This window comes from Callospermophilus lateralis, assembly GCF_048772815.1.
Source record: "Callospermophilus lateralis isolate mCalLat2 chromosome 17 unlocalized genomic scaffold, mCalLat2.hap1 SUPER_17_unloc_3, whole genome shotgun sequence".
In the NCBI taxonomy this organism is placed as follows: Eukaryota; Metazoa; Chordata; class Mammalia; order Rodentia; family Sciuridae; genus Callospermophilus; species Callospermophilus lateralis.
In genome coordinates this window covers 1608272-1680360 of record NW_027510161.1, presented here as the reverse complement: position 1 = coordinate 1680360, position 72089 = coordinate 1608272, and the positions used below count along the sequence as shown (strand labels likewise).

The 72089-nt window shown below is 36.2% G+C and overlaps 2 pseudogenes; both read left to right on the top strand.

The window, feature by feature from the left end:
• Positions 1-62568: 62568 nt before the first annotated feature.
• On the top strand, positions 62569-64018 carry LOC143386076 (serine/threonine-protein kinase PLK1 pseudogene; annotated as a pseudogene).
• Positions 64019-65349: 1331 nt separating this feature from the next.
• Positions 65350-71872, top strand: LOC143386077 (mediator of RNA polymerase II transcription subunit 28 pseudogene; annotated as a pseudogene).
• Positions 71873-72089: the final 217 nt, after the last annotated feature.

Sequence of the window (72089 nt, the reverse complement as noted above, 5' to 3'; positions counted from 1 at the left end):
ACATTAGCTTGCACACATAAACACATAAATGTATTGGAGGAAAATCAATATTCAGATTTTGTTGTGCTTCTGCTACAACAATGAACATTTCTGTACACAATATTGTATATACTACTAATACTCAAGAGAATCAATTGAAACCATTTAAGGAACAAAAAAGAAAATAGGGAAAAACAAATGACTACAGATTTGGAATATAAAAAATCAATAATGGAATTCTTGTTTCTACTCCAAGATGTAAAAAATTTTCAGATCCTCTTTCTGTTCAACAGCAAGCAAAAAGCTAACCTTGCTTGAAAGCAACAGCTATTCTTGGATGCATTGAAGAAGTAAATCACAGAGTTAACACCTACCCTGAAAATAGATAGTTGTGTACAGAAAATGAGAGTGTACTGGGAAGAAAAGTGGCTGGATCCATAACTATAGAAAAACTTCACCATAAATGATGAAATTCTAGAAACCAAACAAGCACTAGTTTGAGAGATGGTCTCTAGTTTTGGGGAATGCCACAGGGATACAATTATATGAGATTAAAAAAAAAACCCAGTGATTAAAACAAAACAAAACAAAAACAACACTGTACTCTACCAAGTTTTTGCGGTGAAAAACTCAGAGAAAAATGTGCTCTTGCTTCCAGCAAAAAAAGGCAAAAGTAACTATTCTGAAACAAGCCCACAACATTTTGTTCTCTACAAGACATCAAGGAAAACTGTACCTGAATAATCAACCTGGAGGAAGGGAAATACCAATCCAATTCAAATTTCTTCTGTCCTTTCTCTCTCACTCAAAGGAGACAGGAAGTGAAAAACATACGAGAAGCACTTATGAAGGTCACAACTGGGGCTCAGATACAATGAAAGAAAGACTTAATCATCAGATCATAGTACACTTCCCCCAACCAGAGTAAATAATTACATATTATATGCTTGAAATTTTATAATAGAGTAAATTTTAAGTATTTTCACCCCAACACACACACACACACACAGAGAGAGAGAGAGAGAGAGAGAGAGAGAGAGAGAGAGAGAGAGAGAGAAGTAACTGGGTGAAGTTATGGATATGCTAATTAGATGTGGTAATCATTCCACAATGTTATCCATATATTAAAATATTATATTGTACAGCACAAATATACACAATCTTCATCCGTTCACTATTTGTCAATAAAACTGGAAAAAAGGAAAAAAAATGCAGAATAATTTTCCTTAAGCATCCATGTAATTTGAATCCAACATAAAAAAAAGTTAATGTCATGATCAAATGTACTTCATTCCAGGAATGCAAGAATGGGTGAACATTATTTAGATCAATCAATCAATGCACTTTATTGTGTTAATAAAGATAAAATTAAATATATAATTATCTCAATAGATGTACTGTCCTTTTGTCAAACTTGAACAAATATTTATATTTTAAAATTCTTAAAAAATTTGGAGTATAAGGAATATTTCTTATCAAGCAGAGAATATCAACAAATTTTTTTAAATCATCAAATGGGGAAAATCTCAATTTTTTTTTTTATTTTGCTTAAGGGTGTGAACAGAATGTTTTTCAGCTATTGCCTCTTCTCTTCAACTTTTACCAAAATGCTTAGCTAGTTAATTAAGGTAAAAGAGAAATAAAATCTTAAGACTAGAAATAAGTAAATAAACTTTCTTGTTTTTGAATATAATTATGTACATATAACATCTACAAGCATCTACAAATTAGAAAGTACAAGATAAAAACAAAAATATTATTTTTTATCTTTTTTAATATTTGGGGTACCAGGGGTTGAACCCTGGGACACTGAACCATTGAGCCACATCTTGAGCCTTATTTTGAATTTCATTTAGAGATGAAATCTCTAACACTTTCATGAAAGTGTTAAGGGGACACCTAGATGGGAATGGTGGGAACACAAGGTTAAGAGAATAATTCTATAAAATAAGCCCACTGTGCTAACCCTTACTAACACACATGCATTGTTTGCCTACTGCAATCTGCTTGTAGCACCACCTGACTTAAGCACAAGTGAAGGTCAGTGAGTGGGTATGTGCAATTAATTTTTTCTATTTTTTTTAAAATTATATTTGTTCTAAATCATTATACATGAAAGTATAATGCATTTCAATTCATTATACACATATGGGGCACAACTCTTCATTTCTCTGGTTGTACACAATGTAGAGTCACACAACTAGTGCAATCATACATGAATCTTTCCTACCCTCATGCCCCCTCCCCTTCCTTCATTCCTCTCTGCCCAATCTAAAGTTCCTCCATTCTTCCCATGGCCCCCATCTCGTAAATGGATCAGCATCCACATATCAGAGAAAACATGTGTCCTTGGGTTTGGGGGGAATGGCTTATTTCATGTAGCATGATATTTTCAAACTCCATCCATTTACCTGCAAATGCCATAGTTTTATTTTCTTTTAATGCTGAGTTATATTCTATTTTGTATATTTGTATTTTTTAATTCCCTTATCTTTATTCTGGCTTCCTTAGAATTTTTTTTAAAAGGATAAAAACAAAACAGCATCTATTGTTTTATTTAATTGAATATATTTCTCGGGCCATGTTAGCTTTTTAAAATTATATTAAATGAGTTGAATTATTTTGAAAATTTTAGTGCTATATGATATAACTTTGTCACTTCAATTCATTCAATTTTTAAACCTTAAAGATTAAGGTTTTCACAGTATTTGGTGAAAGGAAAGTGACCACAACACTCCGAGTGACCAAGAGTTCTTTATTGCAGCAACGCAAAAGAGGAGAAGAGAGAGGGAGGGAGGGAGGGAGGGAGAGAGAAAGAGAGAGAGAGAGAGGAAAAAAGAGCAAGGGAGAGCAAAAGCAAGAGAAGAGAGAGCAAGAGCAAAAGAGAGAGGCCTGGTAGGAGGGAATTTTTATAGCCAAAATCTAATGGGATCTCTGGGTCTGCAAGCTGCTTTGTTGGTGTACAATGATTGGATCACAAGTAGTTGCTAAGGGTGTCATCTTCTGCCTTCAAGAAGATGGGGCAGGGTCAGATGTGGGTTTCTATTGCACCAGACTGGTGGGGGTCGCGTGTTCAGCCTTGAGTTGGGTTGGGTATTCAGACTTGACGCAAACAGGTGATAAAGGACCAGACAGAGAAGGGTTTGAGTTTGTGGGTTACCCTGCAGCTAACATTCGTTCAGCCCGCCCTGCAGACCAACATAGTTCAGCCTCTCCTGCACCTAATATTTGGGATCTGGGGAAGACAGGTTAGTACAACTTTCATTTGCAGATCAAGACTTGGAGGTCAAGAGAAGTTAAACAATTTATACAAAATTAAGCAGCTCATTAGTGGCAGAGTCAGAAGTGGAAAATCTACACCTGGTTTTCTGTCTGTTGTACTTCCTATAACACAACTGCATCTCCTTTTAAGGTGTCATTTGTGTCCAAATGACATCAGCATTTTTATATTATATACATTCTTTCTCTCTTTCCCTCTCTGCAGTGTTTGTACGTGGAACACCCACAAAAGGAAACAGACTCCCTCCTTCAATGTCCCTGAAGGTCCCTCAAATTTTTTCCAGTGGATTGGGCAGTAAAAGTCCCTAGGTTTTATTTTCAGTTCTTCTGCTGACTTGGTGTACAACTTTGGGGATATTTGCCCCTTGGGTCCTCCTAATGTGTTGAATTCTAGCTAGAGACAGAATCTGTAAAGAACCTTAACTAAGATAATCAAAATGAGATGAGCAGGATCATTTAGGACATGGTATTTGGGAAAGTACACTTATTTTTGATCCAGAAATTTGATTCACATGCCTCTAATGCTAGTTAGGAGTACATTTCTAAACCTCTCTTACTAAGCCCTAAGCCTAGGTTTTTGGGGCACTTTAGACTTTTTTAAAAACTGTTTTGGTGAAATTGGAAAAGGAAGTGCTGTTAAAAAAAAGGCCTACACCTGTTATGCAACTTTTCTCTACTCAGTGGGATGTGGCCATGGCCAATCTCTGAGATCAAGTCCTGCTAAAGCCTCATGAATGATCTAAGGTCATGGGAATTTACTTGTCTCCAGGAAAACTGAGTTGAGAGCTGTGATCCTGAGCCATCTTTAGGATGTCATTAGAAGGAGTGGCCTGCTTCATCTCTCCAGAAGAAGTTTGAGTAGCCTCCCTGATTAAGTGAATTTTTTTTTATCTTAGTAAGTACCTGCTTGGCTGCAAGTACCTGAAACCAAGTTGATTCTGCTCAAACAAGAAAGACAAATCTAAACTCAGGATGTGGTCTGTGTAATATAGCTCAGGGAAGACACAAGGCTAGCCCAAGAAGATGTAAATCAGTGCCTAGAAAATCCCTGGGAGGGAACCCAAAAGGAATTCTCTCCACCTCTGGCTACTTTGCTGCAAGAATCAGCAAGAATAGGCTTCAGGCTCTCCAGCATATAAGTTCATGCAGTGGTCCTAAGGTTACAGGCAACATAGAGGTCCCCTTTCTCTGTTTTGATTCCAAATTTCCTGGAAGAGTGTCCTATGTGAGTCTGGTGCCCATCCACTAAAGCTTACAATAAATGGAGGGGAAGTGAAATTAAATGCACATGAGTTTTTCTATGACTCTACTCTCATTAAAGAATAAATGTGCAAAGGGGCATAGCACACATACCCATACCCTCACATATTCTCATATAGTCTAAGCCACACTCCCAAAGGTTTTAAATGATTATGACATACTTTGTTTTCAGGGTCATGCTCAGTGGTAGGATTCTCAGGCAACTCATAAATAAAATTCACTGATTCATGCAAAAGAAGAGAAAATATGGGAAAGCAGGAAGAAATCTATCATTTAAATGAATTATTTAACTCAGTCAGAAAACAGAGGCTCTGGAATAGCTGATGTAAGCCTTACAAAGGACCAAGTGACCTGCTCAAACTATGAAAATAACCATTTCTAATTAGAAAATAAATAAATAAAACAAGAAAACTTCCCACTAATGTGGGTTGGACACTCATCATGTTACTTTACAAAATTACAGAAATGATTGTAAATGAACTTTTGTTTTAAAATCAAGGGACTTAAATACACAAGGAAAGAGAGTGGGGAAGAAGAGGAGAAGTAAACAAATTTTGGAAGCTGGAAAGCAGAAGACTGTGTGCATGGCCACACACCTGGCTGAAGCTGAAGGCCAAGTACCTCTATGAGCCAGTGACAGGAGCAACCTGAAGACCCTTAAGAATGGGAATCACCTTGCTGAAGAAAGGGATGAGGGTAATAGTGAGATCAGGGGCCCATCTCTACATATGGCAGCCTCATTTTTTCTGGTCCTTTATGCCAAAAACCTGGCAATTCTTTATCCACCCTAAACCTTATGTGCAGTCCAACGGCAAACTCTGTTGACTCAATTTCAAAACCATCTTCAAAGTCTGCCTATTTCTACAACCTCCATTATGACCAATGTAGACCCAAACTGACATTACCTCTCACCTGGATCTGTCCACTTCCTCTTCTCTCATTTCTATTGTCAATCAAGCTTTTGTTCCCACTTCTCTGCAGAACTTACCCAATAGTGACCTCCATATTGTCAAGTCCAGTGGTTAGTCTCTTTATTCTCTTTATTTGAAACATTCCTCCCTTCTGTTTTTTCAGAGTTCTACAATCTTTTCCTTTTTTATGCCAGGGAATGAACCAAGGGGTGCTTATGAACAGATCTTTTAAAAACATTTTATCTAGTGAATGGGCCTCACTGAGTTGCTTAGGGCCTCTCTAAGTTGCTGAGGCTGGTTTTGAACTTCTGATCCTCCTTGTTCAGTTCCCTGAGCCACTGCAATTACAGACAAGCACCACTGTGCGCAGATTCCCTTTTTTTCTTTTTTCCATTGACATTGCATGCTTCTAAGCTTCCTTTGCTAGTTCCCCATCAACTTGACAGCATCTATGATTCAGAGTGCTCCACACTTCAGTCATCAATTGTGTCTTCTCTACTTATTCTCTAATTGATTATATCCAAACAAATAGTTTTAAGCATAAACTAAGAACTCTAAAATGTATATCCCCAACTTGGACATCTCCCCAGACTCTCCAAACATCTAACTGCTTATTTAATATTTACTTGTATATCTCATGGATATCTCAAACTTTACATGACTAAAGCAGAATTCCTTATTTCCACCCCATTCCTAACATGCTCTTCCCTAATTCTTCCCCACCTGGCTGCCATAGGGATTCTTTTTAAAAGCAAGTCATATTAGACATCACCTCTCTGTTCAAAAACCCTTTGATGGTTCTATCATACTTGACATAAAAGAGCAGTAAATGATATAAATGGCTTTCTCCCAGTCTGCTCCCCCAACTCTGACATCATCTCCAATCATCTGGTCCTTGTCACTGTTTTGTAGCTTCATTGTTCTTAAATATTCAGGCATATTTCCACCTTAGGGTCTTGTACCTCACAGTCTCCTTTGCCTAGAATTTGCTTCTTTGAGAGACTTGCAAGGAATTTTTCCAACTTTAAGGGGCTCCCATTGGCAAATCTGAGGCAATTTGTATATCATAAAGAATTATAGTTGATTGAAGGATTGTAATAAGTGTAATAAAAATATATGCCTCTATTAGAACTTTCAAGAAAATGAAGGAAGAATAAAGAGAGAAATAAAAAACCTATTTACTATCATTGGAGGTTATTATTAGACAACACTTTTCTGTATAAAATATTAATTAAATATAAAGCATGAAACATTTGCCCTGATTTCTAAGGAGAAATTATAATGTAATAAATACACCCCTGTGCAAAAGGGAAGTTACCTTAAAGAAGAATGCTAGCTAATAAACAGAAGGGATGATGGAATTAGGAAAAACATTCTTTGAAACCTAATATAATGGTTATCTCAATCCAGGATCATCAATAGAGACTGAAGATTAAAAAGAATAGTGACTTGGTAAAAAAAAATTTCACCCCACAGCTTACACAAGTGGAAATGCAGTTTTACACCTAATATATTTGACTGCCATTACCAAGCCAAGTGACCAACTTTGTTATCACTAGAGGCAGGAAAATCTGTATTTGCCAGAATGGTGGAAATTGAAGTATACGTCAGTATTATGAAGTATTGTTGCCAATGTGGAATAGGAAATGAGGAAGTGACAGTGTCAACCTGATTCCAAAATTTGAAAAGTGATAACATTGTCCAAAGGACATACTTGCCCCATTAGCAATGATGGTTAATAACAAAATTAAAATATTATTTTTGTTTTCATTTTATGTGTTGTAATGTTTTTCAATTAGTTACCAAGTTGTTAGGTCAAAAATACTTGTTTTATCCTATCTATATAAAATGTTAGGTATTTCTTTTGGCCTAGGTTTGATGGAGGGAAAAAGACAATAAGGATTCCATGAACACAGAAAGTTTGGAAATCTCTGCCAGAGGGCCATCATTGTTTTAGAATTAAACATATTAGATGATATTCACTCCTTTGACCTAAAGTCATCAAAATGGTGCTCTGAATCACTGTCCCTTTCTCTAGAGGGTCTTTATTCCTGATGATTTTGACATGTACAGTAATGATCTTTTTCTACTCTGCCCCTTCATAACCTTGAATTTCTCCCTTTCAATGTCTTGTCCTTCCTCTTATCACAGTAGCAATTTCCCTATGCAATCTTGTTATATCCACATTCTCTAAGTATGGGCTCCAAAAATCCTTTGAAAGTTCTCCCACCACCCACTGACACCATCTTTTTACCAATTCCCACCCACCCTTGGCATGTCCTCTTCCCTCCTCTGTTTAGGTTCCATGTAATCTTCCTTCAATGCCTTCAACTTCCTTTCCCTTTTCTCATATCATTATAGTTGCTTTGCAAACCCCTACCTTAGTCAACTCTATCTCCCTTTCTCTTCTGAGTTATACCTGAGCACCTGGACAATTACAAGACCCCATATCACTTCTCAATCCCATTCTCCCTACAGCAGCTAGAGTGACTTTGTAATGTCACTTTGTTGCTGGAAACTTCATTGGTTCTTGCCCTTAGAAAAGTCAAAACACATTAGCCTTTCATGCTCTGACCTCAATTTACCTCTAAAACTTCCTTTATTAGCATGCACCCTTCTCCACAGCCCATGTCACACTGTGTGATTCCTGAAATATTCTCTGTCTTCTCTCCCTTCTCTGCCTTTCTCTAAGTGGACTAGTCTCTCAGCCGTTACTGTGATCTCACTTTTCCAGAAAGCCTCCGTGATACCTTTTATACATGCTCCATAGATTACTCTTAGGTGGTAGTCTTGAACCTGTACTCCAGGTGACTCTTTACCTCATTTGCCTTCCTCACAACATTGAAAGATTTTTGATGACAGAAAATGTATATTATCCACTGGCACAAAAGTTCTGGCACAGTGAGTAGCATATGGAATGTACACCATAACTAGTTGTGGAATAATGCTGAATTCTGTGAATAGTATCATTTAAAAATATACACCTCTGCATGTCTGAAAGTATTCAGTCTTGGAAAACCAATTCTGATTCCAACTCCCTAAGTGTCCATGGGCTTGAGCTCATTTTCCCTTGTTATTTCATCTTGCAACATAATGTGCAGTATGCCTTATAACAATCAGCATGATGACATGAGTTATTGTGACAACATCACCCCAGAAACTTGAGTAGTAAAAACTTTTTTTTTAATGGTTCCATGCTCTTATTCTCTTTTTTGATATTTTAGATACTAGCTTGGATGTTTCCAAGGTAAGTTAACTGTCAGATATCGAGGTGAAAGGGTTTCAGAAGTCAAATCCTTATCTAGAGCTGTCCCATTAAGGATCACTGGTCTTTATGTACATATGCCCCCTTGAGATGTCAGTAGTAAATTTTAATGAAGTTCAGAAAAGAGGGAAAAGGGGAAGTTCCCTAAAGCACTCCCCTAAGGTGGGGGTCAAGGTTGGTCATCTCATTTCCTTTCTTAAAAATTAGGCCTTCTTGCCTTAGATGGGAAAAATAGTCCTTTTGAGAATAACTAGAAATAGATAAATGAATGAACACATGAACATAGGTGACTAGACAAAGTTGAAATAAAAGGTTCTTCAGACATCATGAGATGGCAAAAGACAGAATATTTTGGAGCAGACAAAAAATAAAACCTCAGAAAAATTGTTCATACCAAGGACTCTAGTGATTGTATACATCTAAACATATTTTATTTCTGTACTTTTCATTTTCAGTTTTTTTGATCTAGAAAGCAAGGTAGTGTCTTCCCTTTTTACTAGTAGAAGACACTAATTACTAATTACTAATTTGCCCCAAAGTGCAGATTATACCCTTCTATATTTTACAAGGGTACTACCAGGGTCAGTTAGTTCAACATTTATTTCTTGCTTGAGAAAATACAGAGAAAAAAGTCTTTGACACAAATAATAGTAAACAACACTGAAACTGAAGTAACAATGATGCAGTTTCTGTAGAGTTCACAGGTTATTTTTCAATTTCAAAATCACATTTTGCCATTTATTTTTTTAGATTTTTTTTTAAAGTTGTAGATGGACACAATACTTTTATTTATTTATGTGGTGCTGAGGATTGAACCCAGTGCCTCACACATGTGAGACAAGCACTCTACCACTGAGCCACAAGCCCAGCCCAAGTCTTTCCATTTCTAAATTGATGGAAATAATTCCATTTAGAGAGAGAGAGAGATTTTTAAGCCTCATAATGAAGCATGTGTTGTACTGTTTTTCTTTGGCATCTCAGCACATGACCTCCTGGTGTTGCAGTTAGCAAGCAGTTGAGAGCCTACTGAAATTACACCATTTGTTTTAAATTGTGGCATTTCAAAAAAGCATGCAATCTGAATTTGCTAGGTTAGAAAAAGAGTACTGAAGTTGAAGCTTATAGCATGGCAAGGAAAAAAGGGAAAAAGTAACAAACCATATTTGAATATTCTCTCTCACCAGTAATTAAGTACCAGGCTTGTAAATCAGTTTTAAAAAAAAAAATCCATTGTTTCCGAAGTACTCACAAACTCTCTTGAAATATTTCAGGTAAATAAATGAGGGAAAAATATTAAGCCTTCGGAAGAAATGTTGGCTTTATTTGGGGGCATTAAGACAGTAAAGATTATTGTTAACAATGTAGGGCCTCCTGCTGAAAAAACACTGCAGTGAAGGGCGACTGGGGTATGGCGGGGTTGGGAGGTGGTCCTTATGGTAGGCTTGATTTTTGCTGGAAGGTCCCCATTAGAATTGTATTTAAGCATACATGACTAGTATATTAATTTTTTAAAACTATTTAATGGAAAATTGCTTCCTGTGTAACCCAGGTGCTGCATGTGGGAAGAAATAGCTGTTGGAGGTTTATACATATACAAGTGCAATGCGGGACTGCACTCAAAAAACCAGGAATGGTCAGTGGGCCCTCCTGGTACTGGCATGATCCCTCAACCCGAGTAGTACCTTGTGCATTCCCTCTAACCCATGTGGCCAAGGATTCTCCAAGCTCACTAATATGGGCAAGTGTCTATTCATAAGTGGCCCTTTTTCCACTAGATGTCACTGCAAATCAATTACTAGTGCTGGATCCTGTACTTTTCTTTCTTTCACTTTTGTTTTTATTTTATTTTTCTAGTTACTAGTGGAGTTGAGTATTTCCTTGTATTGTTCTTTTTTCTTTGCTCGTTACTTGAATTTTCCTTTTTTTTTTTGAATTTCCAATGCATTACTTTTTCTATTTTACCTGAGTTTCCCATTTCTATTGTTCATTAGCAATGTTTTCTGAAAATTCTAATATTCTAGACATTAATCTCATTCGCTTTTGAAACTGGAGTATCTACCCTCAATTTATTACCAATAAGACCTAATATTACTATTCAGCTTTTTAACAGTGTCCTTGATGGAGCAATAATTACATATTTTCACACACAGTCATCATTTTTTGTTTTATAACACCTGCTTTACAAAATTGACTTCAATGAGCTATCATTTACATACGGCAAAACACACCTTTAAAGTATAGAGTTCAAAGATTTTTTAAAATCTTTCATCCTCCATTTTCCTTTTTTATTGATTTAAAAAAATGACAGCGGAATGCATTACAATTCTTATTACACATGTATACCACAATTTTTCATCTCTGTTTGTATATAAAGTATGTTGACATTCAATTCATGTCTTCATACATGTACTTTGGATAATGATGTCCATCACATTCCACCACCTTGCTAATCCCCTCCCACTTCCTTTTCCCTCCCACACCTCTTCCCATCTAGAATTCTTCTATTCCTCCCAAACTCCCCTTCCCTACCTCCCTATGAGTCGGCATCCTTATATCAGAGAAAACATTTGGCATTTATTTTTGGGCGGCGATTGGCTAACTTCACTTAGCATTATCTTCTCCAATGCCATCCATTTACCTGCAAATGCCATGATTTTATTCTCTTTTATTGCTGAGTAAAATTCCATTGTGTATATAAGCCACATTTTTTTAATCCATTTATCCACTGAAGGACATCTAGATTGTACCCTCCTCATACCATACTATCATTGTAACTGCTGTCAGTGTCTGCACTTGTGTCCTCTGCCTCTATGGCATAGCTTGCTCACCTCCACTGCAGGGGAACAGTAAGCCCACTAGGTTTTCCCTACCTGAGAGAGCAGGGCAGGGCAGCAGAGTGATGCAGGGGCTGGCCTCCTTGGTGCTCGCCATGCCCGATGCAGGAGATGGTCAGGTGCAGCGGAGGCATTGCCCCCATCCCCGCCCCCACCGTGAGGCTGCCGGACAGGAGACCCGTGGCAGCGCCAAGCTATGCCACACCAGACGCGCAGGTCATTTTGGGCTGGGAGCGCGCCCACCGCGCTTTCCACAAGAGAGTGAGCTTAGCGCAGAGCCCGGAAGTGGGGGCGGAACTAGCGCGCTCTAGAGTGCTGGAGGAGGAGGGACAGGTACACCGCCACTCGGGGGAGACCCGTAGACATTACTGTGGGGCCCCTGGACCGCCACGCTTTCCCCGGCTACTTCCCGGGAGGCAAGGGAACTTGGCAGCGGCGCTGGACCCTGCGAGTACAGAGTAGTTGGCCAGGCTTGGGCATGGTGGTCTGGGGCCACGCGTAAGGTGAGAGACTTCCTAGCTGGCGGTTGGGTGGGGAGGGGTGCAATGGACAGGAATCACCCTGAGACTCCACAGGCCCCAGCTGCGGTGGCTGCCTGCCTGAGGTGCGCATGGTGGGGAGGTCTAGGGCTCAGATGCCTATGGCAATGCTCTCCCAACAAGGGCGTCCTGCAGCGCTGGCCCCTCGGCCAGCAGCCCGCGTAATCCAGCGCAATGCGTGACCTTCCCTTTCCCCTCACTCGTGGCCCTTCCCTCCGCTCTAGCCTTGAACGCCGCCGGCCACCCGCACAGTAACCTCCTAGGTCAGGTGCCAGCCCTTGGCTGGCCGTTGAGTCCCGCGCCACTCATTGGTGCGCGTGTTTGGGCGTCCACTCCGCAAGCGCTGGCAGAATGTTGGCGGGCGCCAGGGTTATCTGCCTGGCCTCGCGTCCACCTCTTGTCCCCGCACATCCCGGACACCCGCAATCCTTTTGGGAGAAGCCCAAAGCAATTTTTTATCACTTGTGTTTCCTTGTTACTTATCTGCCCCCTAAATATGAAGCACACTTTCCCGTAACTGTCCTTAAAAGTGCCCCTTTCACATGTGCTCACACTGTTGAAATGACTCAGCCCAGTATGGATGGAAAGTAGCATTTCTGTGTGTTTGACTGCTCTTCCTACATATTCCCAGTTTGAAAAGCAATAATCTTAACTTAGCATAGCTCCTTAATTGAACTCCCTCGTTTGATCAAAAAGTGATATATGATATAGGTCCAACTCTTTATCTTCACATCCTCTCAGGTCATGTACTAGTAGAGATGGTATGTAGATGAAAATAGTGTAGGTTGACATGCCATAAAAAGCGCTTGGAACTGTAAACTATTAGGACTTCATGTAACAATTCTTAATTCTGTGTATCTGGCTGGCCTCTCTGGCTCCTCTAGTCTCCAACAACAACCCATTTGCTCCCTTGGTAGGGTAAGACATACCTTGGCCTTGGTTCTTGCTGTGGAGTACCCAGTAACTTATCTTTTGTTGTTGTTATTATTGTTTTTAAGAGCAAATTATATTCCATGATTTTATTTTATTTATTTTTTATTTATATATGATAGTGGAATGCATTATAATTGTTATTAAACATATAGAACACACATTTTTTTCATATCTTTGGTTGTATATATAGTATATTCACACCAATTCGTGTCTTCATAGTTGTACTTTGGATAACAATGATCATCACATTCCACCATCATTCATAACCCCATGCCCCCTCCCTTTCCCTCCAACAGCTCTGCCCTATCTAGAATTTTTCTATTTCTCCCATGCTCCCTCTCTCTATCCAACTTCGAATGTTTTCTTTGATATAAGCCTCCTTATATCAAAGAAAACATTAGGCATTTGTTTTTTGGGGATTGGCTAATTTCATTTAGCATTATCTTCTCCAAGGCCATCCATTTACCTGCAAATGCCATGATTTTAATATTGCTGAGTAATATACCATTGTGTATATATGCCACATTTTTTTAACCATTCATCTATTGAAGGGCTTCTATGTTGGTTCTACAGATTAGCTATTATGAATTGTGCTGCTATAAACATTTATGTGGCTGTGTCCCTGTAGTATGCTGTTTTTAAGTTCTTTGGGTATAAACCAAGGAAAGGGATAACTGGGTCAAATTGTGGTTCCATTCCCAATTTTCCAAGAAGTCCCCATACTGCTTTTCATATTGGCTGGTAGTCTACCAGCTTTCCAAACTTAGGTCTGCAATTTCTTACTGCTTTGGCTTTGTCCTTGCAAATTTAAGACTTAAGACTTCTGTGCTGGAAACTTGGAAGCTCACTGAAAGTCCCTCTTCCAAAGATCCAGTCTAAAAAGCTATCTTCCCTTCAGTGGGTAGGATATTTGCTGTTTGTCATGTATTGTGATTATCTTTTTACCCCATCCTGTTTTTCTTTGTTTTGTAAGTCCTTTAATGCTAGACTGTACCAAACACATAGAACTTAACCCTAATTTTATAGTAAATATTATGTATCTGTTAAGATATTTTTAAGAGATGGAAATCGCTCTTTTAGGATTAATTTCCATGCACTCTCAATCATAAAGTATAACTTTTTTTTTTAAAAAAAAGTGAAACTCCATTTCCCTTATTCCCAAATCAAAACTCAAATTCAACATAAGAGAATTAAAGAAACCATATCCGCATCAGCAACAGTTAGTCATTGTTAATAAGTTGTAAAAACTTCCTATTTATTCTTGGTAGTCTGATCTTTGATAGCTTCTGTGGCAGAAAGATAAAAACTTAGAGGAGTTAGATTTGGGTTTGAATTCTGCCTCTGTTCTGACCTTGGGCAAGTTAGATTAGTAATATTGATTTCCCCCCCTCATTCATAGTATGAAGACATTTTCCACTGTGGGTAGCTGAGGATTAAATGGGGAGACCTGGGTACACATTAGTTACTCAATAAGTACTCCTTTGGTTTATATCCCTTTATTGCAGTTACTATCTAGAATGAGTGTGAGAGGAAAACTAATTACAGGAGGCAGTAGGTATACCTCTTATTTCCAAATAAAAGGAGTTCTAAGAAACATTATGGTTATTTCCGCCTCTGAATGTATGGGTATCTGTGACATATTATAAATCACAGGGTAGATTAAGCAGAGCTTTTTAAAAAATGAAGAAAATGCCTGCTTTGTATTTTTACCCTTCCTCTGAACCATTAACCTGGATATTAAATATGAATCTGATTTTTCCCCACAAATGCAACTGGAGAAATGGGGTGTAATCAAGAGAAAAGGATATTACTGTCTTTAAAAAAAATAGAGACAGTGAGGTTGCACTCTCCTGTAGTATCTCATCTACTTGTAGACCATGCACAAAGTCTAGTCTTAAGTTCTGTTATCTTATGATTGGACTGTTTGATTAGTACCTTCACTTGTGTCCCTATTTCTCTTGCTCCCTGACTATCCCCACATAACAAAATGATTCATTTTTTTGATACTGAGGAATGAACCCAGGGCTGCTTTCCTGTTGAGCTACATCCCCAGCCCTTGTTATTTTTATTTTGAGATAGTCTTGCTAAGTTGCTAAGGCTGGCCTCAAACTTGTGTTTCTCCTGCCTTTGCCTCCAGTTGCTGGGATTACAGGTATGCCAACACGCTTGGTCAGAGTGATTTTTTAAAAAAACAAATTAGATTGTAATTTTCTTGCTCAAAATCCTCTGAAAGCTTCCTGTTGCATATAGAATCAAATTCAAACCCCTTACCCCAGTTTATCAAGGCATTGCCTGATTTGGCAACTGCCATCTTCTAATGTTATTTCTTGCTCTAGAACTATTCTTTACCCTGTTTCACAGGGTACTTAAACTGTACCTTAGAATGTCATCCTCGATGTTCTTTTTAGCTGAATCACCCCTTCCTCTAAATGGTCATGCCTCTTATCTTCACATCTTCTATTTGATGCAAAAAAAGTCATCACTTAAGAGAGGCTTTCTCATCACCTCTAAAATAGAACCTGACCTCCTCTTCTGTCACTTGATTTAATTTGATTTCTCCCTAGCATTTAACACTAGGTGAAGATACATTGTTCACTTATTTATTGATCCTCCCCGCCATCGCTGTTAGATTTGTTTGCTCCCTCTTCCCAACTAGAGGGCAGAGATCTTGTCTATTGCATTATTCCTTAGAACTGTGCCTGGAATGTAATAGACCCTTAGTCAAACTTGGTAAATGAATGAATGGTATAGAGAATTTGAACATTGATTCTGGAATCAACCTGAGTTGAAATCCTGGCTCCTACATTTACTGATTGTTTGGTTGTGGGCAGGCTAGTAAATTTGAGTGCTTTTGTATGCTCATTTGTAAGATGACATAGAAGATTAAAGTAAGTGATAATTGAATTAATACCTATAAGGTGCTTCTGTGATGGTTATTTTATACTATTCCAAAACTATTTGAGGCCTGGGCATGTGGCTCAGTGGTAGAGCATTACGGCCTGGGTTAAGTCCCTAGCACTGCAAAAGTATCTAGAATCACAGTTTCTTTATACATTCCTCTATTGAAGAGCTTCTAGGTTGGTTCCACAGGTTAGTGCTTGTGAATTGAGCTGCTATAAACATGGATGTGGATGCATCACTATAATATGCTGATTTTAAGTCTTTAGGGGTATAAACCCAGGACTGGAATAGCTGGATGTTTAACATACCAAGTTTCTAAGGAATCTCCATACTGCTTTCCAGAGTGGTTCCTTCAATTTTCAGAACCACCAGTAACCCCACATCCTCAACAACACTTATTGTTGTTTGTATTCTTGAAAACTTCCATTCTGACTGGAGTGAGATGAAATCTTAGTTTTGATTTGCATTTCTCTGATTACTAGAGATGTTGAACATTTTTTCATATATTTGTTGATTGATTGTATATCTTCTCCTGAGAAGTGTGTGTTCAGTTCCTTAGCCCATTTATTGATTGGTTTATTTTTTATTTTTTATGTTAAATTTTTTGAGTTATTTATATATCCTGGAGATTAGTGTTCTGTCTGATGTGCCTGTGGTAAAGATTTTCCCCAACTCAATATGCTCTCTTCACATTATTGATGAATGATGGGGGTCCAGAGAGAATGATGACTGGTTATCACTGGTGATCAGGGAAAACAATGGGTTTCTAAGTTAACCTACATAATTGCACTCCCACCACAATGAGTTGCTAACTAGTAACCCTGTGCTTCTGCTCCTTCCTGCCCACCAATACACACATGGAGAAGAAAGGGAAGGCAATGATGGGGGTCTATAAAAGAGCTAGACACATCCCCTCCAGAAAATACCCAGCCCTGGGGCCCCTTATTTTCAGAGAGTCTGTCATTATCACTTTTCTTAAATAAAACTTACTTTCTACCCTTCCCTTGGTATTTCTAAGGTGTTTAATTTTCAACACAGGTTGAAGGACATGGAATAAACAAACTTCCAAGACAGTGTGTGACCTAGGAGGAGGGAGAGGCCAAAACTTTGATCCTTCCAATCAATTATCTCCCAGTGACAGGACAAGCCCTGGAAGGGAGATAATCATCAATCCAAGATTGCAGTCCCTGGAAGGAGGGATATTTTCCCAAATAAGTTAACTCCCAGTGACAGTGATACTGTACATCAATTTTGTCCCCTTGTAAATATAGTGACCCCAGGAGGTCAGATGCAGACTGGACTCTGAACCCTCCATCTCTTCCCTGTAAAACACTGTTTGTTTGATATAATTAGTAAAACTGTGCCCAGTAAAAACAAGTCCCAGATGGTTGCAGCCTTTTGCCCATGGCTTGTTGAAGTTTTCAAGCACTGAGACCCTCCCCCAATGTAAAATATATAAACCCACACCTCCCCCACAATTGGGGCCATTTTTCTATCCAGAAAGTGAGCCATTTGATGCCTGACTGCTATTGAATAAAAGTTTGACTGAATTCCTGAGGTCTGCTCCATCCAGGTAACATTCATTAGAGTGCTTAAAAAGTTTTGGTTATTTTGATTTATATTGGGGAATAAGGACTAGTTCCTGATTTCCAAGATGGTATCAAAAGGAGGATTTCAGTCAGTTTTTTTCACCATCATGACTAAAATACCTGACAAAAAAAATTTATAAGAGGAAAAGTATCTGAGGCTCAGAATTTGAGGGGTCTCAGTCCATAAAGAGCTGACTCTTTCTCTGGACCCAAAGTGGGGCAGAATATCATGGCAGATAGGTGTACAGGATGAAAGCAGCTCAGAACATGGCAAATAGAATACAGAGAGTGGTCTGTTCACTAGGGACAAAATATGTACCCCCAAAGGCATGCCCTAGTAACCAACTTGCTCCAGACACACCCTACCTGCCTACAGTTACCACCTACTTAATCCCTGTATATGAATTCTCATCATGATTAGTTTAAGACTCTTCAAACTCAATTGTTTTACACTTTCTTACATTATCTCACCCAGGAGCTTTTGGATGATACCTCTCATCTAAACTATAATAAGGGAGTGGAAATATACAGCAGTAGCTTCAAATGGAGGAAAAAAAATAAAAAACTGAATTGAAATTCTCATTGCTAAATTGTAAATGCACACACTCTATGCCCAGCACTCAGAAAGGTGTTGTGAGCATTTGGAGTTTGGTTCTTTTTCTAAATGAATGTGAGGGTAGTACAGATGAAAACTGAAAATGAGAATACAGAGATGGACTCCACAGTGTCAAAAAAAAAAATTGGGGATAATCTAGGCCTCAAATGTGAGACATTTTGTCCACCAAAATAAATAAATAAATAAATAAAGACATCCTTTTGTTTGTTTGCTTTAGGCTTTACTTGTGTTGTTGCTTAGTATTTTATCATTTCCTCATCTTTCTGTTTTCTGGATTGAGGAGACTGAATTTGTTGCCCAGTAAATTCCCTTGACCTAATGCAAGAACAGAATTCCTGATTTAAATACACAGTCATGGACTTCCTAAAAACAGATGAAGTATTCATTTTTCAAGTTTCAGTTTCCCTGGAATCTTCAAAAACAAGATCCTGGACCCAAAAGCTGTAAATGGGTGGGGGAGAGAGAGAAAGAATGGATTCATGAAAATCATCTGCATCACAATGCACAGGCAAAATTTGTGACTTTTCCTCTCCCTTTTGTTTCACAGGTGATAAATATGAGGGACAGAAAAATAGGAAAATACTCTGTGAAGTTAAAAAAAAGAGTGTGGAGGGGAGAAGAAAGGGAGAGAGAGAGAGAGAGAGAGAGAGAGAGAGAGAGAGAGAGAGAGAGAGACAAAGAGAAGATGAAGTGACTGTCATGCTGGAAAGCTTGTTGACTTGAGTTCAGGGAGAGATGCCAGACTGCTGTTTATTCATTTCTCTGATGCTCTGGGTCACTTCACTTCTGTGGAACTCACTTTTCTTGTCAATAAAATGCATATTAGGAAGAAGGAAGAAGTACCATGGGATTGTCAGTGTTTTATCTGATTGATATATAGAGAACTTAAGAAATGAGATAATGAAGAGAACAGAAAGAATACAAGAAAAGCAGAGTGGTGGGCAAGGGACCAAAAAAAATTGAGAGAGAGAAATAGAGAGTCTTGAACATATGAAACTGTGGGGAGAGGAAAAGCCTAGAAATTGTTGCCACAATCCCACCAAGTAATTCTAATGTATGCTGGAGTTTGAGAATTACTCAATTTAGACAATATATGTGGAAAGATGTAAATATAAATAAGACTCTCAAATATTTTTTGTAACTTGCCTCATGAAGATTGATGTGGTTGAGCCTGTCTTTCTACAGAAAGAAGATTCTTTTTCCAGGCATTTTTATGGACTGTGTCTTGCCTTACAAGAGACATTAAAAGAAGTTATTCAGACAGAAGCAATATGATACAGGTAAGAAACTTGAATCAACATAAAAGAACGGCACCAGAAGGGATGAAGGAAGTTAAAATTTAAAAATTTTATCATATAAACCAGAGTTGATGCATACTGACATCTCTCCCAATAAACAAACAAGAAAATAATAAATAAATAAATAAATAAGTAAAAAACAAGTGGATTCCACTCTAAAACTTCCATTCTAAAAACTAGTTTTGCATTAGTATTTGATGAGAACTTTTCTTCACAGAAGTGGTCAGACTTTGTTCATATCAAACTCAAAATAAGAATATTTCAATACAGATATAAATTCTTGATCTCTTCTTCAATTCCAATTGGAGAAAATGGTTTAATCAGAAACTATTGTAAAAGAAACAATATATCTCTTTTGAAATTAAAATGATATAAAGCTAATAAAATATATTGTTTGAAAAATGTAAAGGTTACTAAAATAAAACTGTGAATGAAAAACTAGTAATGTAAATGCATTACTATAGAAATAAACACTTGGAAATTTATTCAAAAAAGAAATTTATTTATTTCTTAAACTCTGCTCACCTCAATGATTTAATTTCTGCTCTTTCTTAAAATATTGGGTTGTTACCTAAAATTTATATTTTTATTTTTTATTCTCTGTTTGTTCATCCTTAACAAATTTTACACACACAAAAATATTTTTTTTATTATTTCTTGTCAATTGGTATTAGAATAGGGTTTTCAGAGAAATATGTTCATTTGGATTGAGGTGGATGGATAGATTAATACATACATGCATACCTCCATGTGTACATTCATACATATTGAGGCAGAGAATAGATTCCTAAAAATAGATTTATTATAAGAAATTGTTTCATGAAAAATTAGAGACTGTGTAGTCCCAAGATCTGTCATTTTTAAAACAAGATACCCAGAAAATTCACTGGCATAATCCAGCTTAACTTCAAAGACCTGGAAACCAGGGTAGCTGATGGTGTAAATCCTGATTGAGGATAGGGCAAACCAAATGACCTAGATCAAGCAGTAAGGCAGAAAATAGACAAATTCATTTTTTATCTATCTTGTGCTCTATCCAGTCAGGAACTCTACAGATTGGATAATGTTCCCCTCACCCCCGACAGGGTATGGCCATGTGAGACAAATGATTCAAATTCTAACCTCAAATAAAAACACCCTTAAAAGGCACATCCATAAAAAGATGACTTTATGATATTTGCCAGTGAAAGAATGGACCTAGAGACCATTATGCTAAGCAAAATAAGATAATCCCCAAATACCAAAGGTTGAATGTTCTCTCTTGATATGTGGATGCTAACACACAACAAGGGGTAGCGGGAAGGAAGAATAAAAGCTCAGTAGATTAGACAAAGAGGAATGAAGGGAAGGGAGTGGGGGACAGGAATAGGAAAGACTGTGGAATGAATCTGACGTTTCTGTGTGTATATATATAAATAGATCACAGTGAATCTCCACATCATGTACAACCACAAGGCTGAGATCCTAATTAGAATAAAATGTACTCCATGTTTGTATAAATATGTCAAAATATACCATACTGTCATGTATAACTAAGAAGAACAAGTTTTTTTAAAAAGTAAAAGAAAAAAAAAAAAGATATACCCGGTTGTCAGAGGATCCCATGACCAGTCAAGTTGACACAAAAATATAACCATCATACTCTTTATATGCATGTTTACTTACACATTACTGCTATTTAGATCTCCAATGATTTTGTCACCATGGACATTTTGACAAGTCTATGATCTTCTATCTTTGAACTCTTCTGATCTATTCTGAAAGAGACATTTTTCAAAATTAAAGTCAGAGTTGTGCACAGTGGTGCACACTTATAACCCCAGCTATTCAATAACTTGAGGCAGGAGGATTGCTTCAGTCCAGGAGTTTGGTGGCATCTTGGGCAATGAAGCAAGACATTATATTATGTTATATCACTCTTTCATCCAAATTCATGCGATTGTTCCCAAGTTTGAGTGTGGACAAAAGCCAGTCCTTATAATGGCTTCAAGTCTCCACATTGCCTAATTAAGTCTTATCTTCTCTCTTGCTCTTTCCTCATTATACTTCCCTTCTATGGCCTCTTTGTTATTATTATTCACATCCTATTTAGTCTTGTTTGATAATAACCACTTTCTATTTCATCTGCTTATAAATGCCACAGGCCAACATAGAGGATGATTTCTCAACAGACTTTCCCCCAATAATATCAAGAACCATTGATGATTCTTTCCTAAAATAATTACTAAAATTATACATTGATAAAACCATGATTGCCTAATTTTGCTCTTCCTTGCATGCTTATTTATTGGCCTTCTTCTGTAAAGAAGCATTCTCTAGATATCTCCTCCCTCCCCTATACTTTCAGTAATATTATGAACATTTAGCTTCTTCTTTATGGATTTAATATTTTGTAATTTATCACGTGTTTTTTTATGCTTAAATTTTCCCCAAAGGGGCCAGTATAATTTTCTACATGTTTGATTTCCTTTTACTTTGAATAATGCCTTGCATTTCAGCACAAAACAATAAAGGTGGATTAGGCTTGCCTAGAATCATTAATTTCTCAAGAGCCTATAATTCACTTTAGAAAGAAATGATGCATAAGAGTCACTATTTAGGTACTACCTGTTCCATAACTGTCAGTGTTTATTCTTATACCAGCTATTTATTATAACTTGTTTGCAATTTTTTTCTCATTTCTCATTTTTTAATGTCAATGTATATATATACATTGGACTGTGTATATATATATATAATTATAATATATGTAATATATGTCAATAATATATATATATATATATATATATATATATATATATATATGCATATATATATATGTTAGGTACATATGTATCTGTATGTGTATACATATATAGTATATATATAGTATGCAATGCATCTATATAAGTACCTGTATTTCCAATTATAGTTACTTATAATTAAGGTCTCAGAGTTGGGATATGCACAAGTTCACCTATAATTTCTTCTTGTATTTATGTTTTTTAAAAGACATTTAGATTTTTATATCCATTTGAAATTTATGCTGCTGTTGGGCATATAGATCCAATTTCATAGTGATACTAAGTGAATAGTTAATTTTCCAGTTTCATTTATTTTAATTTGAAATGGCACTTTTAAAATTATATGTGCTTATATTTTATTTATTCCATTAGTCTGTATGAATGCTTTTTTATATAGCACTACAGTACTCTGGGTGGTTTATTGAGGTATAATTGATATTTTTTATTTGATGACATATAATTGACAAATTTTTTTTTATATTCAAGATATACTGTATAATGCTTATATATATATACACATAAATAAATTACTGAAATATCAACATCATACAGATTTCTTAAAGGTGTTTTTGTTAGAACATTATAATTATACAAATATCCGGGTACATTTTTACAAAATCATACATAGATGGAATATAATTGTTTCATTTCTATCCCTCGTACTTCCTATTTTCTTCCTTCATTCTCTCCCTCTGTTCCCCTTCCTCTACTCTACTTACCTTAACTCTTTTTATTTATTTTTTAAATTGGTGCCTTACAGACATACCAGTGAATGTGAAATTGGCTGTGATATATCCATACATTTGCATAGCATAGTTTGGCCAATTTCATTCCTCATTTGCTTTCTTATTTCTCCTTTCTTTCTTCCTCCTGCTTTGTCCCTTTCTTCTCCTGAAATGATCTCCTTTCTGTTTTCAGGGATCCCCTCCCTCCTTTTTCCTTATTGTGTTCTAGCTTCTGTATGTGAGAAACATGCACCTTTGGCATTGTGAGATTGGCTTATTTCACTTAATGTTATGTTTTCCAGTTCTATCTACTTACCAGCAAATACTATAATTTAATTCTTTGTGGTTGAGTGAGCTCCATTGTGTGTATATATACCACATCATCTTAATCCATTCATCTAGTGTCAGTTATCTATAATTTGGCTATTGTGAATTTTGCTGTTATGAATATTAAAGCACTTGCACATGATAATGCTAATTTTAGTTCTTTGGGTAAATATGGAGGAGTGGCATAGCTGGGTTATATGGTGGTCAGTCTTCCAAGTCTAAATTCTCTCTCTCTCTCACTCTCTCTCTCACTCTGTCTTTAAAAAAAAAAGAAGAAAACATTTATTTGGGGGCTCATGATTTCAGAAGTCTTAGTGCATAGATAGCTGGCTCCATTCCTAAAGGCTCAAGGTGAGGCAGAACAACATGGTAGAAGAGTATGATAGAGGGAAGTGGCTCACGTGATGATCAGAAAGCAGAGAAAGACTCCACTTGCCAGATTCAAAATACATATACTAAAGTCACACCCCCAATGACCCACCTCATCATTCCACATCCTACCTTCTTTCAGTTACTTCTAAGTTTGTCCCATCAGGGAAATTAATTCACTGATTGAGTTAAGGCTCTCATAACTTAATCATTTCTCCTTGAAACCTTGCATTGTTTCACACACAAACTTTTGGGAAGCATCTCACATCCAAAATGTAACTGCCTGTTTGCAAACTTTCTAGCAGTTGCATAATTTCTGGTCTAAATCTTATATCTTCGATCTACTTTGAGTTGAATTTTGTGTAGGGTGAAAGATACGAACCTAGTTTCATTCTTCCACATATGGATATCCAGTTTCCCAGCACTAATTATTAAAAAGATTATCTTTTCTGCAACATTTTTTGGAACCTTTGTCAAATATCAGATGCCAATATTTATGTGGGTTTCTCTTGTGTCTTTTATTCCACTGTTCTTTAGGTCTGTTTTGATGCTAACACAATGAATGCTGGTTTTGTACTTTAGTATAATTCTAAATAGTCTAATAGAATAATTCTAAGTAGTTCTTTAGTATAATTTGGCATGGTGCCTCAAAAATCATTGTGCTTGCTCAGCATTGCTTTGAGGTCTTATTTTTTTCCAAGTGTATTTTAGGACTGCTTTTTCCTTGTTATGTGTAGAATGTCATTTTTGATAGGAATTTCATTTAATCTTTATAATCTTTTTGGCAATATAGCCATTTTGACAATATCAATTCTGTTTATCCAAAAACAGGAGGTTTCTCATATTCTAATGTCTTTAGTTTCCTTCTTCAGTATTGTATTGTTTTCATTGTAGAGTTATTGTACCTCATTGGTCAGATTTATTCTCAAGAATTTTATTTGATTTTTTGAGATTTTGTGAATGTGATAGTTTTTCTGATTGAGGTTCAGTACTTGTGTATAGAAAATTGATTGAATTTCTTTATGTTGATCTTGTATTCTGATAATTTGCTGAATTTGTTCACCAGCTTTAGAAGTCTTCTGGTCAAATTCTTTGGGTCTTCCAGATTTATTATAATTTCATCAGCAAAAATAACTTGACTACTTTTTTCCCATTTATATTCTTTAATTTTCTTTTCTTAATACTCTGGCTACTTTGAATAAGAGTAATCAGAGTAGACATGCTTGGCATGTTCCTGATTTTAGAGTAAATACTTTCAGTTTTTCTACATTCAGTCTGATGTTTGTTACATGGATTTGTTACATGGAGTATTTTTAATGTTGAGGAAATTTCCCTTTATCCTCAGTTTCTCCATTATTTTACCATAAATAGGTGCTAGATTTTGTCAGATGTTTTTCTGCATCTATTGAGGTGGTTGTGTCATTCTTAGTTCTATTTTTGTGGTGACTCACACTTATTGATTTGTTCATGTTGAACCAAGGTTGCATCCCTGGGATGAAATCCAATTGATCATGGTGTACTGTCTTCTTAATGTGTTCTTTAATGCAATTTTACAATATTTTATTAATGATTTTGTCATCTATGTTCGTCAGAGATATTTATCTGAAGTTTTCTTTCCTTGATGTATTTTTGTCCAGTTTTGTTAACAGGGTAATACTGGCTCAGATAATGAATTTTGGAGTGTTCTCTCCCTATTTCATGGTATAATTTGAGAATGATTGATATTAAATCTTTAAAGGTCTGGATGAACCTGACTGAGAATCCATCTGGTCCTAAAATTTTTTTTGTTGTTATTGTTGTTGGAAGGCTTTTTGATCTCATTACCTGATATTGATCTGCTTAGTTTTTCTGTATCTCCATCGTTCATTTTGGAGAGGTTATATGTGTCTATAAATTTTTCAGTCTTCCAGATTTTTTAGTTTATTTGAGTACACATTTTTAAGGTCTTTTTGTTGTTGTTGTATGTTTTAATACCTTTATTTTTATTTATTTATTTTATGTGGTACTGAGGATCAAACCTATGGCCTCATGCATGCTAGGCAAGTGCTATACTGCTGAACCGCACCCCAACCCTTCAGTACAAATTTTCAAATAGTTTCTAATAGTCTTTTGAACTGTTGAAGTGTCTGTGGTGACATCTCTATTTTCATCTGTAAATATTTTTATTTGGGTCTTCTCTCTTTTTATTGGTTTGTTTGGCTAAGGGTTTATCTACTTGTATATCTTTTCAAAGAACAAACTGTTACATTGATCCTATGTGTTATTTTTCCTTCTCAATTTCACTGATTTTAGTTCTGATCTTACCTATTTCCTATCTTCTTCTGATTTTGAAGTTAATTTGTTCTTGCTTTTCTATGGCCTTGTGGTATCACATTAGATTTTTTAGAGAGATCTGTTTTTTTAAATGTAGGCATTCAATGCTGTAAACTTTTCTCTTAGAACTGCCTTAGTAGTATCCCAGACTTTTGATATGTTGTATCCTCTGTTCTCATTTGTTTTAAGATTTTTTTTATTTCTTCTATAATCCATTTCTCATCCAAATGTGTATTATTTTGTTCTCAGGCATTAAAATGGTTTCTGTATCTTTTTATTGGTTTCTAATTTCATTCTATTTTCATCTGATAGGATGCAACAAATTATCTCTATTTATTGTATTTTCAAAACTTGCTTTGTGTCCTATAACATGGTCTATTTTAGAGAAGGTTTCATTTGCCAGCAAGAAGAAAGTGAATTCAGTGGTTCGTAAGCAAAATATTCTATAAATGTTTGGGTGACCTGTCTATCTATTTGTGCTGAAATCATCCATTATTATTGTTTTGTGGTCTGTTTATTCTTTATATTAAGTAGGGTTGTATTTATGCATGTATGTATACTTACGTTTGGAGCATAGATATTTAGAATCATTATATCTTGTTGGATAATTCCCTTAGCCAATATTAAGTGACTTTATTTCATTTCTGAGTAATTTTAGCTTAAAGTATATTTTTGTTAAGTAACAGCATAGGTACTCCTGCTTGCCTTTGGTCTCTATTTGCATGTTGTAAATGTTTACATCTTTTCAGCTTCAGCCTGTGGACATCTTTGCATGTAGGTAGATTCTTATAAACAACATATGAGTAGATCTTGTTATTTAACTAACTCTGTCATCTGTGTCTTTTTATTGGATATTTCATATCTTTTATATTCAGTATTATCACAGAAAGATGTTTTTTACTTCTTGACATTTTGATATATTTCACGCAGATACAGTTGTCCATTTTTTGTCTACTCTTTCTGAGACTCATGTATATGTTGGCACTGATTGTTTTTCATATATTTAACTTAAAATAGTTCATTGAGTATGTTTGTTGTCTTGGCTTGATAATTATGAATTCTTGTAATTTCAGTTTTTGAGGCTGGTTTTCATTTCTTCTTCAAACTTGAGAAGTTTTTCTGGATATAGTAATCTTGGTTGGCAACCATTGTATTTCATTATTTGGTATATATTGTACCATGCCCTCCTAGCTTTTAGGGTAAGTTCTGAAAAATAAGTAGGAATCCTGATTCACTTACCTCTAAATTTGACCTGTGGCTGTTCTCTTCCAGTTTTATAGTGTTTAGCTTTATTCTCTGTGTTAGGCATTTTAATTTTAATCTCTCTTGTAGAGGAACTTTTCTGATCTTGCCTATCTGGATTCCAAATGCTTTTTGTATTTGGATTTCCATCTCATTCTTAAGGTTTGGAATTTTTTTCTGACATTTTATTAAACATATTGTATGTTCCTTTAGTTTTTATTTTGGTGTTGTCTTCTATGCCAGTTATGCTTATGTTTTGTCTTTTAATGTTATTCTATATTTCTTGAGTAGTCTGGTCATGGTTTCTTAACATAGTTTCTTTATTCTCAACATGATTTTCAATATTATCTACTTTGTTTTTAAGGCCTGAGAATCTGTCTTCTATACAGTCTAATCCATTGGTGCTTCTTTCAACTGAATTTTTAATTTGGTTTATTGAGTGTTTGGTTCATTTCCAGACTTTCTTTTTTTTCTTCTTTATCTCTTCATTGAAATTCTGTTTTACTTCCTATAGTTTTTAAGTTCTTTTCTTATATCTTCTTTTAGCTTATTGAAAAATTTAAGCATTAGCTTTCTAAATAATTCTTCTAATGTCTCCTCCACAATGGTGTTCAGGGGATCAGTTGTTGAAGTGTTGTGAACTGTTTAAGGTGGCTTTTAAATTTCTTTTTCATATAGTCTGTTTTTTTCATATAGCCCTCACATCTGCTAACATAATTACTTTTTCTATTTTCATGCCAAGGACTACTTAGTGAGCTTTCTCTCAAGTGCCCCAAATCCCAAGATTGATACTCCTGGTCTATTTGTGTACTCTTTTGTTAATAATGTCAGCACCACCATGAGATAAAGTACTGTAACTGCAATCACTTAAAGCAAATTCACATGCTAATGAACTTGGGGAAAAAACTTACTGAACCATCCTACACATTTTCTCTATTATGGGTTTAAAATTTTAGTAAAATTATTGAATCAGTTGATAAACTACTTATTTAAGCTAATAAAATTTGCTTCATAACTGTTTAGGGACTGAAAATGGGTTCAGAAAAAAAGTTGCGTAAGAGAGAAACACAAAGAGAAAATAAAAGACAGAAAAGAATATTGCAAACTAATATAAAAACAAGAAAAAATGTGTGGGGGAGGGACTTGAGGCAGGAGCAGTTATTGTGAGAGAAAAGAGACTGAGAGGAACAAGTGTAAACCCAAGCTAGGAAAACAAAAACAGGAAAAATGATTTCAGTTAATCTTTAGAATATTAGAAGAACTACAATCAAATGCATTGAGGATTGCAATATCAAAAAAGAGAGAAACATCTATCAATTCAGTATGAGCAATAATAGCTGTATGATCAAAATTGACATTACCTTTACTTATGATAATCTGAGGTGTTTGGGGAATTTGCTTTTATTTGTTCTTTTTATATATATGTGACAGTAGAGTGTATTGTGGCTATTATAGCAACATGGAGTATAACTTATTTGGTTTCTATTTTTGTGTTTTTACTTGCTGTGGACTTACACTGGTCATGCATTCATATTTGATTCATTCCACTGTCTGTCTTATTCCCATCTCCCCTCTGTATCCTTAATTCCCCTTTGTCTAATCCAATGAACTTTTATTCTTTCTGGGGAAATTTCTTTTTGATTCTTTCTGACTTGGATTTGATCAGAATTTGGGTCCTTTGGAAGACATTTTTCTGGGTATGGAAGTCAAAGCAGTTCACCTGTGATACAATTATGTGAGATCCCCTCCATTCTTTTGTGTATGTGTATTCTTCCTCACTGTCTGTTGGGTCAGTTAAGAAGATGCTTAATTATTTGTTAGTTAGCAAACATGTATTCACTCTTGGGGGTTGTGGTCACGTGTGCCCTCCTGAAGAAAACTCCTTATATCCAGTGCTGTCAAATCCAGTGTGGGCTCCCCCATCTATATCTGAAAGTGTGAGATTGGTGGGGGCCTATGTAAAGGTATTATATTGACTGTGATGTGGTGCTAGATGGTTCATGGTAAGTGTGGGACTATTGTTTCCCTTGAGAGAGCACATGTTACATGTGTGTGGGCTTGTATCTGGGTAGCTAAAGTGATTTAGGTCAGCTCCATCTCACTTGCCTTAGCACAATATATATATATATTAAGTTATGAGAAGCAGTTTAAAGCAAAGAAAATGGTTCCTCAAGACACACCACAAAGCTCACATTCCAAGGTAGCATTTCTTATTTTCAATATTCTCCCTAAGAATCTTATAGCACCTCTGGTAGCAGCACCTGGGCCTTCTGTGTACAGGAGATAGAGATGGAGTCTAGAGACCATTATCATATCGTGTGTATATGTGTTGAGAATAAAGATGTAATCTCGGAATATTTTAATCATATAATGGATTAAATAGATTGGCCATTATATACATTGAGTCTCCAAAATTTATTCATTTTATAACTGCACATTTAAGCCACTTAACTAACATCTACACTTCCATCCTCAACATCTGATATCTACTCTCATACTCTGTTTTAATGAGTTGGACACTATGACATTTTTAATGGGAGACCATGCAAAATTTTTCTTTATCCACAATGATTGAATACAAGGCTTTGTAATGTGCTTTAGTATCTAGAAGGACTATTCTCTGCTCATGTTATTTTTCCTGTTGAGCAAATATATTGCAGTATGAACTTTAGAATCAACTTGATTTTTTCTTAAGGAAAAAATATATATCTATGCTATTTTTGTTGGAATAACACTAAATTTCTCTGTTAGCTTGGGAAAAAACTAATGTGGGTATCAAACCTATGGCCTTGCACATGCTGTAGCACTGTGCTATATCCCTAGGCCATCTTTTAATCTTAGGGGGAAAAATATAGTTTTTAAATTTTGGAGACAAATCTTCCCTATTCTAATTTATTTCCACTCTACTTTTATAAATATAATTTTCTTCATTTTATATAATTAAAGAAAATGTTTAGCTTTTTCAGGTATCTGAATTTTTTTCCTTTTTTGTGAAATTATGAGGTAGTTATGTATGATTTCAGTGTTTGTCCAAATTAATGGATAGTTATCCATTCACTATTCTTTGCCAAATACTAGGGAATATACTCAATCATCATTGTTATTTTGTATTGCTGGCCTATTTGTTTATTATGTGCCAATATTACATATTTAAATTTTTGATGGCTTTATGATATGTTTTGATATTTGTTATTCCTCCTATTTATGTTCATCTTCTAAGATTTCTTGATATGTTTATGTATTTTTCTCTTCTAGGTGATTAAACATTTAACTTGTTAAATTCTATAAATAATTTTTCAGTTTTACTAGGTACGTGATCATAATAGGCTCATGTATCAGCTACAGAAAACCCATATACAAGTACAATGATAGTGATGATGATGGAGGCTTTGAGCCAGGAGTTGCTCCAACCATTTTCTGTGTATTTACTCATCCAGTCCTCACAACAGCTCTGTGAGTTAGACTATTCTTATTACACACTAGGAGACTTAGCACAGAGATATGAATAGCTACTTTTTTATTAGAGTTTTATGGTTGTATATAATAGTTGGGTTCATCCAGGCATATTCATATATTGCAAAGAAATCTATTTCAGTTTATGATCCCCTCCCTCTTCCCTTTCCTTCTTCTTTCCCATTACCCCTTTCCCTTCCTCCACTCTCTTAGACTTTCTTTTGCTCATCTATTAATTTGTGTTTGATTGGTTCTTTACATACTTTTTTTCCCTTTCCTCCCCCTTTATTATACTGTAGCTTCCATATACAAGAAAAAAAAATCCATTTACCAGAAAATGACATACAACTTGATTTGGCTTATTAAGCTAGTGTGTGTGGTTTTAACCTATAGATTGCTGTAGTCTCCTTAGTTGGCCTCATTATTTCTGTACAACTACCATATTGTTTTCATTTCATTAGTACAATTTTTTAGTAAATAAATTAATTAGTTTATGACTTAATTTCAGAATTTCCCTGACTTATTCTCACCTTTTAATTTATTTAGAATTTTGGCATTTTTTGAAACTATAAACATTAATTATAATTTTAATTGAGATCACATTGAGTGCATAGATTGATGTAGAAAGAATGGATATTTTTGTAATATTGTCTCTTGTCTTCTGTGAAGCTAAGTGTAATTCTGAAATTATTTTTCTAGAAGTTCTGTAGAGTTGATATTAAGTTTGTTTTTGGATATTTAATGTCTTTTTAAAATAGGTATCATGCATTTTTTTCGTCCATTATTTTTTCTGTTTCATTAAAAATCAAATGTTTTCAACATTTAAGTCTCATTACTTATAATTTTTAATTGAATTTTTAGTTTATTTTGCAAATTATATTTTGCCTATTTCCAATATTTATGACCCTCTTTATTTCAATTAAGTTAATGGCTACTACTTTCATAAAAATGCTAAATAGTGGTGATAGTAGCTGGCATCTTTGCCTTTTTGTGATTTCTAGTATTTTTCACTCAAGTATATTCATAGTATTAAGAAAGAAAAAACATCTTCTCTTGGCCCCTGAGGGAATGAAGGGAGGGGGTGCAGAGAAGTGAGAGTGAGGGAGGAGATATATATTTTCATACTCTGTTTTTGACCTAAAGTTAAGTTTGAAGAAGTCCAGGGGCAGAGGGCCTTCTGCTGTATTGGTCATGTAGACCTATAAATAGAGGTAACCTCTGGCTGGGATGTAGTTCTTTTATGGTACAAAAGGACCATAGTTTCTAGCTCTGAGGGAATGCTTGGCAGGTAGTTGAAATGTGAGACAATAGCAATGCCATGGCATCTGTCATTGTGGGGGCATTGTGTCCCCAGAGCATCAATTGAAGGTGTGTTCCCAGAGCCAGAGATTCAATGGAGGAAGTGGCAGGTGCATGGAGTCTGTACTTCTAGAGAGAACAAGTGTGAGGCCATCAGGGCCTATCAAGCTGAGAGACCAGATTACAAGTTAGGGCATCTTTGAGCATCTGAGCTCAGTAACACAGGCATTATCCAGAGGACAGTACAAGGGCCTGAGTTGACCTGAACTTCCCCTCCCACCCTTTTATTCTCATGTGCCATGAGAGAGTAGCTGGGGATAGGAAGAGGGCCAGGATTAGAAGGGCTTAACAATTGTTCCCTGCTATTCACATTAAAGATAGGACTAACTTTTAAACCATTTAGGACTAAAAAGTTTTATTTCTGTTCCTGTGCCCATATGTGGGGATAGGGCTATTGGGAGGTGGTGGTTTTGGATAAAGATAGACCAGTTTTATATTTTCTCTGCACTTTACTTTTTGGTCCAGAAGTGAATGCACTTAGCAGTTGGTCTTTGTAATTTGTGGTTTGGGTTGTGTATATTTTCTCATTTCATTGGAGAGGAGCTTTCTCTATTTTTCATAGATTTTTTAAAAACATCTCTTCCTAGTAAAGAATAGATTAAAAATACACTGATTCTATCCTTGTCAACCAGAGGTTCCTTATAGTGAATGTTTTGCTTTAGATAGTGTATTGTAACCTTATAGTGAATGTCTTGCTTTAGATAGTGTATTGAAACCTTATAGTGAATGTCTTGCCTTAGATATTGTATTGTAACCTTATAGTGAATGTCTTGCTTTAGATAGTGTATTGTAACCACTTTAGTACTTTGCTAACATAGCTACATTAGTATATAACATTTTATTCCTGTTTCCTGTAAAGAAAGTTCTTAGAGAAAGGTGCTGAGAAATGCAAAGATACTTTTTAAAACCATTTTCCTTTATATCAAAGGTGAAAATTAAAATTGAAGTATAAATTCCTCTCTCTCTCTTTTTTTTTAATCGGGATCTTGAGTTTCCCAGACTGGTCTTGGATTTCTGGGCTCAAGTGATACTCCCACCTCAGCCTTCTGAGTTGCTGGGATTATAGGCATATATCATGGCACACAGATAAAATTTTCTTTTTTATAGAAAGGTGTTTTCTGCTGGGCAAGGTGGCACATGCATGTAATCTCCATGACTTGGGAGGCTGAGTTAGAAGAATTGCAAATTCAAGGTCAGCCTAGGCAACTCAGAGTGATTGTCTCAAGAAAAAAGTTTGCCAATGATTCTTCTGAGATTCTAATTTAATTCACATTAGATATTACAACTTGTTTGTATCTCTGTAAGTAGAGAATTTTATTTTCCATATATTTTGTTTTCAGGTACACTTTCAGTTGAACAATTCCAGTTGTGGCCATGGGTCACCCATTTGTAAAAGTATTGCAAGGGCCATCTAGTTCTTCTACAGAAACACTAACAAATGGTAATGAAATTAGAGTGAGAAGTATTTTGGATGTAGTAAGAATATTGAGTTTTGATTTGCTTTTTTAGCTGCTTTTTTCTATTATGACCACAAATTGACTTAAAAATTGTCATTTTACTTTCTTTTATATTGGCACATATTTTTAAAAAAGCAAGCAACTTCATTTTTATTAAGGCAATAAGACTTGTAATGTTCGAGATTATTCTGGAAACATTGACCTCTACATTACTTGATCTTATAACCAAGGCAATAAGACTTGTAATGGTCGAGATTATACTGGAAACATTGACCTCTACAGTAACTGACCTCTATAGTTTAGAATTGGTGCTAGAAGATGGTGTTACTCTACTTGGCTCCCTCATGTCAATGTAAATAGATGATGAGATGCAGAAATCTTGAAGGCTCAGTTGTGGATCTTAACTATTAAAGGCCCAGTGGACATAACTAACTTCATGAGCACCAAGACATGAGTCAGAAAAATTTTATGTTCATATGTTCCTGGGGGCAAGATAGAAGGACAGCTGTTGAAGATATTTGATTTGTTCAACTGCTCCCATCTGACCCTTGAAAAAGAACCTGAGAACTGAGAAGCAGAAGGCTGGCATCATTGCCATGAAAAATCACAGTTCCTCATCTACTTTTCAGATCTAAGGTGGTTCAAATCTAGAGCCCAGAATGGAAAGGAGGGGCACAGTGAATCTTCCTCACAGGGGGAGTCATTTATTATCACTTAATAGTAACTGCTGAGTGAATAAAGGTGAATACTTAGCATTTCTAACCAAGGATAGAGGATATGCACAAAATGAATTCCAAAGGGCCCAGTCATCCTTGTTGTGCATTGATTAGTTTATTTGTTTTCCCCCCTTTTTAAATTTGGGGTCTCTCTGTGTTGCTTATGCTGTTCTTGAACATCTGGGCTCTAGTCATCCTCCAGCTCAGACTTTCCAGTAGGTGGGACCACAGGCACCACTACTATGCATAGTTTAGAGAAAGGATTTATGCAAGCCTCATGATAATGGAGACCTGAGCAAAGTCTCTCTCACAGTATGCAAAATAGGTCTTCTTATTTCTACTGTTATTGCTTCATGAATATCTGTTACAAGAGCCAAGCAATCTTCTAGAGGGCCTAGGCAAACTTTCCTTCCATCACATTGCCTGAAATTATGTTGTGTGCTCAGGTCTTAACCACCGCTGAAATGAGAAATAAAATGCTGTGTGAGAATTAGTCAGTGCCCACTCCTTGGGGCTGACTGCAATACAAGGATGGTGGACCTGGGCTTAATCAGGATGAGGAGGGCAGGAGTGGTACAGGATGAGGCAGGCACTGGTTGGTAGATCAGCAACAACTATTCAGTTTGAATGATATTAAAATTGAAAGGGAAAATGATAAGTGGGTAATAATGTTATGGTTGGGATCTGAAAAGTTCTACAAGAGCTCATGTGTTGAAGGCATGATCCTTAGTTCAGCAAAGTTTCAAGGTGGGGTTTTTAGGCAGTGATGGAGTCGTGAGAACTCTGATCTTACCAGTGGATATATCCAGCAAATGAATTAACCCATTCGTGGCTAAATAGACTATGGGGAGATAAGCAAGCTAGAGGAAGGAGATCATTGGGGTAATGCCATGGAAGGGTTTATCCTCTCCCCACTCTTTCTCTCCCTCCCTCCCTCCCACCCCTGCCCCTCTGTTCTCTACCTCCCATGAGCTGAGCTGCTTTCCTCCATCACCTTCCACAATGATATTCTGCCTCACTCCAGGCCCAGAGCAATGAAGCTGGCACTCTAAGGACTCAGTCCTCTAAAAAACAGTGAATCCAAAAGATGGTTTTCCTCCTCTAAGTTGTTCTTGCCTGATATTTTGGTCCCAGTTACAAAAAGCTGATTAACACACATGGGAATTATGGATATCATTAATGAAAAATGCATGCTTGAGAAACAGTAAGACCACACTTCAGTATCATTCAATAATAGAAACATGCAAGTGGAATCAGTACACACATGACTCAAAAAACACCAGTTTCACTGAGAGTCGACAAAGTTTCTCCTGCAGGTATAACCTGGTTTACAGAAAGCCATCAGTGCCACCCCAATTTTGAGGAAACAGGCACTCAGATGGATTGTTGGTAGATACACAAGTTGGTGGCCAGCTAGCCTTTATGTTGTTCCTGGTTTGTTTTTGTAACTGAGGTGAAATTCACAAAATATAAAATTAACATTTCAAACAGTTGGATCATTTCAGTTCTATTTAGTGTATCCGTGGTGTTGTAAACCTTACCCCTAATTGCACTGCATTTTCATCATACTAACATGAAACCCCAAGTCCATTAAGCAGTCATTCCCTATCATTCTCTCCCCAGCCCCAAGCCCCAGGAATCTACCTTCAGTCTTGATATATCTACCTAGTCTGAATATTTCCTATAAGTGGATCATGTGCTATTTCATGTAGATCTTGTGATATTTCAAGTCTAAATTCTTTTCTTACCATGTTTTTTGGAAGGCTCATCAATAGTGTAGCATGTGTTGATACTTCGTTTCTTTTTATTGCTAATAATATTCCATTGTGTGCACTTGAGTTTTGACCCACTGTTTTCACTTCTAGTCATTGTTCCAAAACAATAACTATACATTTGTGCATTGCATACCTATCAGCATCTTTCCAGAGATGTGTAGATGGCCACAAGATGAGACTGGAAAAGTTACAATTTGTATGTTGATGAGGTTCTATAAAGTTGTCAACAGTTATGTCATAAGGGATTATTTCATAGTAAAAGTAGTGGTCACATGTGGATATTTTTTTAAAAAACAGATATACATATGTGAGTTGCATATTATTCTATTTGCATTCATTCTTTTTTAAAAACAATATCTGTTATTTTCAGTTATATAAGACAGTATATTTTGACATATTTATACAAAAATGGAGTACATCTTATTCTTTTTTTAGTTTTAATGATTTTATTTTTTTAAATACGCAGCAGTGGAATGCATTATAATTCTTACTACACATATAGAGTACAATTTTTCATATATTTGTATATAGAGTATGTTCATGCCAATTCATGCCTTTATACATGTACTTTGTTTTGTTTGTATTACAATTCTTCTTACACATATATACCACAATTTTTAATATCTGATTATTTATAAAGTATGTTGCCACCCACTTTGAGTCTTCATACATATACTTTGGATAAAGATGTTCATCACATTCCACTGCCCTTGCTAATCCTCTGCCCCTTTCCCTTCCCTCCCACCCCTCTTCCCTATCTAGAATTCATCTAATCCTCTCATGCTCTCCCTCCCTAACCCACTATGAGTCAGCCTGCTTTTATCAAAGAAAATATTTGGCATTTGTTTTTGAGGGATTGGATAACTTCACTCAGCATTATTTTCTCTAACGCCATCCATTTACCTGCAAATGTCATGATTTTATTCCATTTTATTGCTCAGTAAAATTTAGCTTTTTGAGTTCTTTATATACCTTAGAGATTAGTGCTCTATCTGATGTGTGAGGGGTAAAAATTTACTGCCAGGATGTGGGCTCTCTGTTCACCTCATTTCACTTCTTTTGATGAGAAGAAAATTTTAGTTTGAGTTCATCCCATTAATTGATTCTTGTTTTTAATTCTTATGCTATAGGAGTCTTATTAAGGAAGTTGGGGCCTAATCCCACATGATGAAGATTAGGGCCTACTTTTTCTCATATTAGATGCAAAGTCTCTGGTTTAATTCCTAGGTCCTTGATCCATTTTGAATTAAGTTTTGTGCATGGTGAGAGATAGGGTTTAATTTCATTTTGTTGCATATGGATTTCCAGTTTTCCCAGCATCATTTGTTGAAGATGCTATCCTTTCTCCAGTGCATTATTTGGCACATTTGTCTAATATAAGATAATTGTAATTTTGTGGGTTAGTTCCTGTGTCCTCTATTCTGTACCCTTGGTCTACCAGTCTGTTTTGGTGCCAATACCAAGGTGTTTTTGTTACTATTGTTCTATAGTATAGTTTAAGGACTGTTATAGCAATGCCTTTAATTCATGTGATTTAAAATGGTTCAATTTAAATTGGCTAATCAGATAAAAGTAAAGATGTCTTTAAAATTAAACTTGACTCACAACTAGGTGGTCAAAAAAACAAATAAAATGTCTAATATCCCTAGGTTCTAGGACTTTTCTTCAACAAGGAAGAAATGGCTAATATTGTTCAATACATTTCTCTGACATTTTGGTAGAATAACTAAAGTAGATTTGACATAGGATTACCCATATTGATGAGTAATTTTTTTTGAGTAATTTTTTTGTTAGTCATCTGATTAATTTACAAGCTTAAAATGCTAACTATGAAATACACCAGCAAGTACTCTTAACTCTTTGGATTTCATTGGGTAACATTATTGATGTTTTCTTCATAAATTGGCAAATGAAATAAAGGTGTGAGTTTAAAATTGCTTTGTCATCACTGAAAAAGTTTATTAAAATTTAATGTCCCAACAGGTATAATTTTATATACTGGAACACTGTGTTTTCATGAAATGGCAAACAGATGTGGTTAATTGTGTACTGCAAATAAGAAAATATTTCTTTTTAAACTAAAATAATTCGCCTAAATTCAGAAATTTACAAAGATTGTTTCAAATTATGAACAGATGGGAAAGAGAAATTAACAGTTCTATATGACTTGGTTTTATATGTATATGTAAAATGATCAGTAAAGCCTCTCTGATAGTTTTCCTTAAGGTCAAATGTTAATATATTGATATAAACCAAAGTGTAAAAAGTCAAGGAATACTTAAAACATTAATTTACCCATAACATTTTATTTATTAAAACTTCCTTTTTTGAGCAAGTAATTTTGAAAGAATTAAGGATTATACAACTCTGGTTAAACAACAACTGTTATTTTGCAACATTGTAATATGTTATTAAGATCTACACTTGAGTAATATGAAAATGTCAATCTAATTGTTGTGGAATTACTCTTCTTTGTATGTTGAATATGTTCATATTTTCCAGGTATACAAGTCTTTAAGGTAGAAGCTTTAAAAGAACAATATATCAAGCTGGTGTTCTCCAAACTAAAATTGTATGGTAATTTTGGGCTTATAAGGATGAAAATCTTTATTGGATATTTATTTGTATTATTTAATGTTCTATAACTGGACCTGTTATCAATTAGATATAAAGTTTTATGTTATTTTTTACACTGGGGTATAATTTAAATATATTTTAAGTTAATGAGAGCCTAAGTTATATAAAGGTTTATATTGTAAAACATGAAAGCATTTTGCTACTTTTCTGCAAAAGTTTAAAAGCTCTCAGCCATTCATTAACTCATGTTTTAAATGTAATATCATATTTTTAGCTAATATTCATCTGAACTCAAGCAACAATATATGTAAACTTTGTAAAATGATATTTAAGAAACAAAGATCAGCTTCAGAACTAGAACACTTCACCAAAGATTTGTAGGAGCTCCGCCTTACCTGAGATAGGACTCTGCCTCCCACCTTACTACATGTCAGAATGATTCCAAAGCAGGCTGGACTTCAGTTCATTTAAAGTTGTGTTCAATGGATTGCTTTTTGTTTTTAATATTACTAGGATACTAAACAGCAGATATAATATATAACTCAGCCAAAATTCAAGATAGTTATTATCCAAACTAAATATGTTTTTAGACTTGTTAATTTTACTTTTCATTTTCTTTATAAACTGTCTAAATGTTGCCTGTTAATGTTTTACAGTGGTGTTGCTTCAAGAACACAAAACCTGGGTTAATTTAAGATAATAAGCCATCACCTAAAGGACAGATAGAATAGTATAGACCTCAATTAATAAATAGGAGTAAATGACTCCAAGGTTATAGACATTAAAGCCAAGTATTCTTAATTTAAGACTGTTGGGACTGACTTGCTAGATATTTAAGATCAAGACTTAAAAATTAAAGTTTAATTAAAAGAACCAAGAATCAATATTTGGCTGTTGCCCTCCGAATCAGTCTGAACCCAGGAAACAGGGAACTTCTTTAAAAAGCTTTGCGATTCTGGGCCACATAACCTCCCGATCAGGGAGATTAATGAGACCACTGGAGAATAGAAAGCCAATCAATGCACTTGCCATGAAGAGGAGGGTTATTGGAGAAGGGAGATATACCTGATGCTTCCAAGGGAAGCCACTTGGTCAGCAAGACCTGGACCCATCCTAGTGTAAATGGCACTTGCAGAACTAAAAAAAAAAAAAAAACAAAACAAAACAAAAAAAAAACTCTTACATTCCCCCAAGAGTGACTCCCATGGAAACTCAGCTGAGTCTAAACAATAGATAGAAACAGAAGTCTGTTTGACCTACTTCATCTTAAAAACCTAGCAAAAACAGTTAAAACAAAAACATAGCCATTCCTGGGCATTTAAAAAATAAATAATAATAGTTAAATATAACTAAAGATATACACTTATGTTAGCCCCCCAAAATAAGTAAGACTGGAGGCTATGTAGAACTTCTTAGGAAGGAATGCCTAATAACTATCAAGTGAAACTGCCAAGTCAGAAGTTTTATTCAGTTTAAGGCCTATAGATCTTCCAACCTACACAGGTAGGATCAATATTTGCTGACACAATTAATTATCTAACTCTAAGTAACAGAAATAAAGGGTTCTCTACTAGACGTGGAAGTCATAATAGTAAGAATTTTACAAGATCAGATGATGTTAAGTAGTTTAACTACACCTTATGGGGATGGGCATCCATAACATTAAAAGTTAAATGTTGTGTTTACATTGCTGTTAACTCTGAAGATGTTAAAGATTTACTTTCCCATATAAAGGCTTGGTCCACTCTTGCCTTATTATGGGGACAGCTTTTCAGTTCTCAGACCTGGTGAGAAAATATTAACTTCTATCCTCTTCATGATATTCATTGACATGTTTCAGGGGCTAACAATATTTATTCAGTGCTCATATTTGTTGTTTTTGTTGTTGTTTCTCTCTCATAGAAGCACCCATCCCAGAGGACTTTACCATCTGTCCTTCCCCAACCCATACTTCAATCCCACCTGACTTCTAAAAGGGCACTGCAAACTGCTTGCCCCTCACATCGCCCCCTCTCAGCTCTGAAGCAGCCAGAACAGTCATCACCCCTTTTCTTACAGCAGTAGAAAGTTCCTAAAATTAGAAAGTGGGGAATGAAGCCAGAATCGGATAGACAGTCAGTAAAGATAGGTAAATTGAGTCAAGTCATATCAAGGAGACCAATTTTGAGTAAGTCTAGGAAGTTGGAGACTGTCCCTTGAGGGATTAAAATTCCTTTAGAGCTCTTCCTCTAATGTTTCAAAGATTTGAAAGGGACACATAAGACAAGGGGGGGAATGATGAACCCAGCCTAATTCCATTTTAAGATTGGGTGCCATCTTATCAAAAAGTCATGAAAAGTCAATTTCTGTACTGAGATTTCTAAACTTGTTTGGAATTCCTACCCATGCTCTGAACTCACTCATGTCTGGGTTTCCTTGACCAGATAACAACCCTCTCTAAAAAACTTAGTGGTGCCTCATAAATCCTGGCTCCCCCTGACTAGATAACAACCCTCTCTGAAACCTCAACAGCCCCTCATAAATTCTGATGTTGGAACCTGAATTTACTTCCTACCTTGCCATATAGATCGTTAATCTGCTATCTGCCTTTGTATTATGTTTGCCAGAACTCTGTTAGCTGTAATTTCCCAAGTCACCCCTTTGTAACTTTTTGTGCTATATAATCATTTTCTTCCATGAGAGCTGGTACTGATCTCTAGTCAGGCTTTGGAAGAGACAGTCATTGGTAGCCAGCTTTTGTGTACACAATACAAGCTTACTTTAAAATTGGAGTTGGTGGTCATTTCATTGTGTCGTGGTTCAACACACCATATTAAAATCAAAGAGACATCTCAGAGGGAAATAATGATTCATTAGCTAAAGCTACTGGGCAAAAAGAAGGGGAGACAATTTAGTTTTTTGTTGTTTTGTTTTCTTTTTTTTAGAACATTATCTAGACACAGTATTTAGGTTTATTTTGACAAAACCAAACATGCAAGGAACTTACTTTCAATACCATATTATTGTTTTCTCTCCCTTCTCCCTCTTTTTGCTCTCCTGTACACTACTGGACTTCTTTTCTTCTATATACACATAAACCTGAAATTCTTATTTGTTCTTTTTATATGTGGATTTAACAATATTGGGTTGAAAACCTTTCCTTTTTCTTTCCATTTCTGTCATGGCTTGGCCACTAAAACATGCAGTCATCCCACTGGTCCCTGATAAAAGGTGGCAGCAGAGCAACAAAGCAGCAGAGTGAAGCAGAGACAGAATGGTGGCCTTGGTGGGTGAGACACAGGCAGAGAGTAAGAGCTCTGTTGAGGCAGGACAGACCAGTGCCCAGGTGAGATAGTCCCACCCACTTGTCATCTCACCAAGACTAGGACTAGCCCACTGTACACACCAGCTTCACTCAGTACTGCAGGTCCAGACACATCCCCGTCCCCATAGCTCATTCATGATTCAGATCTCAACTTCTTGCTTTCTCCCAAATTGGGAAAAAGTTGAAGAAGGGCAGACCTGACTGGTATTGCAGGCCTAACCAACAATCTCTGATTAGTATAGTTTTGGACCAATAACATGGACTCAGGAGCTATACAAAACCCTACATTAGCACACTCAGAGGGCAACCTGGGTTGATGATTTCATGGAGGATACAGATTAGGGGACCACCATGGGAAGGGTACAGTCATTTGGATCTTGAATTGTGAAATATTTATGACAGAATGGGGTATGTGTCACTGGTGAATATAATGGACTATGTAATATTAAGATTACCATTTTGTGAAAAATAGGCATATATGCCAAATGAGGGTTAGTTGGAGGCAAAAATTGAATGTTTTATGGAGTATATGAGTATTAATTGTGCATGCTCATTATACCATCAGTTATCCATGATGAGTTCTGCTTCCTCATATGTTGAAGCTTCAAGAATAGAGAAGCAGGCCAAGACAGGCATATAAAGAAAGGTTATTAAAAAGGGGGTAACACAGACTTCCACTAAGAGGGAGAAGAGGGCCCTAGCTGGTATCCTGGTATCCTAAGAAGTGAGATGTTCTGCCCTTTTTATATGTCCTATGCTTCCTTTGTACTCCTGCCTTCTCCCCCTTATCTTTCTCCTTCTTGCACACATGACTAGCATTTGACTAGGCCTATGAAATGCTTGGTGGGATGTCCAGAAGGAGGGAAACAGGTGGGCTGAAAGGGGAAGGGCAGGATGGAGCAGCTGAAGACACATTAATTAACAACCTATAGCTTCCTGTAGGGAGGGGCAATTCCTGGGACAGGTTACCTTAGCAGCAGGTTGGAGCAGGGGGAGGTTCTTGATAAGGGTGGAGACAGGGCTCTGGAGGAATTAACATTTCAATGCCTCAGGGGTCAGTCTCCAAATTGCCAGACTCACTCAAAATTGACATCCTTAATCTGACCTGACTCGATTTACCTGTGTATACTAAGGGCTGACTAATTCTGGCTTCACTTATATTCGTGGGGTGGATGTTTAATGTTTATTATACATAGAATATATTATGATATATTAAGAATTATCAATGGATGAGAATTATTGTTTGGGGTTCAGCATTAATGCACACTCAGATGTCACCTCTCTCCCTTTAGGAGTTCAGTTTCTATTCACAGGAATAAATCCTACTCTTGCATCCTCTCATCATGGTCTCTAGGTTTTATTCTTAGAATACATGAGGAAAGAATCAAGAAGAAATTGCTGCAATCTGCTGCAGCCCAAGACGTCTGAGCCTACTTTGAAGAACTGCAGCAGTTTCTGGGCTTTGGGGGCCTACAGCTTAGGGATACACCAGCAGCGGAGAACCCAGCTTCTTTTTAAAACTTCTGCTTCACCTCCCTTTCTTTCTCCCTCACTTTCCTTGTCATTCTCCTACTTCACTGATATTCCTTGTATCCTTATGATATCTGATCTCCTTCCCCAACAGCCTTCTTCATTATTTTGATTTAACTTCCACTTATGAGAGAAAACATTTGAATCCTGACTATATGAATCTGTCTTATTTCACTTAGCATGATTTTTTCCTAGTGCACCCATTTACAAAGTAAACACTATTATTTCATTTTTCTTTATGGCTGAGTAAAACTCCATTGTGTGCATATACCCCATTTTCCTAATCGATTTATCTATGGGTGGACATCTGAATTGATTCCGAATTTTAGCTATTGTGAATTGTGATGCAATAGACATTGAAGTGGCTGTATCACTACAGTATGCTGATCTTTTTTGTATCTTTTTGATAAATACTGGGGCTGGGTGGGTCACAGGGTAGTTCCATTCCTAGTATTTTGGGAATCTCCACACTGCTTCCCAGAGTGGTTATGCATTTTTGCATCCCCAACTATTTCCCCAGATTCTTGCCAGCATTTATTGTTTGTGTTCTTGATAACTGCCTGGACTGAGATGAAATCTGACTGGACTGAAATAAAATATTAATGTAGTTTTGATTTGCATTTTTCTAATTTCTGGAGCCGCTGAACTTTTTTATATATTTCAGAATCATTTGTAATTTTTTTTGAGATATCTGCTTACTTCTTTTGCCTATTTATTTATTGGGCTACTTTTGTTTTCATAATTGAGTTTTTTGAGTTATTTATATATTCTGAGTATTTATTCCCTGTCAGAGGAACAGCTGACCAACATTTTTCCCATAGTCTAGGCACTCTCTTCCCTCTCTTCATCATTTTCTTTGCCTTTCAGAACAGTTTTAATTTGATGACATCCCATTGATTGATTCTTGGTTTGCTTTCTTGAATTATATGGGTCTTGTTGAGGAATTTGAGTCCCACAACAATATGATGGACTATTGACCCTGTGTTTTCTTATGGCAGTCACAAGGGGTTTTGGTCTAATTCTGAGTCTCTGATCCATTTTTAATTTGGTTTTGGTGGAGGATGAAATACAGGGAACTAACTTTATTTAACTACAAATAGAAATTCAAGTTTCCCATCTCCATTTGTTGAAAGGTTGTCTTCAAAATGTATATGGATGACACCTGGGTCAAGTATCAGATGGCTGTAAAAATTTGGGTACAGACAATTCAGTTTTGAGGAAAAGAATGGGATTAGGAGATCACTCCACCCTGTAGAGGACAGTCATTAACCTATGCATGTTTTCCTGGCACCCTGGGTTCCCTGTTCAGTAAAACAGAAGAAGCTGAAATCTTTATCTTCTAAGGAATTCAAGAATCAGCTAGCCATTTTAAGCAAATTAGGACCATCTTGTTTGTGCATACCTATCTAAGTGACTGGGTATTTCCTTCCTACTGAAGGTGACAGCAGACAATCAGAAACTGAACTTGAAAGACTGAAGCTCAGTACTCACTCAAAATTACCCCTATGGGAGGGGACCCAAGGCAGCACATTACTGGCTTCTTCTATATTCTGTGACAGTTATTGAAGAAGGTAGATAGTGATGGCCAGAATGAAGACTGGCTAAGGAGAAAGGTGGTGGGCTTGACATGATGCACCTTTAGGATCAAGTATTCTATGCCTATATTTGTTTTATAAGCTGGTAGAAGTCAAAAGAACCTTCTCTCACTCACCTCCTGTCGGCATTTTTAAAATTTCTTTGGGTATGACATTCTTTCACAGAAGAAATGATCCAAAATTTCTTAATTTTGAAACAGGGTCTCACTGAGTTGCCTATCATGGCTTGAATTTAGGATCCTTCTGCCCCACTCCTTGTAGTACCTGGGACTACGGTTGTGCACCTCTGTACTCAGCAAATTTAAAATTTTTTATTGGCTTGTTTTACTGTTAAATGCCAGGCACTTCAAACAATGCAAGTACATAGCAGGTGCTCAATAAAAAACTGCATTGAGCTAAGTTGGAATCCAGGGGTACAGTGTGTGCTTAGCCAGAGAAAGGATCTGGGTTTAATTCTCAGCACTGCAAAATCGACACAACCCAAAACCCTCAAGCAAACCCAAAATCCAATTGCATGTGTGCAAAAATATACAATGAACCTATGTCCTGGCAGATATTCAGAAATTTCCAGTTACTGTATTTTTATTCTTGGGAAATCCTACAGTATTTATGTATTTGCAACTCTCTCTTGGACTTCTTATTTATGCAAATGGAAACCTCATGCCCACCTCAGTCACTGCTGTTCCCACTGCACTGGCCCTTAGTTGTCAATCCTGCTTTTACAGTATAGGTGCAACTTGCTCTTATAGCTTGCTCCTACATACTGCAACACTTGTGGGGGTTCACTCTCATCTCTCATCTGGATGATGGCAAGAATTTAACTCCACTCACTTCAGTCCAGAATTCATAGTTCATCTCAGAATCAGAAGAGGGCAGAACAAGACAGGTCGCATAGTAGGCAGGAACGAAGGGAGAGTAAGAAGAAGAATGTGATTGCCCAGATTTGGAAGTGAAAGCCTCCTTATACTCTGTGCTTTAGGGGTCTCATTTGCTCCTTTTGTTTCTTTTCTTTTGATGTGCTGGGGTGGGGCCCAGTTTCCTGCACAGGCTAGGCAAGTTATTCACTTCTGAGGTACAACCCAAGCCATCCAAATGGTCTTCAACTTGATACATGTTGTTGGATATAACATCACTTCAACACTAGGACCATTCCAGTGGTCACTTCTACTTCAGTGATAGGTCTTCACATGGCCTCAGGTTCACAGTAACTTAATGAACTTCCACTACTCCCTTTGAATTCTCTACAACACTCAACTTGTCACTGCAGCTTTTAATTCTCCTGGACTTTTTCATCTTCAGAATTTGGCCTAAGTTCTGGCTATTCCCTCTTCCCACTGTTCAAGGAACTGAACTATTACTGTTCTTCCAGGTGCAGCTCTAGCTGACAGCTATTAAATTTATCCTGATTGCCTGCAAGAGAAACTATCCCCACTTCCCTTATTGCCCCCTCAGAACTGACATGTTTCTCACTTTCTTGCCAAAGATTTTTACTTCATTTTAAGAGGGAAGATAGGGATAAGAGGCAAATGGCTGAATCAGCTGTTGTACTTCTGCAAAACTACCAGATGACAGTGTAGTATCAGTGCTAGGAGCTTCAGGACAGTTGGATTTCAGGGCAGATAGCAGACCATGCTGGTGAGGTTGGACAGGACTGGATCTAGGTCATCAGAGTCCCCACTGTGGGCTTTCATGATAATGATATTTTTTCTTTGTCCATTTTTTGAATGTTTTTGCTGGAACCCAGGGACTGGTACATGCTAGGCAAGTGCTCCTTCACTGACCTACATCCTTAGTCCTAGGGCTGTGATTCTAACTAAGGTGAAAATTACCTAGAAAGTATTCTGCCTGAAAAAAACCACATGTTGACTTCTGCAGTTAGACTAGGACCTTGGACCTGTGCACTTTGAAAGAGTTTCTCACATAACACCACCAGTGTGCACACTAGTGAGAACTGCTGCTCTGTCTTGCATGCCAGAGTAGTGCAATGTTAACAAGCCCTCTCGGTCTCTAGCTTGAATGCTCACCTTGAGCTCAGGGATTCTCCTGCAGAGGCAGCAGTGATGGCAAAGGGGAGTCCAAACATAGACTGGGAAGAGAGCACAGGGATTAGGATTAAGGCAGTTTAACAAAGTCTGAAAACAGATACAAAACAGATTGCACAGGTAAGGTGGGAGGCAACTCAGCCTAACTACAGAAGGGACCTGGCCCAAGTCCTATCTAAGTTGCCTCCAGTTTGATTTGAAGATAGTCATTTAGTAGTCTCCAGGCCTCAGTTTCATCAGGAATAAATGAAGTAAAGAATACTTTAATGTTCTAGTCTCTGTTTTTCTTTCTCCTCCTCCACTCCTATATCCCTCACCCCCACAGCATGTGCAATGCTGGGGAATAAACCCAGGACCTCAGCCTGTTGAGAAAAAACTCTACCATTGAGCTACATTCCTAGCCTATTGCTTTTACCCAAGATGAATGGTTTCAACTGGACTGCTGATATTTTCCACCAGAGGATTGTCACTAACAAAATAAGCAACTTCTGACCTGGGTGTGGTGATCCTAGGCACTAAGGAGTCTGATGCAGGAGGAATGCTCATTGAAGGCAATGCTCAGCAACTTAGAGATAGCCTGTCTCAGAAAACAACTTAGCGAGAGCCTGTAGCTCAGTGGTAGAGTCACCATGGCTTCAACCCATACTACAAAACAAAAAGTATCTTTTTCATTTAGATAGAACAAGGACTGTTTTTCCCAGAGACAGCAGGGATAGTCCCCTAGTTATTTCATCCCTCATTAAATTATTTATTATTTAACAAGAATTCATAATTGGAAAAGTATTATTTAAAATTAAAAATACAATGTACAGTATGAAACTCTCAAAGAGAATTTTTTTCACTTGATTTTCCCTAGAATAAAGCAAGTGATGAAATCATTAGTCATTGGGCTTACACAGATATTACTTTTGGCATATATAGTCCTATAATCCCCACATCTTAAACAACATCATTGATAATAAGATAGATGATTGTAAGACACAACAATATTCTGATTTATCCAAGAGAAATCCTTTTATATTTGCTTGTATCAACTCTAAGAAATACAGTAAGCCATTTGGCTAATTTACAATGAAAATTTTATTCTATTTAAAACTTTATAATTCAGGATACTAAATTTTTTTGCAGTACCTTCTACACAGATATTTTGAGTTCCTCTACATTTTGAAATAGCTACTTGTAGCTCTATTTAGAAAAGTCTAAAAGAAGATGTATGATAGGAATGAGTCAATATTCCATTGGATGAAAATTTTATGGATATATTTTATGAATAAATTATTGCCTACATTAATATTTTTCAAAAATCAATATTAAAATACTTCATAGTTGACTCTAAATTGTCTGTCAATAATAATGTGTCATACAAAAATAGTATGATTTATTAAAAGAGGTGCTGGAAGGCTAAACAGAGTCCATGAGAGAAAGAAGTGAAGGGCTACACAGGAAGATATGAGCAGAGGTGGTGGGGTAGTACACAGATGAGAGGAAGTAGTGGAGATCTTCATAAGGGATGAGGAATTGGTAGAGAGTCATACAGAGTGGGGAAAGAGAAGATTGTGTAAGTATACACAAGAGACAGTGAGAGGAAGTTGTAAAGGGCTACACAAGAGAAGATAAGAGCAGGTCAGGAGGAGGTATGCAGGAGGAGCTAAGAGGAGAAAGTGAAGACTACACAGGAGGTCACATAACTTGGTGGAGAGCTACACAGGGACCACAAAAGGAGGTGGCAGAAGGGTGCACAGATGAAAGAAAATGGCTAAAGAGAAGATGAAAGTTGATGGTAGAGGACTACATAGTGAACCATGAGAGGAGATCCTGGAGGACTGCACAGTGGAGAAGAGAGGAGATGGTAAAGAGCTACATATGGGACTGTGAGGGTAGGCGGTGAAGGGCTAAACAAGGAGCTGATGAAGAAGGTGGTGGAAGACCACCCTAAAGTACAGGAGAGAAGTGGGAGCAGTTGGTGGAGGAAGACACCAGAGTTGAGACATGTTGGTGGTTAACTACAGAGGAGGGGACGAGAAAAGATGGTGGAGTGCAACAAAGAGGCCATGAGAGATGATGGCCAAGCACTATTCATGAGCCCTTGAGAAGAGGTAATGGGAGGGTTACAGGAAGCATTGAGAAGAGATGATAGAGGCTTCACAGAATTCTGTGAAAGGAGGTGCTTGAGGGCTACCCAGGTGAAAACGAGAGAAAGTGGTGGTGGGCTACTTAGGTAGACAAGTAAGAAGGAGGTGGAGAGCAGCACAGTAAGGATGAAAGGAGGATGTCAAGGGCTACACAGCGTCTGTGAAAGGAGGCAATGGAGGGTGCACAGAGGCGCTGTGAGACATGATAGAGGGTTACACAGGGGGCTGTGAGAAAAGTGGAGGGCTACAGAGTGGAGCATAAGAGGAGGTGGTCAAAGACAACAAAGTGTGGTGGAAAGGATCTCAGAGTCATGGAGTTCTGAGAAAATCTTGGTCTGACCCTGATTCTGACCTCTGTTGTCTATCCATAACTATAAAATACTAACACAATGCTTTATCTCCTAAGACCACAAACTATGCAATTCTGTTTAATATAACCCACAAACCCTGCTGACTTATTTGTACCCAATAGCTGACCACAAATTTAGATCATAGATTTCCTGAGTCCTGACCCCAACCATAATCTCAACTCTAACATTAATGGCTCACCATATAATTTTATCTCCATGTTTCTGACTTTGAGGAAGGGCTGACCTTATTGTGGTGGACCTTTGATGGAAGACTTCTTTCCTCTCTCTGGGGCTAGCTGGCTGGATCTTCTCTGTTCTTAGAGTATGTTTTCTGGACAAGGCTAGAAAGATCCAAGGCCTTCTTTGTGAGAACATAAATTTTTTTTAAACAAGTAAGCATTTTGAATGTTGCATCTGAGTGTCATGTCACTCCTTGTACCAGGATGTTTTTATAGCCTAAAATTAGTATGAAAACAGGCTCTGAGTGGTTAAGAGACTGTCCTGGGTCACATGCTGGTGAGCAGCACAGCCAGAGTCCTAAGTACCATCCCAACCCAAACTTTCCCACCCTGCACAATTTCCAAGGCAAGAAAGGAGGAATTCCAGTCCCTCCTTTGTCTCTGTCCCATTGATTGGGACATTGTTCTCTGGGGCAGCTGTTGCTGCTGGGGATGGGGTACTTTGCTGCAGGACAGGTTAAAGATTGATGAACCATGAAGAGGCAGTGTCTACCTGGCTGCATGTAATTCTTATCCTCAGCCTGGATATCACACCCAACCTCATTCCCTGTGGGATCCAATCACAGAGCATCATAGCCTGGGATGGGCTTCAGACGTGCTGCAAACTCTCCAAAAAGAGAGTCTGCATTCTTACCCAACATCATTAGTTCATTTCAAACACATTTTCCATCCTCCCGGGATCCACAAGCAGCCTTAGTTGGACCTTTCAGGTATGTCCTAGCATCTCCTGGGCTCCAAATTATAGGTTCTTCTCTGCCCAGAATGGCCACTGTCCAATGTGATCAGTCCCATGCAGGCCTAACCTGGAGTCATCTTTCTGAGCTAAGTAAGATTTTGGCTGGAGGATGTTTAATCTTTTAGGCTTACAAACCTTCTTGGCAAGAGGAGAGAAAGAATCTGGCTTTGCTGGAACTATCAGGGCCCAACTTGGTCAAATGGGCACACAAAGTTTATACATTTCTACAAGGTTCCTCCACCTGTGAGCATGGTCCCAGAGCACAGAAGTAAAACCTAAACTGATATGGAGCTTTGACCGTCAAGGAGATTTTGTCAGGTTCAAAGGATTACAGGACACTTAGATTTACCAGTGCAGGTGGAAGTCAGGCTGCCACAGACTCAGCATCTGGAATGTTTTTTTACCAAAGTGTACCGTGCCTACATATTTTTTATTTTGGAAAGTCCAAATTATATTCTAATTTCTTAATTTTCAAGATACAGAAGATTGCATGTTCTCCAACAATGCGAAGGGCAGGAAAGAGAGCCGGAGGCACACAGAATTATTTATCTAGCCTAAACTAGGAGCCCAGATCCCCATTTGGTATTCTTGTATGTTCTATTTTCATGGGTAACTCCAAAGAAACCACAGCTGCTGACCACAGAGGCTGAGGCAGGAGAAGGGTGGCATGCTCAAAGTAATCCTAGGAAAGCTCTTGAGATCCTATACAACCTCCTCGACCTCCCCACAAAAGGAAAGATGAGGCAACAAGATAGCATGCACGTGGTTCAATTCTTAGATTTGGAAAAAGTAATGATGTTCTTTTTCCCTCGTTCTCTCTTCCGCTCTCTCTTTTCCATATTTTTCTCTTTTGTGTTGCCTTTCTTCCTGGAAGAAGACAGCACGAAGTTGAGAAAGTTGACTTTTCACTCTCTATTTCTTCCATGATTTCTGTCTCTCTCAGCCCTTCTTTTTGCCCTGTAGGATTCCTTTTCTGTTTCCCCCTGCTGGGCAGAACACCTGTGCTCCCATGATCCCCATCTTGGGATTCTGGAAACACAAGTACCACAGGCTATTGCACCTACCTGCTTCTACTTTTAAAAAGTATAAATTATCATCTAATTTGCTGACCCTCATCCTGCATGATATTTCTCTCCAAAGATTGGGCTTGGGTCATCTTGAAGAAATTTTGGTTCTTTTTTTCTGACAACACCAACAGATATCTTTTAGCTACAAAACGTGTGTGTGTGTGTGTGTGTGTGTGTGCGCGCGCGCACGCGCACATGCGTGTGTATTTGTGTGTGTGTTACTAGTATCTCACAAATGTTTTTATTTTGCCTTATTGTGTTTCTTTCATTATCATTCACTCATTTATTTCTTCACTCATGTGTACTACAGTGTTAGGAATCCAACCCTAGGCATCACACATCCCAAGGAAAGGCTCCAACACTAAGATGCATCCAAGTCCTGGGAGGTTACCTAGAACTCTAGGTAAAATTCTCTCAAAAAAGACAGCCCAAGGCACACAGAGTTTATCTAGCCTAAAGAGGGAGCCCATATCCCATGTGGGACCTGTGCAAATGTTATTTTCATGTGTAACTCAAAAGAAATTCTGGTCAGTAAACAGGGAGCTTGAGACAGGAGAATGGAGGACAGCCTTTCAGAGTGCTCCTAGTTTACCTTGGGAGAGGCTGTCTCAAAATAAAATTGAAAGCAGCTGTGAGTTAGGTGAGCCTTGGTTCAGTCCTTACATTCACATAATAAATCAGTTATTTTCTGCTTTCCTTTCTGCTCTGTTTCACTGTTTTCTTATTTCTCCCTTTCATGTTGCCTTTCTTTTTATATATTTCCATATGACTTAATTTTCTACTCTTGTTTTTAATTGACACGTTAAAATATGTGCACAAAATTATACATATTTATAGGGTACATTCTGATATTTTGATATTAGTATACTTTGTGTAATGTTCAAAGAAGGGTATTTAGCATATGCATCACCTTATGCATTTATCTATTTCTGGTAAGAATATTTAAAAATCCTCTCTTCTTGCTGTTTGGAAATATTAAGTACAACATTGTTAAAGACGATTGTCTCACTCCGTGAAAAAATAATTGAAAATATTCCTCTTACCTATACCTGAATCTTTACACCCATTAACCATTGCCACCTATTCTCACCTCCCCCTGACTTTTTCAGCCTCTGGTCACATAACCATTATTCTACTCTTAATTTTGAGATCAACTTTTATTGATTCTACATGTGAGTGAAAGCATGTAGTATTTACTTTTCTGAGCCTGACCCGTCTCACTTAGCACAGGTTCATCTATGTTGTCATAGGATTTTACCTTTTTATAGCTGAATAGAGTTTCACTATCTATTTATAACACATTTTCTTTCTTCATGTATCACTTAATGAAAACTTAGTTTGACCATATTTCTGTTAATTGTGCTCCAATAAAAATGCACAAGCAGAGACTTCTTCAACATAATTTTATTTCTTTGAATATATACCCAATTGTGAAATTGCTGAATGATTAAGTTGTTGCATATTTAAGTGTTTGAGAAATGTCCACACTCTTTTTCATAATGGGTAGAGGAATATTCATTCCTAAAAACAGTATATAGATTTCTTCTTTCTGAATATCCATTTTAGGATTTGTTATTCTATGTATTTTCAATAATAGACATCCCAACTGTAAGTTAGACATTCAACTATAAGTTGATATTTCATCAACTACCAAGCCAAATCTCCAGCCCTTTTTTCTTTTTTGTTTTGAAATAGGGTATGGCTAAAATTGCTTAGAGTTTCACTAAATTACTGAGACTGACTTTAAACTTGCACTCTTCCTGCCTCTGCCTCCCAACTCACTGGGATTACAGGCATACACCCTCACACTGAGCCCCTGATGATTATTTTGAACATTTCTTCACATTTTTGTTGAAGAACAAAATGTCTTATATGTCTTCTTTTAATAAATGTATATTCAGATGTTTTGATCATTTTTTAATTAAACTACTTTTTTAGCCTGGGTAGTTTTAGTTCCTTGTATATTCCTTGTAAGATTCATAATTAGTGAATACTTTTCTTCCATTCTGTAAGTGATCCATTTGTTGTGTTCATTGTTTCCTTGGTGTGCAGAAGCTTTTGGAGTTGACATAATCTCATTTGTCTGTCTATGTTACCTATGGTTGGGTAATCTGATGAAAAAAAAATTCTTTCCCAGATGACTGTCATGAGGCCTTTTCTCATATTCTTTGAGGTCTTGAATTTAAGTCTTCAATCCATTTTGAATTCGATTTTGTATATGGGTGGGAAATGGGAACTAGTTTCATTGTTCTTCATGTGGATATTCAGTTTCCTTAGCTCCATTTCTTGAAAAGACGTTTCTTTCTGTATAGTACATTCTTGGCAATTTTGCTGAAAATAAATTAGCTATAAATGCATGGATATATTTCTATGTTTTCTATTCTATTTCTTTTTTCCACTTATCTACAGTTCTATTTTTATTTCGCTGCTGTATTGTTTTCATTACTATAGCTTTATCGTGTGTTTTTAGGTCAGGTAGCAGGCATGATAGGTTCAGCTTAGCCACAGTTTAAAGATTAAAATATATTACCCAATATGTAAAACAAGCAAATAAAAAATAAAATCTAAGCTGTTGAGTTCACTTTTTTTCTAATTCTCTGCCATGCTTAGAGTCCCGCTCAAAAAATGAGTCTTTTGATTAAAATTCTCCACAAAGAATTTTCTTATCTTTTTTGCTTGTGTGACAATAAGAAAAGTATAAAGATGACTCATAACAAAAAAAAAAAATAAATTCCTGAATCATGAGTCTTTCTGGACAGCAATATATGTATGGGTTAAAGGCCTAATGTCAATTTTATCTGTTTTAATATCTCTTCACAGGAATGTTTTATTAGTATTTAATAAAAAGTAGAGGTATTACTGAAGACTTCTTAATGATTTTTAATAAAGGAGATGCTGTTATTTAGTATGATTGTGAGAGATATCTTAATGTTTTCACTTAATGCTCTTCGATAATTTTTTTATAAAATTTGGGAATAAGAATGAGAATATAAAAGCAAATAATAATTGAGGTACTAAGGCAAAGCTTTTGTGTAGATACAAGTTGATACTAAACAAATTTTTGCATGAAAAAATCTGTACCAAGATGTAAGGTATACATACTCTCACAGGATGGACTCTGCCTTGTATAGTAAAAAAAAAATCTTTGATTACTCAAAGCATTTTAATAAATTAACCACATAAAAGATTTTTATCAACAGAATGCTTGGAAAACCCTTGGACCAAAAATGCTCCCTACATAAGACAGAAAAGCTGGGTGTGTAATTAAAAGGCGTTTTAGAGTCAGGCATCAAAAAAAGGAAAAGATTAGAATCAAAAGACAAAGTCTTTGCCAAATTGTGTAGTTAAAGAGCACTTTTTCTTTTTTTTTCTTTTTTTTTATTGGTTATTCAAAACATTACAAAGATTGCAGAATCACATCGGTTACACATCCACATTTTTACATAATGCCATAATAGTAACTGTTGTATTCTGCTACCTTTCCTATCCTCTACTATCCCCCCTCCCCTCCCCTCCCATCTTCTCTCTCTACCCCATCTACTGTAATTCATTTCTCTCCTTATTTTTTCCCATTCCCCTCACAAACTCTTATATGTAATTTTGTATAACAATGAGGGTCTCCTTCTATTTCCATGCAATTTTCCTTTTCTCTCCCTTTCCCTCCCACTTCATGACTCTGCTTAATGTTAATCTTTTCCTCCTGCTCTTCCTCCCTGCTCTGTTCTTGGTTGCTCTCATTATATCAAAGAAGACATTTGGCATTTATTTTTTAGGGATTGGTTAGCTTCACTTAGCATAATCTGCTCTAATGCCATCCATTTCCCTGCAAATTCCATGATTTTGTCATTTCTTAGTGCTGTGTAGTACTCCATTGTGTATAAATGCCACATTTTTTTTTATCCATTCTTCTATTGAGGGGCATCAGGGTTGGTTCCATAGTCTAGCTATTGCGAATTGTGCTGCTATGATAATCGATGTGGCAGTATCCCCGTAGTATGCTCTTTTGAGGTCTTCAGGGAATAGTCCAGGAAGGGCAATAGCTGGGTCAAATGGTGGTTCCATTCCCAGATTTCCCAGGAATCTCCATACTGCTTTCCATATTGGCCTTACCATTTTTCAGTCCCACCAGCAATGTACAAGAGTACCCTTTTCCCCACATCCTCGCCAGCACTTGTTATTGTTCGACTTCATAATGGCTGCCGATCTTACTGGAGTGAGATGGTATCTTAGGGTGGTTTTGATTTACATTTCTCTGACTGCTAGAGATGGTGAGCATTTTTTCATGTACTTGTTGATTGATTGTATGTCCTCCTCAGAGAAGTGTCTGTTCAGGTCTTTGGCCCATTTGTTGATTGGGTTATTTGTTTTCTTATTGTTTAATTTTTTGAGTTCTTTGTATACTCTGGATATTAGGTCTCTATCTGAAGTGTGAGGAGTAAAAATTTGTTCCCATGATGTAGGCTCCCTATTTACCTCTCTTATTGTTTATCTTGCTGAGAAAAAACTTTTTAGTTTAAGTAAGTCCCATTTGTTGATTCTTGTTATTAACTCTTGTGCTATGGGTGTCCTATTAAGGAATTTGGAGGCCGACCCCACAATATGTAGATCGGAGCCAACCTTTTCATCTATCAGACGCATAGTCTCTGTTTTGATATCAAGGTCCTTGATCCATTTTGAGTTAACTTTTGTGCATGGTGAGAGGAGGGGATTCAGTTTCATTTTGTTGCATATGGATTTCCAGTTTTCCCAGCACCATTTGTTGAAGATGCTATCCTTCCTCCATTGCATGCTTTTAGCCCATTTTAGATCACTTTTTCTATAAAATATTTTGTGATTCATATGGATACACACATATGGGTATTATTAACTATGGTACTTTCCTATTTTGACAATTTTTTATAAAAGTATTATTTTTAAAAGATTCTTTTAGAAATGATTCTTAGGCAAACATAAAGAAAACAAATGTTCAAAGATTTCATTTAATCTATTAAGCAATGAGATAACCACTAAAATGCATTATAAATTCAAGGAGCATTCAAAAAGCTAGGTTATTCAAAGGCAAAGAAACTATTATGATAAGAATATTATAACATAATTAATATAAAACAGGCATACAATCTTGAGTTATCTGCTCTAGCACACAGAAATTATTTACAATAATATCTGACAAAGATTCAACAAGAACTTCAGTAAGTCTGGAACCTTTATTTTTGTAGTAAATAATGAGATGAACTTAGATGATACTTAAGTGACTCTTGTCTCCAAGTAGAAACAAAAGAATATACTATAATTATTTTAATCTTATTTTTGAGTTTCTAATAATTTTGATAGTTTCCCCTCACTAATTCTTAATGAATAAGGTAAATAATTGCATTGCCATGGAAGGTAGGGAGATATAGTGAAACATTTTTTTTCAGAATTATAATAGAGTCATCAAAAATTATGTGCCATTATAGCCAGGTGCAGTGTCACACATTTGGGAGGCTGAGGCAGGAGGATCATAAATTCAAAGACAGCCTCAACAATTTAGGGAAGCCCTAAGCAACTTAATGAGACCCTATCTATTAAGCAGTTCTTAGGTAAATTGAAGACACTGACCTTGGGAGTAATGGATTAAGGTATCTCTTGTGCAAGAGATATAATCATACAATCACATATAATCATAAAATCAGTCCCACCATTGCCATTTGTCATGATGTAATATAGGCAGTAGTGCCCTCACAGAACTGAGCCAATGAAGGTAACATATTTTTAAATCTCCAAAACTGTTGGCTAAATAAAACTTATTTTCTTAAGAAGCCATAACAAGATATTTCATTATAGTAACAAATACTGATTAATTCAATAATTAATATCTTAATCTTCATGAAGAGCTTTAAAACCAATGTATCCTTTAACCAAGAGAAAATCAAATTCTGGTGATACATTAGCAAATAGTTGAGAGTAAGATTTTTATAAGCTTTCTTTAAGATAATCAAAATTGAGCCAGATGACATTATAACAAAAAAAAAAAAGGCAGAATAAGAAACTAAAAACTCTCTAATGCTTGTGAACTTGTAGTTTTAATATAATTGAGATGACAATAATTCTCAAATTGAGCTATAAATTTAATGTGATCCCTGTTTAAATTCAGGCTATCATTCTTGCAGAAATAAACAAATTGATTAAAAAACTCATCTGGATAAGAAAGGGATTTAGAAAAGCCAAAATGATAATTTAAAAAAATCAAAGCAGGGACTCGTACATCCTTTTTCAAAATTTACTGCATAGCTTTAAACAATCAAGAGAGTGAAGTCCCATCATGAGCATAGGTAAATAGATCATTGAAATACAATTCAGAGTCTTTGTAATATTTTTATATCATTATTAAATATTGCATGCCTATATCAAATATGTACAATTAAAATAACAATAAGAATAAATGAAAATCCATAAATAAATCTACCCATTTTCAATTAATTGAATTTTGAAAGTGGTAGCAAGAACATTACGCAAAGGAACAAATGCTATTTTTAACATACAGTGTTGGAAAACTAGAAATCAAAAGGTTCAAAGATTAAAGTTGAACACCTAACTCACATCCTATAAAAAATTAAATCAAAATAGATTAAAAACCTAAATATGAAAGCTAAACTTACAAAAGTCTTATCAGGAACTTAATAATTGGTCTGTGTGACTTTGAGTCAGTTAAAAAAAGATTCTTACATATGAAAATAAAAGAACAACCAACCTAAAATTTTTAAGAATTGTACTTTGTTAAAACTAAACACTTTTGTGCATCATAGGACACTACCATGTTATAAAAAGGTAACTCACACAATAGGAGGAAATGTTTTGGCAAATCATACATCTAGTGTGATCCAGAATAGATAAATCAGTCTTACAACTCAGTAATAAGTTGAAAACAACTAAATTCAAAGATGGAAAAAATAATTTAACAGGTATTTCTTTTAAAACATGCTAAAATGTCCAATAAATCCATGAGAAGATGCTCAACATCATTATTTATTAGGTAAATATAAATCAAAACCATAATGAGATGCCCATTCACATCTACTAGACAGCTTTAGGTATAGGTATTCTTTTCAAAAAGTTAAAAAAAAATAGAATAAGTATTAGTAAAGATATGAATACAATGTTGGTGAGAATTTTAAATAGTTCAGATACTGTAGAAAATGACTTTTCAGTTCTTCAAAATGTTTTATATAAATCTATCATATAACCCACAATTCATTCCTATGTATATTCTCAAAGGGTGATGAAAACATATGCTCAAGCAGAAACTTGTACATCTGCAGGTTTTCCAGCCAAAATCACAATTATCTAATTCTTTAGCTTTTTGTCTGATAAATCAAAACATCTATATTATTGTGTCTGACTCTTTAAGGGAATTTAGTTTTTAGTAAAATTTTGTGTTGTCTTCCCAAATGAATATTCTCATCCCCAAAATGAACTGATAAGAATCCTATGTCAACAAATTGGGGGATATGGGTAGGCAGATAGGAATATTCTTCCAAAGCCAGGCAGGGAGATTCAAGAAGAGCAGGAAGATGAAAGACATTTCCTTTGGAACCTGACTCCAGCCTCACCACAGATCTAGAGTCTCATACCAGACAAAGTGGAAGGGTAGGAGATGAGGAAGTCTTTTCTCTTTAATAGTAATTAATCAATATAATAAGAGCTACATTTATTGCTCTAAATATACCATATTAAGAATAATGAAGAGGCACATAAAAGAGGTTAGTTACTATTTATATCCATATTCATTTGAGTTTATGATTTTAAAAGTATCAAAGAATTCACTTCTGAATATATGTTCATATCATCTATCACAATTTTATTATATGTAATATATATTTAATACCTATATTAGAAAATATATACAACATAGAGTTGACTGTGCTAATTAAATATCCCTTTCTCCAACTGGCCTTCAACATTATGACAAAGGAACAAGGCTACTTTTAAAAGGTAGATAATACACAAAATATTGAAACTAAAAGAAATTTTATTACTATTTAGTAAAATTATGTTTTTAGCCTTTTTAAAATGATATACAATAGTCATACATATTTATAGGGCAAAGGATAATAATTTGATACATATATATATATAATATCTAACCAGCTAATAGGGTAATTAGCATTTCTATCTCTTTCAGCACTTATTATTTCTTTGAACCCATCTCTTTCTAGTAGAAGTAATAGTTTTGGTTTGCTTTTATCAAATAATTCTGGAAATTCTCTACCTACTGGGTCTATTTAAAATGACACATACCTCTATGAATATACTTAACTTATGAAAGTAAACACTATAATTTTCATTAAGAGGATGTAAGTATTCAAATGATATTATTAAATAATATTTTTCAGAGAAATGCCAACACATGTTAGTAACCGCATTACTTCTTTCCTCTTTTCCTATAGATCACTGATAGACCTTGAGGTAGGCATCACAAGGGAAGTTAGTATTTTCATGTGTTAAAAAGTTCAAGTATTCCTCCTCACTGAAGTCAGATTTATTATATTTTTCTTCCTTCTATATTTGTCTTTCCCAAAGGTAATGCTAATGACCACCCCCAAAATCCTTGGTGATGTTCAAGGACCATCATAACTTAATGATTACTCCCTGTGCTTCTTGTTTACCTTTAGAACCCCAAAAGATACAACATTTCACAATGGCAAAGTCTAAAGTTAGAAAGTGGCTTCAGTCAACTCTCCTTTCCCCTCTGATCAGTGCCCATTCAGGGCTCCTACAGGTGGTACAGAGAGAATCAGGTAGAAGAGCAGAGCACTTCACTATGGATGAATTTGTATGGATAATATACGATGGAAAGGGTAGGACTTTTTCGGTACATAAAATGTGAGTTTACTTAGATCATTTGAATTTTCCATAAGTATGTTTAATTGAATTACAGTCAGCCATGTCTGTCTCTAAAGAAAGGAATCATGATTATGTGAACAAATAAACTCAAAAGAGTTTGGTATTTTTCAATATGTTTGTTATTCTTTGACAAGTATGAAAATTCTTACCTCAGTACAACTATCATCATCTGTTAGTGTCATTGAAATCTACTGTTTTACAGGGTTTGTTTTAACTGGTTCTGCATGGATTGTTAAATCTTGCCATCTTAAAATTGGTGCATTGAAAAGAGCATCTAACATTTCAAAGTTTTATTTGGGGGAAAGTTCTTTTGAAAATGTTTGCATTCCACTAAAAGTTCACCAGCCTCTCTTTTTACCATTATCTCTATTAACAATGCTTCCCAAGTTTGAGGTCAAAGTTCAAGTATCAAAGATAATTAGAATCCTGGATGCAAAAGTGGACACATTAGTATGTGGAATGTGAGTTGTTTTTGCCTACATTGTCATATTTGGCCTCAATTCTGGATGATTATTTGGCTAAGTACAGATAGTAAATTTAGTATCCCTCATTACTTTTATCATACTACTCCACTGACTTCTCTTTGACTACTTATTAATAAAATCATAAGTATAGAAAAGATAAGGGGAAAAGACACTCTTAATCATTATTTAGCAAGGAACAGCTTTTCATATTTGCTTTAATAATCATATTTTTGCTTTATTATTTTAGGTTGAATTAGAGGTGACAAATTTTCATCAAGTATGTACTTCTAAAATATAGAGATGTTTTCCCACTTAACCAATACCATTATTACACTCAGCAAAATTTAAAGTATTTTACAATATTAGGTATAAGCTAATAGTCAAATCCTCAAATTTTCCTGAGTGTGTATAGAACTGTGCTTATGTATTGTTTGGGGCAATTTTAATTTATAATCACTCTTTGTTTTAATTCTCTATGATGGAAATTTTCAACCACATTACAAGCATTAACATAAAAGTACAATGAAACCTCATGTATCTTCTACCTATTAAAACAATTATGAAGTCAACCAATTTCTTGCTCCATTTGATTTCCCTATAGTACTTTTCTTTTGCTTTAATATTTTGAAGCCAATCATAGGAACCTAAAAATATCTTAAAGTTTTAAAAATATATAGCCTAGTTTCTCCTCATGGCACTAACTTATTGAAGAGATCCTAAACATTTCACATGCTGAATCTGCCTCCTTACTTTCTCATGGAACATTGCATTAATTATGCGTAATCTCTCAAGTGGGCAATTTTAAGAAAAATTTTTGATGGTTAATGTAAATCTTTCTGGTACAGTGATGGAACAAATTGTTTAATAGCCTGAAATATCACCCACAGAATTTTCTACTGTAGGATATTTTACTTTCTCCTTTTCTTCATATACATACCATAAATACTAATCCTGACATGCAGCAACAATGAGGAGGATCTAGTGAGAGTGACTGACAACATGACAGGAAAGATCATATGTCAAAACTACCGGGGAAAAGCAAATAATTACAATTCTAAAGAAGTGATTTAAGGATAGAATAAATGATCTACTGACTGATATCATGACTATAAGAGTAGTAGGTTCAAACCAGTAGTCATGAGAATGCATTCCAATCAGTGACACTATTTTACTGAGGCATGCTGCTATTTTTCTGAGCCCCCCCACTTTTTTTTCCTTTTGTTACTGGAGATTGAACTCCTGGGGTTTTTAACCACTGAGCCACTTAACCACATCCCTAAGCCTTTATTTATTTATTTATTTTAAATTTTGAGACTGTGTGTCATTAAGTTACTTAGAACCTTGCTAAATTGCTAAGGCTGGCCTTAAACTTTCAATCCTCCTCTCACAGCCTCAAAAGTCACTGGGATTAAAGGCATGGGCCACCAGGCCCACTGAGCCTCCATTCTAAATTAGTAAAGTGAGGGGTGAACATGATCTCTAAATATCCCTTGCATTTTTGCCTTTTGTGAATTAAGATAACTCTTGCAGTTCTTTTAGACATGAGAATTAGAACTCATACTTGAGGCTTTTGTAATGTTCTCAGTGCTGCATTTTAAATCAGGGAAGAGAAGAATGGTGCAGAGTCTCTGTGCCCACATAACCAGGACTTCAGGGCAACTCCCACAACATAAATAAAGCAGCAACTGACAGGAAACTGGCACAGGCACCAGCCAAATCCAGGAAAATGGGTTGTAGTTCCCAGAGCCTCAGCAGCTGGTTCCACCAGCATATCCTAGGCTTTCATGGCTTTTTAAGGATGATTTTGTGTAGGTGGTGTTGGACCTCTGCCTCCGGTGGTCTCTTCTGGAGCTGCACAAGAGGCAGAAAGCACTGACTGAGCTCTAGGCCAGCTAATACCTGTAGCAGGTCATCTTTGGCCTTCAGTATCTGCCCTGAATCCATAGGGACCTCATCTGGGCAACCTTTTTCTGAAGAAGGATCTGGAGATGAAAATAGGGAATTTCAGACTGGCAACCAAAGTCGAGTATGAAGGGGAGTGGAAGAAGACCCTGTATGGGACCCCTAGTTACATAGCTCCCCAGGAGCTGAACAAGAAGGGGCACAGTTTCAAGGTGGGCGTGTGGTCCACTGGGTGCATCATGTATACCTTGATAGTAGGCAAACTACCTTTTGAGACATCTTGCCTAAGAGACCTATCTCCAGATCAAGAAGAATGAACATAGTATTCCCAAACACCTCAAACCTGTGGCTGCCTCCCTCGTACAAAAGAAGATCCAGATGGATCCCACACCCGCCCAACAATGCAAAACTGCTCAATGGCAAGTTTTTCACTTCCGGCTGCATCCCACCAAAGTTTACAATTGCTCCCAGCAGCCTGAACCCCAGTAATTGGAAACCTCTTAAGGTCCTCAATAAAGGCATGGAAAACCCCCTGTCTGAGCTTACCAGGATAAAGAGAAACCAGTGGTTCGGGAGAAAATTGAGGCCATTAGATGCCACTTGGTAACATGCTGCAGCACTTGCAAAGCTTCAATACCTCCAGGCCCTCACGAGGCGGGGCAGGTGGAAGCGCTGGTGAGGCAAGAGGAAGCTGAGGACCCTTCCTGCATCCCCATCTTCTGGGTCAGTAAATGGGTGGTCTACTTGGACAAGTATGGCCTTCGATATCAACTATGTGACAACAGTGTGAGGGTGCACTTGAATGACTCAACTGCGCCTCATCCTGCACAAAGACGGAGACAGCCTACAGAATGTAGACTGTCAGCTTTGAGTCCTACCTCACCATGGTTTCCCACCCCAACTCCTTGATGAAGATCACCCTCCTTAAATATTTCTGCAATTACATGAGCGAACCCTTGCTGAAAGGCTCTGTGAACCAGGTTCCCCACCTGCAGCACCGTCATCCTGCACCTTAGCAGTGGCACCCTGCAAATCAGCTTCTTCCAGGACCATACCAGACTTATCCTATGTCCACTAATGGCATCCATGACCTATAATACTAGAAGTGTGACTTGTCCAAGAACCGCCTCAGCTTCCAGGAAGAGTACTGCTGCTGTAAGGAGCTGGCCAACCGGCTACCCTAAGCCGACACCATGGCGGACAAGCTCCTGAGCTCGTGCTCTGCTTACAATCGCCTCAAGCTGCACAAGAGGCTTCCCTTCACTCTGGACTGATGCCTCCTCACTCCCACCAGCTTCTGCACCTGCTCTAGTTGGTTCCGGTGAGGCTGTTTATGTAATGTGCCCCCAGTCCTGGGGGCTGGGCAGGGATCTCTGATGTCCTTGCAGGTGGGGCTGAGTGTGAGTTATTTTGTACATCTTCCAGTGTGGGTTTTGCAGCCACTTCCCCTCCCATTCAACCCACCAGATGAATTTTACAGAGTATTTCTATTGAATTCAGGACTACTCCTTCCTTGACTATACACATTAAACATATGTGAATTTTAAAAAACAGACAAACAAAACTCCCACACAAGCCCATTCAAATAAGCAGTAGCAGATGAAGCAGCAGGACAAAGAAATATGCCAGCCTAAGTATTATTAGCTAGAAATACCAACACTCCAAGGCTTCTGCCTTAATCCTGTCTCATATGAATAGCCAAGGAATTATCTAACGGCAGATACCTATATCTTAGGGGTTAGGGGTTTCAGCATAAGTTGCTCTGATGCTCTGATCCCTTTTTAAATTATTATTTGAAGTATATCAAAGATGTTTACAAATAGAAAAGGTAATGAACAAAGCAAAATGATTCTCAATTATTTCATTTTTTAAGGAGGAGAGAAAAAGAACTAATATACTATGTGTACACACACAACCCCATAAATTACTTTTATATATACCCCAGCATACTCTTAGGGCCTTCTTTCTTCCTCTCTTCTCTCTCTCATGCATATGTAGGTGTGTGTTATAATCATGTTGGTTTTGCTTATTTTTTTAAATTTTTTTTAAAGAGAGAGTGAGAGAGAGAATTTTTTAATACTTATTTTTTAGTTTTCGGCAGACACAACATCCTTTTGTTTGTATGTGGTGCTGAGGATCGAACCCGGGCCACACACATGCCAGGTGAGTGCACTACCGCTTGAGCCATATCCCCAGCCCGGTTTTGCTTATTATTTATTAATTTTATTCTTCTAAATTTGTTCATTTGGTATACAGAATAAATTTTTATTTTATTATCACTAAATTAAAAGAATGATAAAAATAAACAAGCTATGGCTGCATCACCCAACAAGTAAAAACCAACTTGTTTCAGATTAAAAGTATAGGCTATGAAATGAAACAGTGAAATCCAAGATCAGAGAAGAGGGAACAGGTTTGAGTAATAACTGAATATGGGAGATAAAATACTAATTATTAATTTATTTCTCATAACAAAATGAAGATAAGAAAGGTTGACATAGGAAGGAAAATTTAGAACTAAAGTAACTTCCAAGAGTATGTACTCTTTTCTATATATTTTTCAGACCTGTTATTCATTGGAAATGGGACTAGTGAAATCAAAAACATGGCCAGCAAACTCAAGTTTGTGAGAGTGGACTCACATTTTGGACAAGGAATCTCCTTTTCTGGACAGGTATAGTGTAACCTACAAGTAGGAAAAATTTCCTGCTGGTAAAATCTGGGGTCCAATGATGTAACCCATACTTGATTAGTTATTAATTAATCAATACAACCAAAATTTTGAAACCAAGAACTAGAACTTCCATAGGTAAAAATAACTGATGAAATGTATAAACTTATAATAAAGGGCTATGAAATTCAGTCACATTATTTCTCTTTAGGATATGTAAAAATGAAAATTCTTAATGTAAGTAGCATTTATTATATGAATCTCCTTGCTCACCCATTTCAGAAAATACTATTTCTGCCCTTATCTAGTTAGCATCAGAATTTTTAGTTTCTCACAAGTGACTCCCAGTTTATGGCTGCCAGTGCCTTCTTTATATCTGTTCTTCTACTTGGAAATAAGTGAATAAATGGTTCAAATTCTAGGTGTAGATATTATTATAGCATGCATTTCATGGTTATTGTTGTATTGTTTTAATATGTAATGTATATAATTTAAAAACAAAGCAAAGAAAATACTGATTTTATTCATAGTAAGAATTGACTTTGGTGAGTACAGTGGCACATGCCTGTAATCCCAGTGGCTCCGGAGGTGGAGGCAGGAGGATCACAAGTTCAAAGCCAGCCTCAGAAAAAGGGCAGCACTAAGCAACTCAGTGAGACCTTGTCTCTAAAAACAATACAAAATAGGGCTAGGGAGGTGGCTCAGTAGTTTGTGGGGACAAGTGCATGGAGCATTGCATACATGGCATAAGTTAAGGGCATCTGAGTGGCAGGCCACTCCCCTAATGCTAGGAATGTGAGTGGCAGGCAGCTTAACCCATAGGCACATCCCTGGGCATAAGGGCCATGTGTAGCAGTTCCTGTGCTTGCTCCACCTCCCACTCCTTAATTGGTCACTGCAAGGACACTCAGCAGACATTGCATTGGTGGCTGCCTGTAATCTGCTTAGCTACTCTCTGAGTATATATACATGATAACCATGCAATAAAATCAGACCTGCTTCTTGCATGGTCTCCAGGGGTCTTGATTAGAGACTCCGCAGCCACACTTTCCTCTACCCTGTTCCATAGACCTCCTCACTGGACAAGAGAGAGCCCATGCAGCAATTGAGTGTCCCTGAGTTCAATCCCCAGTACCCAAAAAATGATTTAATCAGCTTTATATTTTATTTTCCTCAAAAAAATATTTTCATGTGGGTTTTCATAGCTGATCATTTCAGGGGGTAATAGTAAAGTTATTAGCTAATTTGGTGGAATAAATGTGTCAGATACCTTCTAACATATTTGAAATGGATTACTTAATGGTCACTGCCACATGTGAAGGAGGCACTACTATTAGTTCCATTTGTGGGAAGCTGAAGCATAGAGAAATGCTTTATTCAGGGAGGACAAGAGTGAGCACAGTGAAGCACTCTAGCCTTCAGCCAGGTGAAAAGGGGAAAGTCGCCCTTTTAAATTTACTCCTGTAATTTTGGTTCCAGACGTAGTAAGTGATGATTGTAATTATTAAAAACTTCCTGCCTGGAAAGATATTTTTTAAAAAATGAAAACCTCCTTGGTCTTAATGGAAATACTACAAAGTTTCAAAAATAAATGAGTTATGAGCACATGAGGATCGAAATGGAAGAAAAGCCTTGTGGTAAACTTAGTTACAACACTAAAGGCATTTGTTCATGTTGATTTCTGTCCTCTTTGTTTTCCATATCAATTATCAAATACTTTTTCTTCCTTAGATGCTTCTGATGGATGAAAAAGGCATTCCCATTCCCAAAAAATTCATCTTCATCTCTACAAGTGAAGTCAATTATCTTCACAAGGCAACTACTAATGAATAGGATCTTGTACTGTTTTCAATCAATACCACTAACATCATAACCAATTACCTTTGTATTATAATAAGTAAAAAAATAAGTAAATCCTCTGAGGACAAAGAGAGACAAAATATTTAAAGCACACGCTGCATTTGAGAGATATAAGAAGTCCAAACTTTAAGGTTATAAATTTGAGGATGATTGAGTTTCTTAAAAATTAATTAAGGCATTAGGAAAGGATATTATAAAAGTGACTGATAATTTTATTAGCATTATTTGTACAGTTTTATATGTCGTGCAAACATAAATCCTATTTCCTTTGGGTCCTGAATAATATCAGCTGCTTCAATCATTCATATAATTTATGCTATATATATTTTCACAACTATTTCAGCATTTTTAAAGTGATAATACAGACACACACCCAAGTATATATTTCCTAATGATGATGATCAAAATATTTCTACAGCTCAAAGTTTTCTTGCTTGTTATCACAAACAAAAAGTGTTTAAAAAAACTACAATTTGTTGATTCTTGCTTAAGAGTATTTAAATTATTTCTAATTCCCATATTCATGTTAATTAAATTTAATATATATTAAATTATAGCTATATATATATATATATATATATATATATATATATATATATATATAGAGAGAGAGAGAGAGAGAGAGAGAGAGAGAGATGGTAAATGTTTTCCATGTGATGAATACCTGCTCCTTCCTAGGACTGAAAAGATGAAAAGATAAATAAGCAGAGTTCCTACACATTAAATAGTTGACATATCCACGAAGTTAACTGACCTGTAAATTATTAGTATAATGTATCTAAGCAGATAGTTTTAAACAAACAAACTTTATTATGGGATAAAATAGATTAGTCCATTAAATATTCCAAATAAATTTAGAATAAAATATTAGTGCACCAGGAAAAGAACTAGGGAACAGTGACTTTAGAGAATATGGAATCATGTGCCAAACATCTGAAAAGGTCTAAATTCCAGGAACTAAATAGGCCTTAAAATTTGGAAATCATAATCATGAAAAGAAGCATGAATGCTAATTTTCTGAGAATTATTTATAAGCAATTTTGAGATCAGTAAGATAATGTATTATATCTATCTATCTATATATAGAATTTTAATTAAACAAATTTACATGAGATTTCAGTTATCTGACAATTCTTTTTTCTGCTCATTTGGATGATTTATTCTTTCCATTTGAACATCTTTGTTCCTCTGGCTCTGAAAAGTAGAAGGAAAAAAAATATATCAAAGCAATGATGAGTCAGCAGAATCAGGGTAAAGGAGAAAAATCTGTGAATGACTTCCTTTTAATATCTTCAACATGGTGGTGCTGATAACTTGGGTATTTGGTGGTCAGTGGGGATGAGGAAGACTGATAGAGTAGAAGAAACATATTTTTAACTATTCATTTTGATAAGAAACTAAATAAAGATTTTCAAGATAGTTTTGTGTTTTTGCTTTTCTGTTATATCAGGTATACCACCAGCAACCTAATATATGTTTTAACTATATAAGAAGAACACCAAGGAGGTCAGAGTATGCAAGGCATATTTTCTCTTTCAGTGGGAGTTACCTTGACCTGAGCCTGTGGCTGGTACCCTGCCCTGTGGCCAAACACAGAATATTAAGGCACACTATACACTGGATGGACAAGCCATGGGGAAGTTCAAAAACTCATTTTCTATTACCTGGTAAGAATAAGGCAGTGGAATGTATTTGGGTCTTATCAGTAGACAGAAAGTGGTCAATGAGTCTAAGAATGTCACAATAAATTATTACCCACAAGTAATTCTCATCCATGCTCCCTTGATTCTTTTTATCAGGTTAATTCCCGGCAGCAGACTCAACAAATAAAAGTAGGTCAAAGTCAAAGACGTAAAGTCTCTTTTCTGTTGATTTTTCACTTTAGATCATGGCTGAGGGAAGTATCATCAGGTCAGGGACCCGTGCTTTGTCTGTAGAGTCAGGAGACAGTGAGTACCCTCAAACCCATCTCCCCATTTCTTCCCTAACATATCTATTCTTACCCCTCAGTGACAGTTCACAAATGAGAAAATTATTTTTATTATTTCTTTATAACAAGAAGGAAGACAATAAAGAAAATAAAGAACTTTCTTATGATTCTTTGTCATCTATAAATTCAACAATGGTCCATAGATATGTTTGATTGGCTATTGGTATCAGACACTGTTTTAAGCTACACTATTTTTTTTCGCTTTAGTTCATCTCTTTTATTTGACAGTAAAATAAAAACCTTTTTAAAAATATAAGCATCTTTCCATTTTCTCCCTGAAAATAAATGTATACTATTCATGTTAATATTGCAGATAAGGAAAGACAACTATTATGCAAAATTGGAAGAATGGTGATAGATTTTTTTTTTCTTTTCTGTAACAGACCTTTAGGGTTTACTTCATGAATAACTTGGGGTAAGGAAACCAAGATTGTTTACTATTCTAATTTAATCCATGTGAAGGATTAGACCACTGAAAAGAGAACCCATGAACATTCTAGTAATTAAAACCTAACCTAAGGCAAACATTTTGTCAGCCTCCACCTCACCACAGAGCTAAATTTAACAACTATTTGAATTTGTTCTGTGTCTAATGTTTTATTTTTATGGTTCCTCTCCCTACCAAGTTGGAAAATAAAATATCAATTATTTATCAGAAAACAATTTTAATTATACGTTGTAATTATTATTAATTATGCAACTGCTCTTCACTTCAGAATCATTGAAAAACCCAAATCTCTATAATTAAAGAACAAATTTTTTCACCACTTATTTAATTTTGACTTTTTAATTGCTCAATTTGGATTGGCTCCTATTCATACCTTTTTTTACACTATTCTGCACAGCATCCAAATTTCTAATTTCAGAATGATTTTTAAAGTCTGTATAAAATTCAGAATACAGATTTAAAATAACAAATCCTTCACAAATGTCAGTAATAAATGGCTTAATTTCTTTAAATTATTCTTTGCAAAAAAGATGTCTACTATAACTTCTCTTTCTGATTTTATGACATTTCAGTCTACTCCACTTTCTGTTTAGCTCAGGACACAGAAATGGAAGAGCTGAAATTTCCCTTCTTTTAGATGGGAAATTTATTTCTTTTTCAAGGTCAGAACTAAAACTTGATCTATCTAATTGGACAATGATATGAATGATATAGCACTGCCTAAGTGACAATAGAAAAACCCCAACCTTAGAGTTTTGCTGCATAAGCACCTCACAGTAAAAAAACATTAAGTTAAAGTAAAATTTACATAGGGTTGAAAAGAATCTCTATTATCCAGAGAGTTAAACAGTTTTTAACTGAGCATCACCAACAGCAGGGCTTTAAGACACTTTTGAAAAAATAAATTTTATCTGTATATATTTAAGGTATACAATATTATGTTATGGGATAATGTAGATAACAAACTGGTTACTACAGAGATGGAAATTAGTATATATATTATCTAACCTGCTCCTTCATTTTATGTGTATGTACCAAGGGCAGCTACAACCTACTCAGTAGAAATACAAAATACAGTATAACATTAATAACTATAATATTTATGCTGTACATTACATAATTTCATTCTAATAAAATACTTTATAAAATTTCCTGAAGGATATTAGACTTAATTTTTAAATACTTATAGTCAAAAAGGAAAATTAGTTGTAATTCCTTTATGATTATAACGTCCTGATCCTATTTATTTTCAGTTTGAACAATGTCTAGAGATTCTGTTTTTCTGTGTGTATTCTAATTGTACCAAGAATATGTGACAGGAGAACTTGGAAAGACAGACTTTGAAGGCTTCCAACTGGGTATCTGAGTATAGGATGTGGAGATAAAAAGGGAAGATGTGGAACAAATGACAGATTGTTTTTTGTCCTTTTTTTGTGAGCCAATAATTCAAAGTCTTTTTTATCATTAAACAAATTCCTTAGTTTTTCTTTTTTTAAATTACTTTTATTCAACTAAATGTAGGTCATAAATTCAAGTCAGCATTGAAGCTTAACAGAAATATTGAACTGGCACCGGTCTGCACAGGTGCAGTGGGAGGCCCGCCATCCCAGATTAGGCGGCTCTGCTGGGAGGTATATTCTCTGGGCAGCCACCAGTCATGCAACCTACGCTGGGACTCCCTGGTTAGGCTTTGCTTCATTAGGCAGTGAAGGTCCCAATGAGAACTGCTACCAGCACTTTGGTAGACAAGTTGGAGGCTTCATTCCACGCTTGCTTTGCTTCTCTTCTGAGTTAGGATTATGTGAATGGCATTGATCAGGAAGAAATTGGAACTGGTGTTGATCAGTGTATCTAGAAGTTTCTGGATATTGAAAGACAGAATGCTTTTTTTCTGCAAAAAAAAAAAAAAAAAAAAAAAAATTGTAGCTCTCTGTCCAGAAACCACAGCAAGCTATCAAAGAGGTTGTCTCAGGACTAAGGAATGAGTTGCAGTGGAAAGATGTACTGGTGCAGAAGTACTTGACACGGCTGAGGCATTGGCAGCAGGTGCTAGAGGTCATCAGTGTGCAGCACAAAAAGCTAGCCAAGTTCCTTAGGGCTCCTTGGCCTATCTGGAGCAGGCATCTTCCAAAATCCCTGCACCTCTGAAGCAGACGTGAGAGAGGTCTGGCCTACAACATAGTCTTCTGCAAACAGTTTCTCCAAACCTCTCTGTGTATACATGCCATTTTAGAAAAACTATCTGCCAGAGAATGAGTTGTTGTTAATTTTATTTCCACTGAAAAATTTCCCCAATTTTTATGACCTGTTAAGTACTTGAGTACTTTATAAATGCCAATAGCTTGCTAAGGAAAGTGAGGTTGCATTTTGTTTGTT